The sequence below is a fragment of the Rhododendron vialii genome, chromosome 9a (assembly GCF_030253575.1).
Source record: "Rhododendron vialii isolate Sample 1 chromosome 9a, ASM3025357v1".
Lineage (NCBI taxonomy): Eukaryota > Viridiplantae > Streptophyta > Magnoliopsida > Ericales > Ericaceae > Rhododendron > Rhododendron vialii.
The window spans coordinates 38,944,300-39,012,599 of record NC_080565.1 but is presented as its reverse complement, the minus strand read 5'-3'; the positions used below and the strand labels follow the sequence as shown (position 1 = coordinate 39,012,599).

At 39.3% G+C, this 68,300-nt stretch overlaps 10 protein-coding genes across 21 annotated transcripts in view; 4 read left to right on the top strand and 6 right to left on the bottom strand.

Annotated features, from left to right (window-relative positions):
* LOC131299882 (DUF21 domain-containing protein At5g52790-like) overlaps positions 1-1,432 on the top strand; it is an 8,967-nt gene extending 7,535 nt beyond the window's left edge. Inside the window, exon 13 of the mRNA XM_058325454.1 lies at positions 1-1,432. This exon is cut by the window's left edge and continues 436 nt beyond it. The gene's annotated coding sequence lies outside the window, so the exon portion shown is untranslated.
* Positions 1,433-1,505: 73 nt separating this feature from the next.
* Positions 1,506-7,120, top strand: LOC131300259 (DUF21 domain-containing protein At5g52790). 4 transcript variants are annotated; one of them, XM_058325993.1, is made up of 15 exons: positions 1,506-1,922; positions 2,878-3,116; positions 3,418-3,612; positions 3,705-3,781; positions 3,889-3,972; positions 4,090-4,203; positions 4,293-4,379; positions 4,471-4,610; positions 4,696-4,783; positions 5,119-5,192; positions 5,491-5,657; positions 5,768-5,964; positions 6,301-6,347; positions 6,437-6,719; positions 6,822-7,120. In XM_058325993.1, exons 3-15 carry the CDS (start codon positions 3,432-3,434, stop codon positions 6,861-6,863), a joined length of 1,581 nt encoding a protein of 526 aa, XP_058181976.1. In that variant the 5' UTR covers positions 1,506-1,922; positions 2,878-3,116; positions 3,418-3,431; the 3' UTR covers positions 6,864-7,120. The 4 variants fall into 4 exon arrangements, with proteins under 4 accessions (XP_058181976.1, XP_058181975.1, XP_058181978.1 ...); XM_058325992.1 differs by having other exon boundaries at positions 2,878-3,120; XM_058325995.1 differs by having other exon boundaries at positions 2,878-3,612.
* A 9,971-nt stretch (positions 7,121-17,091) lies between these two features.
* On the bottom strand, positions 17,092-27,384 carry LOC131300258 (DNA (cytosine-5)-methyltransferase CMT3-like). 4 transcript variants are annotated; one of them, XM_058325988.1, is made up of 21 exons: positions 27,128-27,384; positions 26,632-26,734; positions 25,146-25,253; positions 24,933-25,052; positions 24,733-24,838; positions 24,354-24,541; positions 24,190-24,255; positions 23,855-24,103; positions 22,737-22,795; positions 22,563-22,629; positions 21,995-22,324; positions 21,844-21,912; positions 21,677-21,763; positions 21,488-21,575; positions 20,204-20,322; positions 19,999-20,103; positions 19,860-19,903; positions 19,707-19,776; positions 19,512-19,615; positions 19,137-19,302; positions 17,092-17,638 (listed from the first exon to the last, which is right to left on the bottom strand). In XM_058325988.1, the coding sequence occupies exons 1-20, from the start codon at positions 27,289-27,291 to the stop codon at positions 19,143-19,145; spliced, it is 2,406 nt and encodes an 801-aa protein (XP_058181971.1). In that variant the 5' UTR covers positions 27,292-27,384; the 3' UTR covers positions 17,092-17,638; positions 19,137-19,142. The 4 variants fall into 4 exon arrangements, with proteins under 4 accessions (XP_058181971.1, XP_058181973.1, XP_058181972.1 ...); XM_058325990.1 differs by having other exon boundaries at positions 17,092-17,596; XM_058325989.1 differs by having other exon boundaries at positions 17,092-17,533.
* A 1,887-nt stretch (positions 27,385-29,271) lies between these two features.
* Positions 29,272-36,808, top strand: LOC131300257 (glutaminyl-peptide cyclotransferase). Its single transcript, XM_058325987.1, has 11 exons — positions 29,272-29,695; positions 30,385-30,441; positions 30,752-30,787; positions 31,193-31,257; positions 32,604-32,667; positions 34,177-34,294; positions 34,637-34,734; positions 35,496-35,566; positions 35,844-35,871; positions 36,012-36,066; positions 36,366-36,808. The coding sequence occupies exons 1-11, from the start codon at positions 29,414-29,416 to the stop codon at positions 36,497-36,499; spliced, it is 1,008 nt and encodes a 335-aa protein (XP_058181970.1). The 5' UTR covers positions 29,272-29,413; the 3' UTR covers positions 36,500-36,808.
* Positions 36,809-39,140: 2,332 nt separating this feature from the next.
* On the bottom strand, positions 39,141-42,232 carry LOC131300256 (beta-carotene hydroxylase 2, chloroplastic-like). 3 transcript variants are annotated; one of them, XM_058325983.1, is made up of 7 exons: positions 41,668-42,226; positions 41,271-41,330; positions 40,945-41,016; positions 40,665-40,799; positions 39,922-40,047; positions 39,700-39,756; positions 39,141-39,567 (listed from the first exon to the last, which is right to left on the bottom strand). In XM_058325983.1, exons 1-7 carry the CDS (start codon positions 42,076-42,078, stop codon positions 39,487-39,489), a joined length of 942 nt encoding a protein of 313 aa, XP_058181966.1. In that variant the 5' UTR covers positions 42,079-42,226; the 3' UTR covers positions 39,141-39,486. The 3 variants fall into 3 exon arrangements, with proteins under 3 accessions (XP_058181966.1, XP_058181969.1, XP_058181967.1); XM_058325986.1 differs by lacking the exon at positions 41,271-41,330 and having other exon boundaries at positions 41,668-42,232; XM_058325984.1 differs by lacking the exon at positions 39,700-39,756 and having other exon boundaries at positions 41,668-42,231.
* Positions 42,233-43,551: 1,319 nt separating this feature from the next.
* On the bottom strand, positions 43,552-47,005 carry LOC131300255 (septum site-determining protein minD homolog, chloroplastic). Of its 4 annotated transcripts, none has more exons than XR_009190903.1 (3): positions 46,327-47,005; positions 44,727-45,412; positions 43,552-44,053 (listed from the first exon to the last, which is right to left on the bottom strand). XR_009190903.1 is itself a non-coding variant. In XM_058325982.1 (2 exons), the coding sequence occupies exons 1-2, from the start codon at positions 46,779-46,781 to the stop codon at positions 44,875-44,877; spliced, it is 993 nt and encodes a 330-aa protein (XP_058181965.1). In that variant the 5' UTR covers positions 46,782-47,005; the 3' UTR covers positions 44,568-44,874. The 4 variants fall into 4 exon arrangements, 1 of the variants encoding a protein (XP_058181965.1); XR_009190905.1 differs by having other exon boundaries at positions 43,552-43,897; XR_009190904.1 differs by having other exon boundaries at positions 43,913-44,048.
* A 2,169-nt stretch (positions 47,006-49,174) lies between these two features.
* On the top strand, positions 49,175-51,796 carry LOC131300253 (uncharacterized). The gene is made up of 2 exons (XM_058325981.1): positions 49,175-49,396; positions 50,492-51,796. The coding sequence occupies exon 2, from the start codon at positions 50,901-50,903 to the stop codon at positions 51,498-51,500; it is 600 nt and encodes a 199-aa protein (XP_058181964.1). The 5' UTR covers positions 49,175-49,396; positions 50,492-50,900; the 3' UTR covers positions 51,501-51,796.
* A 2,248-nt stretch (positions 51,797-54,044) lies between these two features.
* Positions 54,045-57,568, bottom strand: LOC131300252 (probable receptor-like protein kinase At5g24010). Its single transcript, XM_058325980.1, has one exon. The coding sequence runs from the start codon at positions 56,875-56,877 to the stop codon at positions 54,391-54,393; it is 2,487 nt and encodes an 828-aa protein (XP_058181963.1). The 5' UTR covers positions 56,878-57,568; the 3' UTR covers positions 54,045-54,390.
* A 1,548-nt stretch (positions 57,569-59,116) lies between these two features.
* On the bottom strand, positions 59,117-65,061 carry LOC131300251 (proline--tRNA ligase, chloroplastic/mitochondrial). Its single transcript, XM_058325979.1, has 11 exons — positions 64,592-65,061; positions 64,446-64,502; positions 62,968-63,078; positions 62,714-62,800; positions 62,509-62,622; positions 62,206-62,412; positions 61,468-61,605; positions 60,790-60,951; positions 60,181-60,380; positions 59,603-59,686; positions 59,117-59,507 (listed from the first exon to the last, which is right to left on the bottom strand). The coding sequence occupies exons 1-11, from the start codon at positions 64,952-64,954 to the stop codon at positions 59,363-59,365; spliced, it is 1,668 nt and encodes a 555-aa protein (XP_058181962.1). The 5' UTR covers positions 64,955-65,061; the 3' UTR covers positions 59,117-59,362.
* Positions 65,062-66,342: 1,281 nt separating this feature from the next.
* The window catches only part of LOC131300250 (uncharacterized), a 3,767-nt gene continuing 1,809 nt past the window's right edge, over positions 66,343-68,300 (bottom strand). Inside the window, exons 2-5 of the mRNA XM_058325978.1 lie at positions 67,714-67,806; positions 67,143-67,607; positions 66,985-67,040; positions 66,343-66,845 (exon numbers count right to left, since the gene is read on the bottom strand). Of these exons, the coding sequence (XP_058181961.1) occupies positions 66,627-66,845; positions 66,985-67,040; positions 67,143-67,607; positions 67,714-67,771 (798 nt within the window). The 5' untranslated portion in view covers positions 67,772-67,806 and the 3' untranslated portion in view covers positions 66,343-66,626. The remainder of the gene's footprint in view (positions 66,846-66,984; positions 67,041-67,142; positions 67,608-67,713; positions 67,807-68,300) is intronic.

The window sequence follows — 68,300 nt, the reverse complement described above, 5'->3', positions numbered from 1 at the left end:
AACTTACTGAGGTGTCATGCGGCAGTTATACTTTGATGTTCAGAATGGGTCTTACTTGAATGAAAGTATAGGGACAATTCACGTGAGCAAGAAACGTTATAATTATTTTGTTCGCATAGCATTACTTATGTGTGTAATATTGGGTTGGTATGAAAATAAGACGCAGATAAGGTACTTTAAGAAGATTCCAATTTTTCCGTCTCCCATGAATGCAACCTATAAGTGACTTCAATTCTTGTATTTTTTGTTTCTTTGGATTGGTCCAAGGTCTCCACTTCATATGCCTGATTGCTAGCGTTTTACTCAGGATGATAACAAATTGAGCACTGTTTTTAACTGTCTTAACAAATGTAGCATGTTTCGATGAATGTTATGGTTAAACCAATTTGACTTCTACCAAAGTGTTCACCACATTCAATGCTTAGATATCGCACTATTTTTCTGTAAACCTGTTTATTCATCTTTTCAAATTTTCAAATTAATTAATTCATTTGGTAAACTAGGCTCTAAGAGACTTCTTTGGGGTAAAATTAGAAATGTCATATATAATTGATCTTTTTCTCTTTTTTTGGTCAAGCGGAAAATCATATAATTGATCATATAATCTTGGTTACATAGATGCTTTTTATACAACATCGTCAATGGGAGCACATTTAACTATCCATGGGGCTAAGAGCCCTCACAGCCCCGGCACAACGAGGCAAACCACTGTATAAAAATCGAAGTTGTCTTTTCTTTAGGGGTAGGTGGATTAGTGGTTACCGGCGAAAAGCACTTTATAATTGGCTAGAAACAAGTGATACCAAATACTGTGCATTTTATTTTTGTGTTTGCTCATGTGCATCAAACCTTCATTAAGCAAGGTCCAATAATCCGTCAGTAGTGCTACGCACACATCATACCAGAGATTGATTCATTGTTGTTTTCATTCTTAGTCAAAACCAGTATGATGTTCCAATGGCATATATGCCAACGATAGTTTACTACAAAGACTTGCATACTCATTGGAAGGTCTTTAGATTCCAGACCAGACAAGTGTACATGTTTCCTTGCCTTATTTCAGAACTGCTTGGGAATGGAATAGAGCACAAATAAGCACAAGAGAGATCGAAAGGGATGCAAACTAGAAATGTGAGAGCTACTGTTGTAACTGTACTATTGTTTATCCATCCAAAGGCAGCTGGCAAAGAATAATTTAAGAATGAACAGTCAATACGCAGCTGGTATCTAGCAATACTCTTTCTCTTATATGCATCTATTTCCCATCATATGCTATAACCATCCTGATCAGTGGCCCATTCATTGTTACAAGCATTCAAGCCCCTTAGGGCTCTTATTTTTCTGATCTGGCTTCTTAAGAATTCTGTGAGAAAGGCAGATGTTATTTTCAACAGGCTTTCTGATTATTATGTCAACTCATCCTCTTCCATTGTTTGCCAGGCTGGACTTGTGCTTAGCCTCTAGCCATGTTATTAACTTGGAGATTCAAATGCAACAGGTTTGGCCTTACAGGAGGTCTCACGACCAAGATATCTGAGCTTCTTGGCATTGGCCTATTATTATCGACATCAGAAAGTAAAATGATGCAGTCTCAGAGAAAAATATGCTATTGTAGTTCGACTGGTGATTTTTCCGATGAGAAATGGAGAGTCTATTTCTGGACATGTTTAACAGTGGGTTGGGCATTTTCATAACATTGTCTGTACTATTAGTTGTGCAATGTCTTACTCTTGGACTTGGCAAACTAAGTTGCATATTTGACCATCAGATTTTGGTTGGTTTATGAATACTTCTACATTGATTGTCCATTTGTTGGGATTTTGCAGGGAACTTTCTGTTCTTTCAGGAAGGTCAACTTTGTTCTGCTTAAACACTGACCATTGATTCATGCACCCGGAACTCTTCCTAAGAGTTTTAGCTTGGTAGGTACTGAGCACGTTTGTAATATATTCTCACTTAAGAATATCAAATTTATGCTGCCAGTTTGCCAATACAGTGTGCCAATATCCTTGTTAGGGCTCTTAACTATGCATGGCAAATCTACTGTCATTCTGGCCATGAATCTGCGCGTTGCTCATACAACGAGCTATAAGTTGGTCGTCACTCTTTCATAAACATGTGGTCGGTGCATCTACGGATTTCGTCCCATATTTGCATTGGAATATCTGGTTCAGTTGTATTCATATTAGATGTGCTCTGGTTGAATAAGAAGGGTGAAGAAATTGTTGTATTAAAAGCAGATAAATCTGTGGAAATTAGAAGGGAAAGAATATCATTAAGTGAAATGCTCTGACATAAATATTGGGTTGAGTTCAGAGGGTCATTTGTTTACATCCTTGGTACGCTTCCCTAGAGGAAATTTTATGTCATGATAAGTAGGTATTGTTTTACCTAACCTTTCTTTAATTGCTGTGGTGTGCATCCACATGTAGTAAACAAGTATAAAACAGGGTTGCAGAATGATGCGTTCACCTTCAGGCTCAACTAAGCACAACATTTGGCCCAATATAATATACAATCAACCCATGTTGCTTTCAACAACTTTTAATTTTTTTTATTACTTTGGCTTTTGATGCTTTATTCAATGGGTTTGCAATTATTAATTCCCCCCCCCCCCCCCTTCCAGTACTCCTCTAGAAAAGTCTTAAACCGTGCATATTTGTGTTTGGAAAAAAATTATGTTAGCAGTGCATTTGCCAGCCATGCATCTTGAATTGATTGTTGTTATGAGTAATTTATAGCATCACGTCAACAGCACTTGACAAGCCATGTAAGTCCAGTGAGAAACTTCCTACTGAGCTTCCATTCTTGTCATGTACTGTTTTCTGCAACTGCTCTCGCACATTCATTATTATATTCTATGTGGGTTTCATGTAGCATCACCAAGGACAGAACTTGATCTCCTCAGAAAGGTGGAGCAAAAGGGCTAAAAGAAAGTTGCACCAAACATGAAACAAATATGGAAACAAAGATACCTGAAAATCTGAGGCTGGACAAAACAGCACAACCCAAAATGTTGGAGATGTGATTATCTGATTCCTCTCTGGGAAATGCATGCTGATAACTGAAGATTGTGGTTTATCAACATCAGAGGAGTACATCCTGTCTCAGTGATTGTAGGTTTGATGTTATGCTTTTCTTTTTGTTGTTGTAGTTGATTACATAACCTTCTTAAGTTCTTATAATTTCCTAATGACTGCTATTGGTTTTTGTTTATTGGACTTTTGGATGTTTATGACTCTGCATCTATCTTACTTTTCCTTTTGTTTTTTCTGTGGGTAAGCAATTTGAGCAAAAGATAGAGTTCCTGCTCTTTGTCCATATCCATCAAGTCTATTTAAACCTAACTGCCTTGGTTGTGCTCCATCTTGTTCTTTTGCTTCCCATCTTATATTTCCATCTCCAATCATATTTCAGTTCGTAACAGCACAATGGCAGCAAATGACGTGCCATGTTGTGAGACCATGTTCTGGGTGTACCTAATGATCTCTGCGGGCTTGGTACTTTTTGCTGGTATCATGTCTGGCCTCACTCTGGGACTCATGTCCCTTAGTCTTGTTGATCTTGAGGTTCTCACCAAGGCCGGTCAGCCTGAGGATAGAAAAAATGCAGGTTTGATCTTTGTTCTTCTCTTCAATTCATTCAGCTCATGTATTTGCTTGAAGTATCATCTGCTGCTATATGTTTTGTATTCTTGATGGCAGCAAAAATCCTACCCATTGTTAAGAACCAACACTTGCTCCTGTGTACCCTCCTCATATGCAATGCCATGGCAATGGAGGTACTTTAGTTTCATTGAATCTATGGCAATTGGTTGTTTCAAAATTTGATTAATCTACTCTCTCTCTCTCTCTCTCTCTCTCTCTCTCTCTCTCTCTTTGCATTCAGGCTTTGCCCATTTTCCTTGATTCACTACTACCAGCTTGGGGTGCTATTTTGATATCCGTTACCCTTATACTTGCATTCGGTGAGGTAATTTCTTGGATGAACATTCTGTCTTTTGGAATTTGTTTGATGTTTGATTGCTGATAGCTTAATAAACAGTAGTTTATGTTTTCGTTTTTGCTCGTTTGCCCTTTTTCTTCACAGATTATCCCTCAAGCCGTGTGCTCTCGGTATGGACTGAGTGTAGGGGCAAAACTGTCGGGCGTAGTTCGGGTGCTTGTCATAATCTTCTTCCCTATATCTTACCCTATCAGTAAGGTAACATGCTCCTGTGTATGGTAAATGAAAATCGTCCTTCTGAGTTATTTTCAAACTATTTGATGGGTGTTCTGTTCGTATTGTGACAGCTGTTGGATTTTCTCCTCGGAAAGGGGCATTCTGCACTTCTAAGACGAGCAGAACTGAAGACATTGGTGGACCTTCATGGCAATGAGGTTAGCATCTAATTCTCATACCTGGAAGTTATGTCGCCAATTTTTGGGTTTCTTCTGCTAGTAAAATATCTATCTTCATGCTAAAAATCAGGCAGGGAAAGGTGGAGAGCTGACACATGATGAAACTACCATAATCTCTGGAGCGTTGGATTTAACTCAAAAGATGGCCAAAGACGCTATGACACCCATGTCTAAAATATTTTCCCTTGATCTCAATTCTAAACTGAATGAGTATGCTGCAAACTTGCTTTGCTACACGTGCTATTTAAACATGTTCTGCTTCCTATAAATTCATGTTATTCTTTTCTGTCCACAGGGAAACAATGAGCTTGCTAATGAGCAAAGGGCACAGCCGTGTACCTGTCTATTCTGGAAGCCCGACGAATATTATAGGCCTTATTTTGGTAAGAACAGTGGAACCTGCAAATGTTGTTTCAGGTTTATGGTGAAAATTAGGATGCTTGAGATAGAATCTTGATTTTCTTACTGATTGGGCAATATTTCAGCAATCCTTTTTGTTTATTACCTGACCAACCCCTCTAATAGATACAGTACTTCTTAAAGAAGTAGATGTAAAAGGGAGGATGTGAATGTCTGATGCATAACTTTCTTTACTTTGTGTAAACTTGCCTAATACTGTAGAAAGCTTTCGTATACACTGTGTTAATCTTCTCTGTTAAAGGTCTATCCTCGGCCAAGTTGATGTCATCTAACCACTACAAGTTCTCTGGGAATTCAGGTAAAAAACCTAATCAAATGCCATCCTGAAGATGAGACACCAATCAGAAATCTTACCATCAGGAGAATTCCAAGGTAAGAAAATTCAGGAAAAATTGCGTCCTTGTGTTCATATTTTTTCTTCGTAAATAGAAGCGTTTGACTTTTATTTTGGGTACAATAGTTTATCTATAAGTCTGCTTCATATTCTCTAGCATTTAATTTTGCTTTTAAATGATAATCGGACAGTCGGAATACACCAGCCTATTTAACTGTGACAGCCGAAAAATGGAGAACATCAGTCTCTTCTCTCGTCTTGCCAATCTTCTGTGCAACCAATATTTGTTTCATAAATATCACTCCTTATTTTCTTGTGTAATTTTATGTATCAAAGGGTTCATGATAGTTTACCACTCTATGAGATTCTGAATCAATTTCAAAAGGGCCACAGCCACATGGCTGTAGTTGTGAAGAGTAAACACGATATTAAGGGCTCTGCCGAAAATGCAACAGCTGAAAATGGTATGTTTCAGATCAACATCAAAGCAAGTTCAGAAAAAGGTAATTTATATACAAGTTCTTTGCATTAGCTGTTATCGATCCTTTGATAAAGTTAAGCCCGGCGTAACACAAGGAACCGTGTTTATATTTTGGTCTTTGGTATTATGTAGGGATGCAACGATATGCATCATCTGTGACTTCTAGTGAGACGGAAACTCAGAGTCCAGCCTTACATAACGTATTTGAACGACGTGATGAATGGGGAGATGACACTTTGAGAAAGGAGGTTTTGGAATCTCTTCCCGATCAAGAGGAAGAAGTCATTGGTATCATTACGATGGAAGATGTACTAGAGGAACTATTACAGGTAGGAGGTAGCAATTTCAGTAGAAAAATATACATTGCTTAATAGTTAATGTAGCTCCTGTTGAGATAGTTTGAGAGTTGAGAATTAAAATTGATGTTTTCTGAGCAATGGGATGTTATACACACCATCACCTCTCAAAAACTGGCACTTCTTGTTGAAATTAAGTCACTGCCACTTGAGTGCATGACATGATTTAGTATGTAGTTCCTTCTTTTCTCTTGAAATTTCTGGTATGGTAACTTACCACTTGCTTTTGTACTTTACTTTATGTGCCTATTCTCCTCTTTGGTGGCATGCCTTATGAATCGAACCTAACATCTGTGCATTGTTTTGAAGGAAGAAATACTGGATGAAACTGATGAGTACGTAGACGTTCACAACAAGTGAGTTAGAAAATTCCCATTTAATTATATTCCACCTCCCTGAGTTATAGTTAAGATTAAATATTCTAATTTCACTGGTGTTCTCTCAGAATCAAAATCAACATGGCTCCTTCAATACGTTCGTTATCATCAAGATCTCCTGAAGCACCATCTCATATGACCTGGCGAACTCCCGGTGCATCTCCACTTTCTTCTAGTCATCCGACGCCAGCTTCTTATCATCAGACTGCTATACTGCGTTCACCGATTGCCCCATATATGCCGTCACCACTTATAAGACCAACTCTCTGTCCATCCCCTGGGCAATCCGTATCAACTTCTCCAGCAGCTGGATTTTCAGGTCTAGTTCGCAGCTCTCCATCTTCACATCGGGTATGCCTAAATTCACTAAGCAAACAAGTATTTACGTTGAATATGATGAAATCACCTTTTAATACCCTTTATTGATGATGTTTTTAATGATTATTTCTGCAGGTGTCAAGGAAACCATATGAGAAACTGAAACAGCCCAAGTAACTCTTGGAGCCACCTCATTCCAAGCGTAAACGTAAATGGCTATGGGAGGGGCTGTAGGATTATAGTCCGGGGTTCGCGCAAGCTGTCCCGGGACACCCTGCATTATCAAGGGGAAAAAAAGTTCCCACTTTTTGTCATGATGGTCTTTGCAGATTTTAGTTATGCTTTACTTGTACAATATTGGAATTTGTATTTCACTTCCTCTAAGGATTATCATTTTGAACGAAGAAAAAAATAACATGATATTGTTGTCAGAAGTAGCTCCGATCGTGAGGTTTGGTTGTATGATCTGCTTCAAGTGCTTCTGTTTTGGTGGAAAAGGCTGCTGTATTATTTGTAGGCAAAATAAGCCATCTCATATCAACAACAATATGTAGGGAGAATACTTCATTTGCTAACTTTCGTCTGCATTACCTTCAAGAATTTGTGTGGTTAACTACTTCATTTGTGTGTCTAAATATGGAATGCAGCCGAGCTGAACACTCAAACACCTCGGATAAGGTTATGTGATCTCTAACCGACCTAAATAATTTGACGTTCGCGCTACCGTAAACCATACAAGGAACTCCTCTGTTACCCATGACATACCCAAATATATATTCTAAATACTTTTTATCGCATAGAATAGAGAAAATGAGCTAAGAAATATAAATGGCATGTTCTTGGGTACTTAAAATTGTAGTAATACGGGAATTTCAATGGCAACCTACCCCAGTAGATAATAGTATTAGAGAGAGGCCCACATTTGTATCTGCTTGCATTTACACCTGACTTGAAGCATAAGAGATCATATAATATCGTTAGAGATTAATTTAACTAAAAATGATCACGCGAAGCGGTAGAATTTGTCTCCAAAGATTAATCGAGGTGCGCTCCTGGACACTTGAGTTATCGTGTGACGTGGACTACAACCATAGGAATGCTGGCAAATTAAACTCGATAACCATGAAACTGTGACCTCGCACTGATATCGACGTTCCGATGAACGACCTAACTTAATTAGGACAAAGCAACATAATTTCACGCAAACAATCATATTTTATATATATCTTAAACAAAATCTTTTCTTGGGGTAAACAAAAAAAACAATTCCTACTTTATTTAGACCTGCTTATGAGTTTGTCGATGCACTTAATAAAAGACAAACGCAATCGATTTTCTCCTAAACGACACTGACATTATTCTATTTTTGGGTAGATAACTATGTTTTGAACCATTCTAACCTAGGTTGAATAAGTACTACTTTGTGGAATCATCAACTTGGCCTTGACCACGGTTTGAATGAAAGTTGGTGGGCAAACTTTAATTTCATTATTTTACGCGAAAACGTAGGTGGGTAAACGTCAATAAGATGTCCCATTGGTGTAGGCAGAGGTGGAGTAAGAATCTTTATTTTGGAGGGCCATATATGAATGCGTTTCTTACTTATTAAATTTCACTAATCAAGTTTACCCATTCTTGATTATCTTATTATATATGATACACTAGATGCAATTATCTTGTTTATTTGTTTAGTAATTAGAACATATGTATAGTCGTATTTGATTGCGTGTGATAGATAAATTTTAAGAGATTTTTTTCAAAAAGTAAGGTAAAACTATTAGTCTTGAAGACCGGCCTAAATTTGGTGTAACTTTAGAGACGAAGTCACTAATTATATACTGTCTTGCTATTGTCAGCCCACTGGGCTGACGATAAACACACCAGAAGACAAAGAAAATACGGATTTTTGTGCACTTTTTACACCCTTTAATTCACATTCACACACTTACTATTGTCAGCCCATTGGGCTGATTTAAAATTTTCCAATTATATATTATAAATATTCGAGAAAAGTATAAAATTACTATATGCTTTCAAGCACGTCACTGCCACTACTATGGAAATTGTACGAAAATTGGCTCTTAGTCATCTGGTTGTATTTGTCCCCTTTGGCTTCTAAAAGGAGGTCTAGGGTTCGAGTCTATAAAGAGACGTCGAATCCTCTTCGGTTGAGGAGGTCGAGAGTTCGAGTTTATAGAGAGATGTTGAACCCTCTTCAGTTGTTAACCACTAATTTCTCTCTAACGTTCCAGCTGATTGTATACAACCTTCGCCAAAAAGGGACCAAATTCCTAGCATACATATAGCACAAGAATTGGTGTCCTCTTTCTGCACTTCTATAGTAGTGGTGTGTCTGAAAGGGAGGGGGGTTGACAAATAACTTGGTGAGCTTCATAAACTCAGCCCATTGAGCCCAATCATCATTCGGATCCTTCTTGTCATCTGCCGTGTTGGGCTCATCCTTAACTCTACCATCCCTTCCTTCATTTCCCAGACTAACGCCCTTCCGAAGGCTATCACGAACCGTTTAGATAAACTCAACCGTGATTATTTGTGGGGCTCTTCTGACGAGGCCCGTAAGCTTCATCTTTGATCAGTTGGAAAACTGTGACTAAGCCCAAGGCCTTGGGTGGGCTTGGCATTCGTAGTGCTCACTCTGCTAATCAAGTTGCTCTTGCTAAACTCAATTGGAGATTTCACAATGAGCCTAACTCTCTTTGGCCTAAAAGGGAAGTATGGTAGCGTTGACAAAGTCGCTTGCAAGCCCTCTCCCCTTTGGAGAAGTGTGTGCAAGGGTAATGCTTTGTTCAAGAAGGGGTACCAGATCTGTGATCCGTAATGGTCGCGCTACGAGTTTTTGGTTTGATAATTGGTTAGGTATAGGGCCCCTCCGTGACCTTATTGAAGGTCCCTTATCTTTGCATGACGCTGCTTTACTTGTGCGTGATTTATGGGATGGTAATGCCTGAGATCTCGAGAGGACATCTTTTATCTTTCCCCCTTCGGTAGTGAAACTCATTCTTAGCCAGGCAATCCATTTGTTTAATGACGTACGAACCAGATGGTATTTGTTGGAACTCCCCCTCAGGCCGTTTCATTAGTAAGGATGCCTATGCTCTTTGCATTGACGGTTCCAGCTCCTCTGCTTATGTGGACTGGACTTGGCTTTGGAAAATCCCCGCTAACCCGCACATCATTCATTTCATTTGGTTAGTGGCTCATGGTCGTCTCGCTACCAAAGATAATCTTTTCACTAGGCACATCACCCCGAATCCCTTTTGCGCCCATTGTCCCGATCTGATTGAGGATAATATCCATGTCATTCGGGACTGTTCTTTTGCTCCCGTTATGTGGTCTGTGCTCTCCTTCCCCCTATTTATAGTTCTCAGTTCTACTCCACTTCCACCCCCTTTCATGTCTGGCTCAAATTCAATTGCAAGCTTCGTTTAACCTCTCACTGGGGTATCCCTTGGTCCATTATTTTTCTCATTGCATGTTGGTGTATTTGGGTGAATCGGAACAAGTCTCACTTTAGGTCCATCTCTCCCTTCAATCCTCTGGATATCAAACCTTTCCACCCCCCCCCCCTCAAGATGTTTTGGCCCAGGCATCGGAATGGTGTTTTACAGTCCATCATTCTTCGGTGGATAAAGGTTACATTGAAAGGCAGATTGGTTGGGATCCTCCGCCTTTTGGGACGGTTAAAATTAAATTCTGATGGTGCTATGGACAAGCATGGAATTGCTGCAGCCGGGGGGGTCTTCTCCGAGATCATAGTGGAAATCTTCTGGTGGGCTATCAAAGACATATTGGTACTTGCTCAAGTTTGGCAGCCGAGTTGTGGGGCCTGAGAGATGGTCTCAAATTGGCTAAAGATTTTGATTATCAATGTCTCCAAATAAGTCTTGATTCGGTCTCTGTTATTAACCTCATCCGAAACCGCCAAAGTGCAGATATCCACCCTTTGTGTAATCTCATTTCTGACTGCAGGTCCTTATTGGAAAGCTTTACATCGGTGTTGATCAATCATGACTTTCAGGAGGCCAACAAGTATGCCGACGTTTTGGCCAAGGCAGCTCTGGATCATACATTCGGCTTTATTTCCATTACTATTGTTCCTTCTATTTTGTTGCTATTTCAATTTCATGAAGATTTTGTAGGGGTTAAATACCCCAGACTTATTATTTGCTATTAATCTAAGTTTCCACGTTGTTGACCAAAAAAAATATATACTAGGACACAAGGGATCGCGTGGAATGTACCCCACCCGGCACTCCAGCCTATTCGTTTGATTGTTACTCAGAGGCCGGAAGATTGATATTTGCTACTAAAGCCCTTGTTTGCTTTACGTACTTCATATTTGTGCTAGACATTTACTCTTTTGTTTTTTTATATGGAATGCAAAAAAAAAAAAAAAAATATCGATTTTTTTGAATTCATTTGTCTCAACCAAATACTATTTGCATTGATTTTGGGAATTGGCTAGCTAAGTGAACGTAGAATTCATGAGGGAAACCCAATACAAAAGTAAACGAAACTAACATATTGCCTTTTTCCAACTTCAAAAAAGTGAAGAAATTCAGTAGATAATTAAGTAAAATTAAATAAATGCACTGATTTGTGCTCTTTTGAGATTATTGGCTTGTTGGCCAAGGGTGGTTTGTCTTAAAAAACTAGTCGCGTGTGACGAATTCCTTTAAGCCCAAACTTGTATGCTTATCGCATTTCAATTATAAGCCGATAATGTGACTGAATTTTTTTTGTTCAAACCTAGCCTTAACAACTAGCGTACGAGGTGACAAAAAAACAAGCTAATCAAAATTATCGAATATAAGTGCAGAAGTAGGGCAAATTATTTTGTGCTCTAGGAACAGCCTCTCAAAAGTGTAAGATGGAGGAGCATGGCTCGTGCAGGAGCATCCTCTCACAAAAGTGCGGGAGTGCGGATGCACAAAACTTAATCTTAAGGGGTGTATCCACACATAACCCAAATCACAGGAGTATAAGTGGATTTTGCCCAATAAAAAACTAAGAACGTAAATAACTCTTCTCCAATTCATTGTCAAGAGTCAAGACCAAAATTTACTTCTTTTTCATATTTGATCTTAAAGTACATTTTCCCCTGACTTTAACACTTTTTCTCCTTTGGAAAAATCAACTTGAGAGTGTAAATTAGGGTGTTGTCAGTTCAAATTATATCTCTCTCCCTATTAATTTGGTTAGTAGTAAACACATATTTCAAAAATTGGATTTCGTATATAAACTTTTGTTTTAGCGGCCAACAGTAATTCGATGCGGCCAACTGCAATTCGATTTGTTGGTTCATTTGGAAGGCAAGAAATCAAGTGCATTTTGATGGCCTAGGCTGGGATGGTACTATAATTCTGGAGAAGGCTTCAGCCCTCTGTTCTGAATTTAAAGTTGTTCAGGTTGTTGGTCATTCTCTCCAAAGCTCGGCTACTACTGGGAGTGTTCCTATGTGGTGACCACCTTCTGTTGATGTGGTAAAATTTAATGTTGATGGGGCCGTTCAAAGGAAAAATGGTTCAGTTAGGGTCGGCATTATGGCTCGTGATCATTGGCTAAGCGTTTCCTATTAAGCATTAGACTAGAAAATTGAGGGGTGGGGGGTTTGTTTCTAGTCCCCCATTGGCTACCTAATCTTGCTTTGGATGATATTCGGTCCTTAGACCGGGTTCTTCGTTAACAAAAACTTCTCTTTTTTTGTGGAAAAAAAGTGCAATTCGATGCGGTCAAGAGTAATTCGTAGTGGCCAAGTGCAATTCGATGAGGGCAAATGCAATTCCATGTGGCCAAGAGCAATTCGATGCGACCAAGTGCAATAAGATACGGTTGAGTGCAATTTGATGTGGCCAAGTGCAATTCAATGCGGCCAAGTGAAATTCCATGCAGCCAAGTGCAATTCAATGTGGCAAAGTGCAATTCGATGCGGCCAAAAGGAATTCGATGCGGCCAAGTGCAATTCGTAGTGGCCCAAGTGCAATTCGATGCCGAGGAGCGACAAAGAAGCCATGACATTTGATGCCAAGGAGCTCCGTTGCCAGAAGCACAAGAGCAATTCGATGGGGACAAATGCAATTCCATGTGGCCAAGAGCAATACAATGCGACCAAGTGCAATTGGTAGCGGCCAAGTGCAATTAGATACGGTTGAGTGCAATTCGATGTGGCCAAGTGCAATTCAATGCGGCCAAGTGCAATTCCATGCAGCCAAGTGCAATTCGATGTGGCAAAGTGCAATTCGATGCGGCCAAAAGTAATTCGATGAGGTCAAGTGCACTTCGATGCGGCCAAGTGCAATTCGTAGTGGCCCAAGTGCAATTCGATGCCAAGGAGCGACAAAGAAGCCATGACATTTGATGCCAAGGAGCTCCGTTGCCAGAAGCACAAGAAATGGCTACTCTATGGCGTAGCCTTCATCGTTTTCCAGACGGGAATCATACTCCTCTTCTCCATGACGGTCATGAAGGTCCGAAATCCGAAGTTCCGGGTCAAATTCGTCACCTTCAACACGTTTGGTATCCCAACCACCAACGCTTCCTTCATTCTTAAAACCAACTTCGCACTTGGGATCAAGAACTCCAATTTTAGCCCCTCCAAGTACGACAACAACACAATGTATTTCTACTACGGCGAAGCTGAGGTTGGGAGTGTTGTTATTCCCAAATCGAAAGCCCAATTCCGAAGGACCAAAAAGTTTACCGTTGCACTAGACCTTGCTTCGAAAGACTCAACTGGCAAATGATTGCCTTTGAGTAGTCGATTGAAATTGACCCGGAAAGTGGAGTTGATGTTGATTTTCAAGAAGAAGAAGGATGTCGACATGAATTGTACAATGGAAGTGAATACGGTAACACAGTTCCTCCAGAATATCAGTTGCAAGTAGATGCAACACCGTCATCATCAGTTTGGATTTCAGTTGGCCAGAATGGGAAAAATTATAGTGTTCCTTTGATTGTTCCTCATAGGGGTTGAGTTTGACATTTGCTATTAAAGCCCTTGTTTGGGGATTTCTTCAATTTTTCTTTACGTACTTCGGATTTGTTTTCTTGTATGGAAATATGGAATGCAATAAAATTTCGATTCTTTGAATTCATATTAGTCTTTTGTGGACTGTAAACTAACCTATAACCAAACACTATTTGCATTGATTTTTGGATTTGGCTATGTAAACGTTGAATTTATTGAGGAAATTAAACCCAACACATTTTGTAAACGAAGCTAACCGTGCCTTTTTCCAACTTTAAAAAAGTGAAGAAATTCAGTAGATAACTAAGTCAAATTAAATACATTGCACTTGGCCGCATCGAATTTCTCTTGGCCACATGGAATTACACTTGCGTCGAATTGCACTTGGCCGCATCAAATTGCACTTGGTCGTGTCGAATTTCTTTTGGCCGCGTCGAATTGCACTTGGACGCTACTAATTGCACTTGGACGCTTTTAATTGCACTTGGCCGCGTTAAATTGCACTTGGCCAGCAATTCCATGCGGCCAAGTGTAGTTTGATGCGGTAAAGTGTAATTAATAGCGGTCAAGTGCAATTAGTAGCGGCCAAGTGCAATTCTTTGGAGCCAAATGCTTTGGAGACTGTCAACTCATAGCCGGGCAGTGGACGGGCTTATATTCTCCAAATGAATCCCACATATGAATAAGGCTCCCTCCAGCTCGACCTCTTTTTCCCTCACCTATGACTAGGAAGAAGGGAATGACTCTTTTCAACGAAGGTAGTCTTCGCTCTACTAAAGTTATTTCCCTCGCTCAGCGGTATGGCAGCTAGACAGTAGCGGGATGGCGCCAAGCTATCTTCACTTTAGGGGGAGAATATCACTATAATGTTGAGTTTTGGCTTCATTCTCATTTGTCAAAGATTAGCAGTTTTTCTTGACAATGGAAAGATCTGCACATTTGCAGAAGATTTGGCGTGGGTTGCATTGAATGCAATTGGTTTGGAAATCCCAGGCGTGGGAAAATCTCAGGCTGGGAAGATCTCACGCATGGTTTGCAATTAATGCCATAAGCATGGCTTTTGAACATGGCTCTATCATTTGCCTATAAATTGAGCCATCTGCAGTATCTGTGTGGGATAATCAAAGAGGAATCTGAGAGCAAGAGTTCTGTATTCTGTTTGTATAAGTCTGTGAGAGTCTGAGTAGAGTGATTTGTAATCCTCCTCCTCCTAAATATAATCCGACTGCCCCCCGTGAACGTACCCGATTTTGGGGAACCACGTAAATCCTTTGTCTCTGTGTTTGTGTGTGTGTTTGTGTTCTCGTTTGACCCTTAGTTTCCGCAACATATAAAAGGTTAGCTTTTGCCACTAAGAGGTGCGCAGCGCTTTTATCTTATCTTTTTCTTTATAATAGGCTGCGCTCGTAAATAGAAAGGCTAAGTTGTTGTTATCGTAGTAAAGGTAAAGTAGCCAAGCTAGAGGAATCGATTTAGCTGTCCATACCAGGCTCCCGATAGATTTAGGAGTGACCGGCAGTGAATACCCGGTAGCAAAGGAAGAAAAAGACTCGGCTTAACTTCACTTGGGTTCGGTGACTGGTTATTGGTTCACGTTTCATGCTTGTTTGAGTAATAGCCATGAGATTTCCCAATATCATGCTAAGAATAGCTAAGATTTCTAGAAGAACATGCCATTCGTTTGATGAGAAATAAAAGGGAATATCAAAAATCCGAGTGGCTAAAGCTGAAGTAGCTAATTTCGAAGTTACAGAAAGAAAGGCAACGACTGGAGAGGGAGAGTCAGAGTCGAAGAGAGGATTTCTCACTTCTTTACTCTCATGCAAAACCGTGCATGAGACTTTTATCTCACACGGCTCCTAAGTGATAAAAGAAAGAAGAATTCATCTTCTTTCGTTTTTGATTTGATTAACTTCCTCGCGTATGTATAAGACCGAATCCATTCGGGGCTCGGATGAGGTCGGTCTGCCCACCTCTTGCTCGCTCCGGTAATAACCGTTGGGTGCCAAGGGAGACCCTGCTTTGTACTCCTCTGCCATAGGACTTGTTTTGGGAAATTAATTGGTTTAGGAATGAGAGAGTAGTGAAGGGAATTAGGATTTCTTTTTTGTTTTTTGTGAATTTAAGGAAATGTTGGTTGTGGTAGTGAGAAGGGTTTGGGAGCTGTGGTGTATATACAGGGAAATTTTCAGATGGAAATTAAACATCTTGTTTGAATTGGAAGTGGGGTTTAATCTGGGGAAATGGCTGGGGGAAAATATTTTGTGGTTGCCACCACCTCTGGAACGCATGGTGTCAGAGAAATCAGATTCAACTAGCTAGCACTGAAGGATTTCCTACTCTGTAACCTTGGCTAAAAAACTCTCCAGTTTAATTAAGAAGTCCAACAAATGGCTTTTGAGCTAGGTCCCGTGGTTGATGATTGTGGTAGCTAGTGATCAACACATTGTGGAAGATTCAGTTGATGGGCAACTGGATAGTAGCCTAGAGCAGATTGATTTTTGTAATACGAGCGTTACTGTATAAGAAAGAGTGTTTTGAGTAGGTGAGATGATGAACATCATTCATTGGTTCCTTTGTACAATTATTTTGTTATTCTTCTCCTTTATTAGTCAAAATTATGGTTTGGTTGCTGAGATGTCTCGTACTACAACAGATGGATTATAACTCGTGGAGAACGGTGTAGACTGGACCTTTCTATATCTTGATCAAGCCATTCATCACATCCAAATATTAGAACGTGATTTCGAACATACGATCTAATTGATTTTGCATATCAACCGTGTGATCTTTAAACTCCAAGAGGTTGGTCTGGCAGTCAATGCCTAAGAGCTTCCTTCTAAGGTTCAACATCGATCTCTGAGGTGCTATCAATTCTATTGGAACCGGTCCATATAGAGCTTTAATTGGGGCCCGCTAGTAGACGGTGCGATTGGCCCCCAAGTAGTTGAGGTGCGCTTAAGTTGTACCCGAACACCTTAAGTTATCAAAAACCGTGTGATCGTTGATGACTGAGATTGATAATAAAAAGACCAATCATCAATGATCTTGATCCAATGCCACACCTGCAAGTGCCAAGGTGCACCACACTATCTCGCTCTTGGTCTGTTACTCATCAACATCCATTCAAACATAGTGCCTACCACATTTGTAATCTGACTAATCATTAATTCTTTATACGAAATTGATCATGACAAGTTAAGATAACACTCATACTATTGGAGATGCGTGTAAATTGACGAGGACACGTGAGTTATCAAAACAAGAGAATACTCATACGAGAATATTGTTCGACAATCTATATATATTCAACCAACATAACAAAGTATACTGATCTATATATATTCATTTGAATTGCCCGAACGATCAAACTTAGGAAAAATTTGTAAACTCATCTTGGAGAAATGACAAAACACATTGATAAGCAAGAGGACTCTTAACATTCACAACTAATTTCAGATTGTACATTACTGGAGTAAAAATAAGGCATACCATGGCCAAAACATTACCATCTCTCACTGCCAACAGTCACTGTAATGTTAAGACTCAAGTGTGTTGTCATTACACTTGCCGTTGAAACCCAAGCTCTCCGACCCAGAAAAACTTAGCTCTACCCTTTAGCAAAAACAGGAATAGGTCCAGAATTCCATATTACATAAAGAATAACCCCACAACTTTCAAAGACTAAACCATCTCATCAATGTTTCCAATTGAGCTAACTACAGTCAAATTTTTTGGACAAAGGAAAAAAAATGCCAGCTGAGGCAATCATGAAAGAGGACACATTTACTGAAACTTGGTGCTGAAGAAACCAGTAGAACGGGAATGTGGAATTGCACTGCATATTGTTGCTGCACACCTGTTATATAATGAGGCAGGACAGAGCTGAAATGCTTGAGCGGCTGCAACTCATGTTGAATTTCTATGATAAGGCATGGTAACCAACAGAAAAACAAGTTCCTCCCTAAACAAAAATTACAGTCAATAATCATCACATCTAATGTGAATGCACCAGTATCCACAAAATACAGGGGGAAATCAACCATTGTAAATAAACAACATTCTTCTATTGGTCAAGCAATGACGACACTTCAACAAGCAATCATAATTCCTATACTAAATTTGTATTTTCCCTTTTTTCCGATTGGTTTTCTTTTTTCGTTGATTCCGAGAAAGATAACCAATTCTTCCGTCTCCATTGTTTGTTCTTTTTTTTACGGCCAATCCCTTTAACCGGTAAACAACATGTGTAATTCACAAAAGAGATTCAAAACTTCTCCACCAATCAAAATATATAGCAGATGATTGTTCGCGATATCCAAATTAGTAACATGTACAAACAAATGGAGATGGATGGTGTATTTATGAATTTTGGTTAAGAAACGGTTATTTCAAATAACTCAAGGGCTTCATAGTATAGTCTCATTCCAAGTACAAAGCTCTTTTCATGGGCGAACCTAAACTCAAGAGCAATTGTTTTTGAAGATATACTCCTCAACTTCATCTTCATAACAGGGCAATTGATAACCAGGCAAAAGTCGTTTTAAACGCGAATGAGTATGCCCACGCAAACTAGATATATTGCACATGCAGTAGCACATCAGACATATCCCTTTAAGATACTCCTTTAAAGAACACGTACATGCAGCCATGTCCCTAGAAGGAGGAAAACCCTCTCTCCCATTTGACTAGGATACGTAATCGACAATCACAGTCAGCGAGAAAAATGAATGAAACATTACTGGAGTCAAAACCACAGACAAATACATTGTTTCTATAATCCCATTGCCTTCCCCCATAAGATAATCCTTTTTCAGGTCAACAAAAATGATCACATCCAAATCCCTAAACTTAATGCCAGTTTTTTTTTTTTGATAATCAACTTAATGCCTGCTAGTGCCTGCCTTATTTGGTATTTAGCTTATTGGCGCTAGCCATTGACACTGTTACTAAATTGTGGTAACTTTATAGTCCCTGTTTGATGACCAGTCTAGAAGGTGGCCCTGTTATAAACGGCTGCATGTTTTGAAGGCTGTGCAGTAATAGTCTAGGACCGTGAATCCCCCAAAATGGGGGACTGGCAAACTCAGGAGGGGGTGTCTTTCATACTCCAGTCCGGAGTATTACCTCCCAATTGATACATTGTCACATTCATCCCCTCACTCCTCAACCAAAACAGACATGGTTAAGACAGTCCTACACAATCCCTACCTCTAACCAAACTACCAACTTCACTGCTAATTCCTCCTCACTACCAATCCCAATTCGAATCCCTTCCTCGCTACCAATTCCAATTCGAATCCCTTCCTTACTACCAATCCACTTCAATCTATAACACATCAAGCGAGGCAAGTGCTCCCGATTTTTGTTAGCCCATTTCGCAGGCTAACATACTAAAACTAATGGCGGTACTTAACCGAGTTTAGACTATCCTTCAACCGTATTTGAAAAAATGAACATACCAATATTCAGAATCTCTTCGTGGACAGTAGCTCAAGACAATAGGGGAACTTCACAGCAATCTCTGTTACTGGTTCCTTGCTAGGAACTCCCTGGCTGGCCTTTGCCAACATTTGCCCCAAAGCAATAGATACCGGAAATGCGACAGCATTTCCGACCTGTATGTACCTGCCATATTCATGAAGACAACCAATATGAGAGACCAACAAGGAAAAACTACAACAAACAAGGAAAAGAGTTACAATTGCTAAATAAATAGGTTCCTATTCAATACCATCTTCAATTTTTTGCCTCATCCGTGACCTTTTCATTCCCTTGCAATTTCTTAATCAATTCAAGCAATAACTACAAAAAGAAGGAAGGGATGCAAATGATACCTTTCTTTGATGCCCCCACATAATTTATACCAGTCCGGGAATCCTTGTAACCGGGCGTTTTCACGAACGGATAACACCCGGTCTTGCCCTGGATGAAGGATACACTATCCAAAGAATTTGTATATTTAACCAAGTTAACATTTTCGTCAAAATTTCGAAAGACTTTTTGAAAGATAGGATGTGAAGGGCTAAAACCTGGTTGTGAGGTTCTGCTCTTGTCACTACGGTATGCACGAATTCATCCCACCACAAGCGACCAAATGGCCTGCATTATTTAGCAGGTATGTTACAAAACATGAAAACCAAGGAACATAATATCTCAGAATATGTGAACACAAATACACATACTTAGTTGATGTCCCACGGACAAATGACAAAGCATAATCTGGCACCTGTTTTCATTCATTCAATATTAGTCTTACAAGAATTATAAGAAATGTAAAGAATGAATAAAGAGATTTTTGCAGTGAAAAATGCAAAGCAATACCAGAGGTTTTCCAGAACTGACTATCGGTCTTTCAATTGATGGGTCTAATTCTGCCTTGTTGTTAGGGCCCACCCGAACACCAGGCAAGTCCCTATAGTTAGCTCCCTGTGAAAACACATCAAGAACAATAAACACAAATTTTACATAACCATAGTAATTTTTAGGAGGCTTCTGAATTAGCAAAACAAAGGATGAAAGAGCTAACCTTTCTTTTTGGTATATGGCAAACTCTTTCATAGTCGTCTTTATTCAGTAGATAAGGTATATGATCATACAACATATCTTTTTGCAATGCACTATTTTTACCATTCAAAGACAGAAATACTGCATGTCACAAAATGAACCTATATCAGAGACTCCAATTTTAGAGGATATTATAACCCCTCAAGTGCAGCAAGATCATACGAAAACAAGTGTAGAAACGGGTGTATACGTAGACACCCTGTAAGATGTGATTGATAGTACCCCCTTGCTTGTCTAAATGAATTTCATGCATATGGCATGGGTAATTTCACCATTTTCAACTTGGTAGCATAGATGATCATGAATGCACAAGTAGTAACATTTAATTGATGTTGGCGGTAGTTCTAAAGCTTCACCAATCTTGGCTTTATAAAGATAGATAAAAGGATCATGCATTTTATTTGTCGTAAGTATAGATGATTTCTATCTAGGTTGAGTTTATTTGTCGTAAGTATAAAAGGATCACTGCATCTCTTGATGATAAGTGTATTAAGTGGTCCTTCTTTAGGTGGAGTCCGAGATAAGACAAAAGGTGGCCATGAATGGATGTAAAATGTAATTGCTTGAGAACTGCAGATACTGTTACCAAATCTATCAACAATCGACTAAAAGAGCAATTAATAGAATGCGGCAGATTTAAGGTCTTAATCTGTGATTTTTATTTTATACTCCTGTGACGAGGTTTGGTTTCATGTATGTCAATACCTTCAAGACATGGACATGTGAGCTTTGAAAGAACATACACTCACAATATAAAGAGAAGAGAGAGAGAGAGAGAGAGAGAGAGAACAAATAGTTGAGAAGACTGAGCATGAAAAGAGGTTTCAAACAAAGCTCACAACAGCATGAGAAAAGAATGTTGATCCAACGCTAACACAATTTCCAAATTGTGAGTTCAATTTTTTGCTACCATTTTCATGCATACATTCGTAGTCACTAATACATTCTATTCACTTTCTTGCTTTCTTGGACCAAAGAGTGCCACACTGCCACTAATACCAATATGCAACACTCCACTCCATATAGTTTGGAATCAGTTATATGGTCATAATTCATTCAGCCTTCCATTTATTCTTATTACAATAATAGCAAATGACCTGGGAAAGAAAGGAAGAGAGATACAAGGAGACAAGACGTATTATGGTAAGTCTAGTTAATCGACGTATTTTGTGTCCAATATTGACAACTTTTCATTCAGTATCCTTGCTATCTTGAAAAAGCATTAGGGAAAAGAAACTAAACTCACCAGGCCTTCTAGTTCTGATGTACTCCTGGAATTCAGTTCTAGGAGCAGAGTCATAAGGCCTTTCATCTCGTTTTTCAAAATTTGTGACCTAAACAAGACAATAATAGGTGATTGCCAGGAGAAATCGTACAAATCCAAATTTATCACAATATAAAACCGCAACTTAACCATAACAAATAACTCACTTACCTCCGGCAATTCAGATAGTGCATCACTAAGTAGAATGCTCTTTTCCAAGTTATGTGACTCATCTTTTTCAAACCCGAGGAGAATTTCCTGCAATTTGAGGCCAGAAATATTAAATGACAACTCTACACTACTCCTATAAACATTACATAAAGGAAAACCATTCATACTTTGTATTCGACCGTAACCACCCCCTTTCCAACAAATTCATGTGTGGGCAAAGGATATTGAGGCAACACCTGAAACATGGAGTGGAAAAATATCTTCTTAGCAACATATATCTCATGAGCAATAGCATTTTCATAGTAAAAAGGGACTCACCTCTGTCCTACGTGCTCCCCAAAGGAAGACTCGCATCCGACACTGGGGGACTCCATAAGAACCTGCTGCAAGTATGCCCACTCGAGATTGGTAGTCCATGGAAACTAACCGAGCAACCGCATAACACCCCAATACTCCTCTGGCCAACTTAAATATATCGACAACATTCTCCATCAACACAAACCTCGGCTTCAAAAATTCAACAATATCCATAAAGACTTCAAGTTGATGGTTTTTCGGATCGCTCAATGGATCAGTTACATTTCTGAACCGATTAAAGCCACTCATCCCTTGACAAGGAGGGCCTCCGCATATGAAGTCAACTTTACCCTAAGAAACGTTGAGCACAAATTAAGATCAATCACAACAAACTTCTATCAGAAAAGGAATAAAAGAAAAGAGATGGCATTAAAGGTAGAAGGGTACGTCAAAAACAACAAGTGCCCAGGCAATACAAGTAAATCTCCCTTGATTACAGAGATTGCCAAGCGTAATTGAGTCATGTATAAAGACGATAAATACTAGCTATAGAAAACAAAAGTAAAGCATTTGGATAACAAATACGTACTGGGAGAGGCAAAACCTTCGATTTAAACCCACTTGTCACGAAATCTTTTATTTTGTCCTCGCAATTACTGATAAGAAAATTAAAAATAATAAATGGAAACGTATAGTTCATAGATATAAGAAATAATGGCAAGCTAAAATAGTAAGAAAGCAACAAAATAGTAACCGTAGATACCTTAAACCATCAATTGGCTCCCATGTGTCATCACCAGGTCCATAGCCCTTCCAACGAACCTATAAAGTATTGATGGGAACAAAATGAAAACGACCATGAAGAAGAACGGGAATAAAAGAACATGCTACACCAGTCCTATGAGCGTATTTCATATGCATAGTTTAAAGTTGCCCAATTAGTTTTTTAAACTATTGCTACAATATAAATACCATAGAGAACCTTTATATCCACCAACACAAAGTTACTTCCAGTGTACAAAATAAACAAATAGCTTTCCAAAGTACATATAAAGACAGCTACAACAGTGAAAGGAAAGAGATAACAAGCATTCGGCATGACAAAGCTCAAATACTGTGATATTAAGAGGACTGAAACTGTGCCCCTATGAAACTCTTGATGTATTTTTTTACAAATTGAGTAAAATAAGTACTATAGCCAACACCCAAAAATGCTTAGTGTACATCTAAACAGGAGATTAACGTACAACCATAAGACTGCTATTCTGTTTGCACACAAAATATGTACAAAGCCCTTGCAAAATATGAATGTAAGACCGAGTAGTCCCCCCCATAGCAAAGGGGTACATAATTCCAGACAATGCAATGAATCCAGTAATAAAAGCTTGTTTCTCATAATGACCAGCCATTTATTTATGTGCGAATGTTGGTGATGTGTTCAGAAGAGTGTTCGACACCAGTATGAAGCTTCTGGCAAAGTATTGATTGTGTCACCACGCCTCTACGAAAAAGGTCTATCTAATCCAAACTCTCTCAAGATTAGAAAAGATTTCGGTAAAATCAGAATTAATAAAACCTCAATATCCTAAGTGTATCATAAAATGTTGAAATGGCATAAGGCTTTGTCCACCGAGTTTAGACACGTGTCTATGGCTGATAAACTAGTTGTTGCTTAGAAGTATGATATATTGATAATACACAATGGTGAAATTTAAAGCTTAAACTAAGTTCATATATCATGGTTTAGAAAAGACAATTTCTTCTTTCTAATAAAAATCTAATATGAAAATCAAGCAAGTAAGGCAGCAAAATCTGTGAAAGCAAACAATCACAAAGGTTGAGATTCAAAGGTCATTCCACAATTCTTGTTGATAAAAATACCTCAAAATATAATCCAGTCTTCTTGATTTCATTCGGGTCACCATAACAAATAGAGAGCAACTTTTCTACTTCATATTCTCCCGGAGAAACTGAAGATTCATCATCATTATCTTTATCTTCATCACAGCCCAAGCTATTTTCTTCAAATTCTGAATCTTCTATATCAGAATCCAATAATCGAAATTCTTTGCACAGTTTTTCCCACTCCCTCAGCAAAGATAAGAAATCATCGGCTTTTTCATTCCTCACCTAAAATCATTTTGGACCACTTGTATGATTGACGTAGAAAAGAAAGCAACAATACAGAAATCAAAGAATATGGACCAATATGCTACCTCAGTTTCCGGATGGTTCAACTTAAGACTTTTGCAAGCATCGGAATTTAAGTCAACAGCCCACCTCTAATAAGCCCAAGTACAATAAAACACATTTAGTCTGCAAGTTTGAATGAAAGAGTAAAGACTACAAAAACAATATATTTGATCATTTTATGACATACAGTGACTAATTTAACATCAGAAATGGCAGCCCCAAGAGAAAGTCCAGTTGACATTGCTCCGCATCCGGAGTATAAATCAAGCAAAGTCATTTCCGACTTCTCATCTACATCAGCATCCTCTAGTGCACTATTTGAACAAGCATCGCTTATCGAGGATGCATCACTATCTGCCTTTGAGCTCTCAGGTGCTACAAATGCAAACAAAATAAGTTAGAACGCTTTATCTAATACAAGATTACCGATCACAAAGCTGATACAAAATCAGTTAATATGGATAAATGCCTATCACTTTTTTCAGATAGTTATCTCCCAAAACAAAAACACAAGAACCAGGTTATATTCAATGACATACTCCGACCTGTTGGAGAAACATACTAACCATTGGTTGCATTCAAAGTGGTGAATGAGAAGTGTGGCACTAAATATGCCATGTCACAATAGAAATCCGAAGATGAGATTAGTTTATGTTTTTCAGCCAAATCCACCTGTCGCACGGAAAAGCTAGTGATGAACATTGGAATAAATAGGAACAACATTACAAAAGAAGTAGATACTTGTAGGTGTGCATAAAGATCATACATTGGCTGGAAGTTGAACAATTTTTATTTTTGAAACAATAGAGCCCAATGGATTATCGTCTCTAATGCCTGAGTAAAACACCCGTTTTTTGTCGATGAGCTTGGATTGTTCCTTAATTACCTAGAAACAACCAAATATATGATGAGTAATGAATGACACATTTTTCAGCATCAGCAATACCAAAATTAGTGAGTGAACAACAAATTATCTCACTGTATCTGCAGCTCTATAGAACCACTGCGCTGAAAAATACAACTCCCCATTGATGGTTTCAAAGAGCTCCACAATTTTGGCAATATAATCAGGTTTTCCTTCTTCGGCCTAGTAAAACCACCCAAACAAAAGAATAAGAAGTTTGCATTTAATAACTATTGTAAAATCACATAGTTATTTCCTATGAAACCACGGCCCATTATAATAGACAGAACAAAGCATAATACACAAAAGTATACAGAATAATGATAGCCTATTGAAGTTTTAAACTGGATAAGGTTCCATCAATGTCCTTGCAGCATGCCAACCTCTATTTTACAATTCATCAAACTTTAAAGACTATGCTAAACTTAATATAGCTGGAGAATTAAAGACCTTTAACATGTGGAAAATAACCCTGCTTGGTATGTACTAACTACTAACAAATCATCCCAAGACTAGACCACAAAAAAATATTTTCCATTGACACAAGGAAGATTCTATGGTATCACCCTCCTTGTTTGAGGATACCTTATCAAGGTTGACTTTCACAATAAGAAAGTATTACTTTAACCATATGAAGGCGTTACAAAAATATCCTAAATGGCTTAACAAAAAGGGAAATGATACGGTGTCCACCCGCAGTTTGGGGACACCGTAACTTTTGGCATAACTGACCATCAAAAGCATAACAAAAACCAGTGATGTGCATAACCAAAACCTTACAGAGGCATAACCCTCAAAATCCCCAGAGGTCAGTTATGCCAAAAGTTACGGTGTCCCCAAAATGACCGGGGACACCGTAGCATCATCCAAAAACTAACAAAAATCATAAAATAACACCACAAAAGGGCATAATATTTTCAACATATATTTATTGTGCCTTCCATCATAACATTCACCACAAAATAATAATTCAATCACCATGAAAAGCATAACATTTTATGGTTTGGTCAAATAATAAAGGGTACTACAGAAGTTCCCTTAAGAATAAGAAAGGATTAGCAAAGCAAAAACAACATGCTATGAAAACTCCTATCCAAAAATGATATCTAAGTTTTGCTACAAAGTGACTGGCAATTGCAACATTTACTTTACAATCCATTAGCTAGCTATAAACCAAAATATAAGCAAGATACATGATATCTTCTAACCAGTTACTAATTGCATAAAGAAGGAAACAATAAGTGATAGTTGTACTTAAACTTGCAACAGTTGTAACATGCACCTTTACACTATCACCAACATACCAATGTGTATCGTGTTAAAACTTGCCAACTTGGCCATTACTTTGATGTCAGAATAAAAAATAAAAACCTTATGGTGACATAATCATGACAACAGATTCATACAACAAAATACACACTACCACCACACGTCTAGATATCATGAGAGATGTTTTATGACTAAGTATGCATATCCCAGTAATAGTTAGTAGAATGTCCAAAAAGTTACACAAGCACTTAGAAAATTTTCAAAGAAATTAAAAAACAATCACTTAGCTCACCTTTACGTGCGCATAATCATAAAGGTTGAACATACATCCATCAACAACAGCTTGAGTATAGTGAGACTTTGCTTGTAAAACTTGATTTACGCTTGAATCAGCACTACAATCAGATTAGGAAACCACATAGACAGTCACATCTTTTCCTTTAACATGCCCGAGGTTTTAAATATCAGTCTTTGGGTATTGTATCGGTGGTGGTTACGTAACGGTTCTCGAGCCATCTCCCCGCTGCATCTCAGTATATCGATGAGATGGAAAATCTTGTGCATATTGGCCGATTCCCTTTACGCATCGGTCCATTACTCATTCTTTGGGGTAAAAAAACGATTTTTAAAAATTCATGGTTGCGACAATCGATTCCCGTTACTTTTTTTCCTATACCACCGATACCTTGACACTGGGACCGTAGGATTATTTAAAACCTGGATTACATGTCAAATCCTTAGGTTATGTACATTGTACAAATCATTTAACATAAAAAAAGAATAACTACCCATATCGAGTGGGCCATCTGACCCTTGATTCGTCGGCCGGCACTGGTTTTCCGGCGAACCTGTCGTCGGGTTCCTGCGGCGACGGGGGCGGGGCCAACTTCGCCTTCTTTGGTGAAGACGGGTTTGGGGTAAAGGTTTCCTTCGCTCGCTTCGATCTTCCCATTCTCGCACACAGAGAGATGCGCGGGGAAGATGAAGAGATGACAGAGAGAGAGAGAAAGAGAGGCCTCGGAGTGTTCAGCTACTTGCTTTTACTGCTGAAAGTTTTGAATAAATTCGACTTTTGACAGAAGCGGGAAATGGTGAGTGTAAACTAGGGTATAGGGCGGGCTTCCAAGGCCCAATAAGAATCATATATGAAAAAACAGGGTGGGCTTGGGCTTCTGAGGAAGTCCAGTAAAATTTTAAAATAACTAGGGAAATTGACAGATAAGGACGTGTTTTGATAATTAATACCCGCTAAAGACATTTTCAATATTAACAAATATTCTTAATTTGTCCTTGATGGGTATTAATTATCAAAACAAGTCATGGGCCGTCATTTTCCCAAATAACTACAAGTCAACTTAGGAACATCAATATTGGATTTAAATGGGCCTGGGTCTATTTCTCAAAAGGGAAAATTACGGCCCAGGATGTGTTTTGATAATTAATACCCACTAAAGACATGCTAAGAACAATTGTTAATGCTGAAAATGTCCTTGGTAGGTATTAATTATCAAAACATGTCCTTAGCCGTCATTTTCCCTTCTCAAAACCTCTGTTTTGAACTTTTTTTTCGACATAAAATAGGGTAGGCTACTAGGCCAGGACCAATCCAGCCCAAGGCCCAACTTCAGACTCAAAAATGAAAAATCTATCATTGCTGCCATACGATCCTACTTGCGGCTACGAGGTCTTTTTTTTGCGGGCCATGACTCATGAGGTGGAGTAATACTTCGCACTCACAAGGTAATAAGCTTGCAACTCGTCGCAAAGACGGATCGACACCAATTCCAACTAAGTTGGCATCCATAATTACTGACAATCATATACCGGTAAGACTCAAACAGACCAAACAAGTTGGCAAGAAACCAACCGTAGTTTTCAAAATACATAATTTATTTTGCTGTGAATATTTGACCACAGTGCCCATAAAATCCTAGGTCCGCCCCTGGTCCATACAATCCTACTTGCGGCTACGAGGTCTTTTTTTTGCGGCCATGAGGTAGAGTAATACTTTTGCGGCCACAATGTAATAAGCTTGTGGCCAATCCCAAAGACAAATCTCGTTTCTTTCAAGAAACGTCACCGTATCAAGTAATAGCCCACAATTTGACTGATAAAAAACGACACCGGACAGTCCTTTGTTTTTTTTGGGAAACTGCCGATCTGTTTGATATGAGAAATCTACAAAGTGAAAGTTGCTATGCATCCGCATCAAAACCTCTTTAAATTTTGAACAAAATTACACTTTAAAAACTCACTTTATTACTTTAGTTACTCATTTTTAAAATGTCTACTGCATCAAGACTTTTTACTCTCACTCTCTACTCAATTAAATATTCATCATTTTGTATTTCCTTTATTTATTTCCACATTTCTCTCAAAATTAAGTATTTGCTCTTCATTTGGTTCTATGACTATCTTAGGGCTGGTACATGAGAGCCCTAGAGCAAATTTTTAATTCGTTTAAATCGATGCGAATATCTTTTTTTTTTCCATATTATTCTAAAAAGTCATAATTAATTTTGATCTCTAGAACTCTCATAATTTAGTATCTATTTTTTATTTGGGAGTCTGTAGAACAAATATTTAATTAGGAGAGAGACAAAAATTAATTATGAAGCTTTAAAATAAAATGATAAAAAATAAGATTTTCGCACTGGTTCAAACGAACTGAAAATTAAAACACTTAATTTTTTAACAATATCATGGAGTTGAGCAAAGTGAGCATGAAAAAGTAATAAACGCTTGACTAATGAGATCGCATGTTCGAATTTCACGGAGTCACTGGGGTTATATCGATCGTTACCCTCAGAACCTTGAAATTAATCAAGATGCGTGCAAGTTGATTCGGACATCCAATTAGAAGAAAATAGATTAACAACTGAATTTTTTCCGAGATGCGAGGACTCATATGGAGCGTAAATTAAAGAGGAAAAAACTAATACGTAAAGGAATGAATAGTGACTCGTTGGAAATGAAGATGCACTGTAGCAAATCTACTTCAATTGCAAAATAGAGAGGGCGGTAGTGAGGCTGAAGCATGAGATTTCTGTCGGTTTGACAAATGTGGATGCTCTATGGCGGGTGGATCGCTTAGGAAGAGGAGACCCAACAAGCGATCGACGAGCCCCAAGGCGGCCCAAGCCGCGATGGCTTTTGGGTCTTCTTTTCCTTCATCTCCTTCCAATTACAGAAAGATCTCTTTACTCGCCATGGTTTTTCTAGTCGTCTGCGTTGTTGTTGTCCTGAGCATTTCTTCGAGCACGTGGAGCGGGTTCGGAATCGACGTCCCTTTGGACCAATTTTACTCCGTTGAAGTAGTCAACGAGTTTCCACACGACCCCAGAGCATTCACTCAGGTCTGTCGATCCTGCTTGTTCTGGGTTTTAGTTCATAGGGATGGGTTGTAATGCATGGCTTTGGTTTTGTGCGATTAGATCCAATCATCAGAGATGCGTTGATTTTGTTTGATTCTGTTGTCAATCTTGATGCTGTGATGGAATTTGGTTGAGATTATCTGCTAAGATCGAGAGCCAAAATTTGAAGTGTTCAAGCTCGGCTCTTTCAAAACTAGCCTAACTCGGGCTCGAAGCCAAAATAGTCTAGCTCGAGCTTGGCTCGTTTACTAATGGGGTGTTCGAGCTCGGTTCATATGCTAAAGGAGTTGAGCCTCTACAAACGAGTGTCAAGCCGAGCTTTTATAAATGGGCCAAGCTACAGCTAACGGGATATCCGTACATTTACTAAACAAGCTTAAACTCAAGTTCGAGCTTGACTCGCTTACTAACGAGCTGGGTTAAAGCTCTCGGCTAAGTTTGTTTCCAGCCCTACCTTCATGGCTTGGCTCTTGTTTCCCTTTCTTTCGTTTTTTAGGGGTTAATGAAGTCTAGAAATCAATGTGAATCTCAGTATTGGGGCAAATCAAGAGAGTTTTTGGCTGAATGTGACTAAGAATTAAGGTGTAGACTATAGAGTTTGATATTTCCTTCTTGTTTGATTCACGTCATGTTTGTAGTGGTGGCCAATTTCTATTCTTACTTCCTTCCAGGGGCTTCTGTACGGAGGAAATGATACCTTATTTGAGTCAACTGGCCTACGGGGTCAGGTGAGTTTGAATTCATGCTCCCTGTCACTTCCCCCCACTTTGCTTAAGGACAATGCTTTTACTGATGAATATATACTGCTGAATTCAGTTCTTCTCAATTTAAAAGTTTTTCTAGGATTATTTCCGTAGAAATTCCAATTTTACAAGCAATTATTGGATGATAATGGGCCTTTTGCATGTTTTACTATGTTTTTTTTTTTCTGTGAAATAAATTATTTCAAGGTTACATGGAGTTGATACAGTTACCATTGATTAACTTTTGATATCCATGTAATCCAAGAGTTGACGTTTCCTGCATTCATCATTTCAGTCATCAATTCGGAAAGTGGCTCTCCAGACTGGGAAGGTACAGGTCTTCAGCAAAGACTATGTTCTTGATGTTTCTCAAATTCCTAATTAATTATCTTTTGCAATCCACATAGTACAATATAGTGACAGTATGTTTAAAGATATAGTTCAAAAAGAGAGGTGGTGTCACCATCTTTGACATTATTGTATAACGGTATATGTCAGAGTATAAAGATGCAGTTCAGAAAGAGAGGTGGTGTCACGATCTTTGACATTATTGTATAACGGTATAGCTCTTATAATACAAAATTGGATTTTTCTGAATCTGGCATTTGCTGCAGACAAGCTTCATTATAAGAATTTTTAGCATACATTGGTAAAGTATAGAGAAAGACCGTGAGACGTGACAGATAAATGGGCTCAGCTGTTAAGTGTATTGATGATTTATTGTGTTTTTTTACAGGTTCAGGCTCTGCACAAGATGGATGATTCATATTTTGGAGAGGGTTTAACACTTATTGGGGACAGGTTTGTAAGGAAAGGTGTATCTCATTCACTAGAGTCTGGATATCAATTTAACTCTTCTACCGATAAGTTGAAGATATGAGACCTAATATTTAGAAAAGCTCAAGTTTCCTTGTTGCTTTTGTGATATGTTTCAGTTATCGTTATCGATAAGTTTATGGTGATTGGTGTATAAATGTGTTTAATGACATTATACTTCTTGAAACGTCCTTATTTCTTGTATAACAAATTAACAACTAAAATCAGTTTACAGCAGATTTTGCACCCTGGCCTCATGATGCAACGTGGCGTGTCCAATACGTGTCCCCGTGTCCAATATGTGGACACGGCGCCCTTTTGGAGTGTCAGTGATACATAGCTAACCAATCATTGCATCACATGGTGTGTCCAATAATTTTTATTATTTTTTGATAGGAGACACAGCGGGGACATGGCGGAGACACGGTTGGGGGGTCAAATGTAATATTTTTTAAATTCTTGGGGGTTAATATGAAATTATTCAAAACATTTGGGTCAAACTGTAATTATGCCTTTGAAAAAAATTTATACAATTTGTGAAATTATTCATATACAATGGTTCATAATTTTTTTTTAAAATATATTTGTACATATAATTATTTATACACGTGGAGTGTCCCCCGCCGTGTCCGTATCCCCATTTTTTTAGAATTGTTGTGTCCCGTGTCCGTGCTACTTAGTTGGTCAGTAATTGGTCATGGTAGTGACCTCTTACCACTAGAACCTGTATTGCATGAATCATTCCTTAATGACGTACACTGTTATTTGGAAGAAAAAAAAGGTTCCCTTATGTGGAGTACATAAAGTGAACCAAAAACGATGGAAGTTATAACTTTTAACAGAAACTTGATTCAAATAGCACAAAGTGCTGACAATACGTACACATGGACAAATATAGTTTTCGTTGTCCGTTAAACTGGATTTCCTTCTTTTCCTGTGTTACAAGTCCTCTTGGAAGTACAAACAATGAAATTCGGCAGACTATATTTTGTCCTGGTTATGTGATGGATTTAGTGTGGTAAAGAAGTATAATTGTGTTTTACAATGTGGTTTACTGTTTTTCAGAGACTATCTCTTGCTAGCGCCGGTTGATGTTGCTTCTCTTTCCACCTCCTCAAGTTATTATATACTTCATAGTTTTTCTTTCTGAAGTTTCTGGAAGAACTTCTGCAAAAATACTCATTTTTCCAGATTTTTTTTTTGTCTGATATTTATTGATTATTGCACACATAATAACTCATTTCTTTCTCGTCCAGTATATCTTTGTGCATTTTATTTGTATAAATTTTCTATATTTCTAATGTGATGTAGTTATTCTTACATTTTTGTAGGTTGTTCCAAGTAACTTGGTTGGAGAACATTGGTTTCATATATGACAGAAATAATTTTAGCAAAGTTTGTGCTTCACCTTTCCCTTATGCAATTTGTGCTTCTCCATTATGATCCTCATGCAGTTTTCTCTTAGCCTTAATGTGGGCAAACATTGAAATTGCTGGTTGAATTCTGTTATGTTTTATATCTGTCATCTTGAAGTTTTGTGTTCTGTACTACTCCTAATTAGAATAGATTTTCCTTCTGTTTGAGTTGAACCACTTGAACTTAGTTCTTATTAGTTGTTCTTTTTTTGATCCGCTTATTAGTTGTTCTAATCGGGCTTACTTTGGCCTTTCAGTGATTCCCCTGTTGCAGTGGCTGAAGTCCAATCTTGCTATAAATCTAACAACTAGCCAAGTTAGAAACCGTAGTACAAGTCAGTTATGGACAAAAAGTGGCAGAAAATTGAGTCCAATTATTTGGGAAATCAACCCGCATTCTTGGTAAACAAGTGTTCTTGGACACAGTGGTCACATGGACCAATGATGAACTCCCTTGTCCACTGAACAAAATGTCTGCATCTTTTCTGAGAAATGCTAAGTAAGAAATATCAGGAATACTTGACTGAAGTAGTATATGTGTGTTTCGCTCCCTTTAGTCGATGTAGCTATGACTTGCACTTACAATTCCAACATGTTACCTAATTGGCTAATTCTCAGGATGCATTATCAAAATGTGGATGTGATTAGTCTTTGAAAACATGGAATCATCAATTACTGATACATGGTCCTCCCAAGGAGAGGAAGGGTTTGGAACTGAAAGAATTGAAAAAGTGGGCATGTTAGGATATGATGTCTTCCCGAAACACAAGGTTCTTAACACTAAGGGGTGATGTAGACTAAGACCAGAATCGAACCAAATTACTCAATTCAAGTTTCAAATCACAGGTCTAACTTATAACATATATTTTGAGCAAGGAGTAAGAGACTATAAATTCTGTTTCTATCTCTTCGAGGAGTTTCCAGTGTTTATATATGAACATGTTTGTGGAATTCAAACCATTTGAGCAGAAACTTTGTGCAGCATTTTTTTCCCAGAAGAATGTTACCTCTTGTAGTTCATTCATTTCAAACCAAAACACCTACCATTGTAACTCATAGAATCAGAGTTATTGTGAATTCTGTATGCATACTATTCTCCTTTTAATATTCTGAACCTGTCGTTCACAAAGGTCACTTCTTACGTTTTGGCCATCTTTGGCATATTTCCTCATAATTCATGTTGAATTCTAAGCACCACCTTCACTGTGGGGATGATATATTGTAGAACTGCCTAGCTTTGCCGTATTAAACAACCCTCTAATTTCCAACCTAGTTTTAAGGATTTCCATGAGATTAAAACCATCATAATTAAATAAGACCATCTTGATGCACAGTTTTCTTTTACCATAGATCACCTTCTGAATAAACCCTACAATGTACTGTTTACATTTTGCTGCTCCTTATTCTTCTTAGAATAAGTTGCATTTAGTTTGGGATTCATATCTTAATCTTATCTGTGCTGATTTTCATGCTTTTACACTTCGTGCAGTTTGAGAAATTTACTCATCAGATGCAAGATGGTTGGGGCCTGGCAACTGACGGGAAAGTTCTTTTCGGAAGTGATGGAACGTCAACATTATACCAGATTGACCCTCACACATTGAAAGGTTTCTGTGATACAAAAGTTGATCTCGTTCGCATATCCTCTTCTTCTTTTTTTGTGTCCCTTTTCACTCCAAGTGGGTGGCTCTCCCGCTTTCTAGAAGAATAGGTTGTTTTCCGTTTACTTGTGGGCCCATTCCTCCCTTTATACCAGATTGACCCTCACACATTGAAAGGTGTCTGTGATACAAAAGTTGATCTCATTCGCATATTCTTTTTTTTTTTTGTGTGTCCCTTTTCACTCCAAGTGGGTGGCTCTCCCGCTTTCTAGAAGAATAGGTTGCTTTCCGTTTACTTGTGGGCCCATTCCTCCCTTATCTTGATGTCTCTCTATTTTCATGATACAGTCGTTCGTAAACACACTGTCAAGTATAAAGATCATGAAGTACCCAAGCTCAATGAACTGGAATATATAAATGGTGAAATTTGGGCCAATGTTTGGGAGGTATGGCCCGCTTTCTTTGCTCTCTTTTACATAATGTTTTTGGATTTTTGGTTGGCATGTGAGCATGTGACATACTTCATCTTGGTGAGAACATATTTCAGTAGTATTGCTTGGTGATTTTACCCACGTGGACCTTGTGAATATACTTGTTTGATGGAACACTTCCCTTCCTCAATGATTTAGTATAGGTCCATATGTCGTATAATGAAATGGAGGACCTGCCTCAATCTTTCTCCAAGAAGATGCTGGGAAATTCTGGTTACTACTCTTTAGTTTTTGATACACTAATCAAACTCTTCCATATAAAAAGGCTCTGATTTGGTTATCCCCTGGGTTTGAGGATTTGGTGCTTCGCCTTACCATTATTAGCCATGCAATAATGTGCTCTGTAAAAGGGCTCTCAAATTAGGAAAAATTATTACTTGCTCCTTGAGCGCCGCCACGTGGTGCTCTGGGGGCTTTTTCCACCACACATTGGTGTGGACTCCACCACCAAGTGTGTGGCCCCCCACCAATTTGTGATGGAGAAGGCCCCTAGAGCACCATGTGGCGGTGCTTCAGGAGCACTGAATAATCACTCCTTGAATTAGGTATTATTGTTTATTTGGGAAGACTTTTTTCCAGTCCATTGAGCAACGAACTTGTTGGATTGCTTTTCTACTCTCAACCTGTAACCATTTGAGTGCCATAAATTTATCTTAAGTTCTGCAATTTGTCTCTAACTGGGGTTGCCTTGTAATGTTGGTGTTTTTGTCTGTCAGACTGATTGCATTGCTAGAATCTCATATGAGGATGGTATCGTGCTTGGGTGGATTCTACTTCCCAATCTAAGGTTCTGCATTTTGGTTGTTATTTCTTTGTGATGCAATTCGCGTATAAAGTTCAGTTCGTATTAATCTAGAGGGAAAATTTCAAAAAAAACCCTCTAAACTTTCACTGCAATGTCCCATAGGCCTCCAAACTTCAGTTAATATCAATTAAACCTCCAAAGTTCACAATATTTCATCAATTATGCCTTTGCTTCAGAGGGTTTTTTTGAAATTTGCTTGATATTAACTGAAGGTTGCTTGAGAGTTAAATTTGCTAAATGATTTCTTTGTTATTTGTAGGCAAGGATTGCTAGCTGCGGGAAGTAGAGTAAGCTTTCTTGTTTTTATTCCTCCTCTTTTTTGGACAGAAAATGTCCCTTTATGATTTTCTTTATTTTGCACTTCATAATGTCATAATGTGTATCTTCAAATCTGGTTTACTTACATTCATTTTTTACCACCTTCTAGAACATCGATGTTTTGAACGGCATAGCGTGGGATAGAGATCAAAACCGTATTTTTGGTGAGCTCTTAACCCTTATCGGTTAAAACGAAAACCAATAATATTGGAAGACCATTTGGGTCCTTGGATGAAACCCTTGAGCACAATATCATGTAAAGTGCTGGAATGTATTACTGGTAAAAACCGCTGTTGATTGTTTCAAATGTAAACATCATGCCTCTCTTGGGGAAAAATGGTCTAATCCATTATCAATCTGGGAGAATTTTCTCGCCTTATTTTTGAAGTTTTGAACTGAAGATAAATGAGTCCACAACACACTGGATTTACCTGTCTTTTAATTGCTCAAAGTGTTTACGCAGTGACAGGAAAACTATGGCCAAAGCTTTACGAGATCAAGTTGCAACCGGTGTTGCAACCAGTGTGGAGGAAGCTGTCCAATGGTGCCATCGAGCAAATGTGCATTCGAATGCCAGTTCAGTTCGTGAAACCATAGGCTGGTACGCCCGTCATAATTGTCTAGCCCGGTCAGACAAATTGACAGTAGATTTGGGGGGATTGTCCTTTCATTGTAAATCTCAATTGGTACGCTCGAAACAGCTCAGTTTGAGGGCTGCAACCTTCATTTTATTTATCCCCAAGTCTTAATCAGTGTCTTGATATATGGAAATGAACGATCCAAGCTTTCAGAAAGAACATATCCTGATGTTAAAAATGTTACAACTGGAAACTACAAAATGCTTACACACTGTACGTATTTAGTCAATGTCAACTGTGAAATAAATGAGTCTCACTTATTACTATACCTCATTCTCCAAACGAACGTGCCCATATGTCGTAAACTATGCAAGTGTAATATGGGATCCATCTAACAAAATCTTGGTGAAATATTTACCGGATCTTGTCTTTTTGACCTTGTTGAATTGTGTATCCCAATGGATGGGAGTATGGGCGATTCAAATTCGGGCAATGAACGGTTCAGATCAGTAAGAGTTTGGATAAAATTTGAGTCGTCCATGCCAAAATGGACTGCCTGATTGGTTGTAGTGCAGCTGTGCACTACAAGAAACCCAAATATGGGAGTATGCGGGTTGTTATCTAGCACTGCACTACAAGAAACCCAAATATGGGAGTATGCGGGTTGTGATCTAGCATTAATTTTTTCGACGGTCGGAGGGTGTCCTGGTCAATCCCTCCGCAGTCTGGTTAAAGATCAGGCTTTTCACGTCAGAATTAGATGATTCATAAGCGATTGGTGGCCTTTCACGCCAGAATTAGGTGATTCACAAGGGTTGTTATCTAGCATTAATTTTTTCGACGGTCAGGGGGTGTCCGGGTCAATCCCTCCGCAGTCTGGTTAAGGATCAAGCTTTTCACGCCAGAATTAGATGATTCATAAGAGATTGGTGGCCTTTTACGCCAGAATTAGGTGATTCACAAGAGATTGGTGACTAGTAATCCAATGTATTCACCAATGAGCTAAAGGATAAGGCTTAATTTAAGTTGCAATTTGATGTGCCAATAGAATACGAGTTGAGCTACGTGCACAGCAGCTGTGCACAGCAGCGGTTTTTTTCCGCCTCGGGTCGCCAAAAGATGATCGGAGTCGCTCATTTTGTTTTCTAAATTCTGAAGTGATTTTGGTTGTTTTGTTAACGCCTCTAACGATATCGAACGAAGCTCATTTTTTACAGAGATCTTAAATGACATATTTTGAACAAAATGAGCGGCTCCGATCATCTTTTTGAGACCCGAGGCGGGAGAAAATCGCTGCTGTGCACGTAGCTTTTTTGATAGAATACGTACCCGTATCCCATTAGATATACGTGGAGTCAACGCCCCGACGTGCCCTCCTTCCGTGTTTAAAAATAAAATATAAAAAAAAAACCGCCCCGACATGGATTCGAGTCACCTAGCACGAGCACATGACTCATAAGCCGTCCATTGGTTTTGATTTAGACACATGTCCCAAGTATTCATCATATAGATATCTATCGACAAAGATGCTAAGTGCACAATTTTTCGAACACAACACAAAACACAATCCCTCGTATACACATGAGTTCCATGTGTTAAATGTGTGTGAGACTCACGTGTATGTGAGGGATTGTATTTGAATAATTGTGCACCTAGCATTTTTTATCTATCAATGTATAAAATCCAATAATTATAGAACTACACACACTCAGACAAACATTTACACACGCATATTCATAATTGGGGTGACCCCCCCCAATCCAATAATTATAGAACTACACACACTCAGACAAACATTTACACACGCATATTCACAATTGGGGTGACCCCCCCCATTGCGAGTAAGAAACAACATAATACAAGCGGCCTAGGGTTTTGAGAGCTCTTGGGTGATTTTGAGAAGCCACAGCTGCCTTACTTTTCTGCTCGGGGGGGGGGGAGGCGCCTCTCTCCCTCCACCCCTTGGGCTCCTTCTCCTCCTCCATCCACTCCCCTCTTTCTTCTCCCTCTTCCATATGGTTTTTTTCTTTTCGTTTTCTCCTTCCTCAAATTTGACCCTCTGTTCGGCGGGCTCCGCCGTTATCGGAGTTGTTTGTCCACATGTAATCCGTCACCGGAGCTCTTGTGGCAGCAGCGGTGGAGGTAGTGAGGGTTGCGATCCGTTCGGCCGTTTTTGGGTTGCTGGATTTAGAGCAATATCTGGGAGAGTTTTGTCTCTCATCGTGGGAGTTTTGTCTCTCTTTGTAAAAGTAATAAAGTTTGCCTTTGAGCGATTTGTTTATTGTTCGGGCTCAAGAAGATTAGTATGCATCTATTGGTGGTTTGCTAGAAATTCATTAGTGTGTTCATTTTTTGTCGAAATTCATCTGATCGTCTGGGTTCTTGTTATCTTTTTTTCTTGGCTAGCAATGTATCTCTTTTTAAGGCTGCTATATATGAATTTTTCGCTCAGCAGAAGGTGTGTCAGGAGATGCCTGGGCTAAGGATGAAAGACATCAATCGCCTCGTTCTTTCTCGTTATGTATCAGTTAGATGATTAGTTTGGCTTAGTCCAAGTTATCTGTAATGAATTTCGTTGTGCAAGTGCCGTTAAATTTTATCAATGCAGTACCTCTCACTTTTGTCAAAAAGAAAAAAAAAGAAAGACAATGCAACCCCAGAGCAAGATGCCAAATTTTCATCCAATTCTGATTGTGTTACAACTTACAATGACATGCTACATCTTTTTTGTTTTTCATTTGTTTTAAAACCATCAAAATACAAAGAATGGTGTAAAAGCAAGATGATTATACACTTAAATTCTGTAATACAGTATATCTTTATTTTTCTTATTTACCTAAGCAGTACTGAGATAGAGATGGGAGATGTTACTGCTTGCAACCATAAGACTCAACCCCAAACATTACGTGTGGTACACCAACAACTCCTCCATCTTCGGTCTCCCCTTTCATGGTCCAAAAAAGTGTACTGTAACTCGAAACCTTTTGATTTATCGACCTCGAATACTTAACACCGTATATTGGATAGTTTAATCCTCCTATTAATCTCCTTTTCCAACTCTTCATTCCCTCCCACTTCCCCAAGTTCCTGCACCGCACCACGAAAATATTCACTTTCTTACCTAGAAAAATTGGCTATAATATTTTTTTTTTACCTATAAGGACAAACTTATTTACCAAATAACTAAATAAAAAAAGGGAAAATAGAGGGACCACCCACCTTAGGTCCCAAGAACAGCCCATATGGGACTCCTTTGAACTTGTCTGTGTGGTGGAGCTATAATAACCACACATCAAAGCCACATATTAGTAAGAAATTTTACTACAACTCTAAAGATAACAAGATTGAAGCCTGTACTCTCTCTGTAGTCTGAGAAATTTTTCAGTGCCGGGTGGGCACGGCCACGTGATGCCCGTGCGCCCATCTGCATTTGAATTATACCTGGTGAGCTGCAGCAACTCTTCTGAGGTAAGGGACGTCTGCAATGGGACCCACCTGGAATCTTTTATGGACAAGACCATCGTGGACGAACATGTAGGCTATCCCAAACAACGTAATTCCAAGACCCTGCTTCCAAATTTCTAGGATTAATACAGTATCTCATGACTCGTGAGTTTGTGCAAGGGTCCAACTCTATCAGTTTATAATGCTCTAACGACAGCCTTTTACCATTATCAAGTATTCAAGTCAGCTTATGCATACATCGGTTAATTCAATCTTGAGGGACCAATCCTCCTAACGATAGTCTTAATTTGCAAATCTAATTAGTATTCTCGGAGCCTAGTGAATTTTTTAAAACTTTTTCGCCAAATTCTTTAAAAATAAATCATTCGCCTTAAGGAGCAAATAAAATAATCAAACAAATAAAATAATCATTCGTCGTGACGAAAAATTTAAAAAGTAACCATACAACTAACTACTAAAGGACCCAAAAGTTGACAAATTTAGGAAAGATTAAAAGTTTTTTAAACCTTTTGTTCATCATCTTTTACTTGTTAGTCAAGAAAGAAAAAGTAACAAAAAATGAAAACGAGTCTACCAAAGACTTCAAAAAATACTACTAGCAAAGAAACATTGACAGTAATTTTTTTCAAGGTGTCTTTGCCGTTTATAAAGAGAGTTATGGTATCAACAATTGACTGAACAATTATAGAGAGAGAGAGAGAGAGAGAGGAGGAACTTACAGCTCCGAAACAGAGACCGGGAAAAAGGCCTTTGTGGAAGAAACCGTAGGAGAGGAGAGCGATGGCTGGAGCGGCGTTTATTACGGCAAAAACGTCGTTTAGCTCAAACGGACCTTCTCTGACCTTATGATGAGACTGGAAATTAACCAAATAAAAAATTAAAATGAAAAGATGAATGAAGGAATGATGGGAGGTTGTAGAACCGTAGAGAAGTAGTCTTGTTTGACGAATCAACTATCTAGTCTTTTTCTACTCTGCTTTCTCTCAATCAAAAGCAAACCTCGTGCATGTGCCATAAGGAAGCGTGCCACAGCGCTCTGTGAGCCCATCTCGCCCAAAACTCCATTCCCACCTGCAAATTCAACCAGTAATTCCCACTTCAATCGAACTGTCAAATCATACAAAAATATACTTATGTTTTTATAACCAAATGTCCGGATAAACTTATGCACATATCCGCTGTTGAATTTCATAGGAGAAAAAATAACAAGAGGGTACAACTTTCATGATAAACAGAATCCATTTCCTTCATTCAACAATTTTCTTTCCAAATCAATGAAACAAACAGAGACTTAATATTGAAAATTGTAGCGAAATAGAACTCACCGCTGCACCAACAGAGAGAGCAAATGTGCCAAACATCTCCAAAAGGGGGATTTCACCACCCTAACCAAAACAACCCAAATTTAGATTTTAGAGGAGAGCTAGCCACACTTTGGATTGAGAGATTCGTTAAAAAAAGAAGAAGAAGAAGTTATGATTGCTAGCAAAATCACTCCGTTGCATTGAGTATTTTGATGAGAAATGAAGAGAAAAGTACCCCAAAAAATTGATTGACTCTTCTCGTTTCTCACCAAATCTCACAAAAAATACTAGTAATAAGATTAGATGAGAAAGGATTCTCCTTTTTTATCTCATCATTTCTTACCACCCAAAAAGGCCTGAAAACAAAAAAGAGAATTTACAAATAGATAGAGATAGAGAACAGAGCGGGAAATCATACCGCCATTTGCCAAGAAAACCGATAATAAACAGCCATGATAGCCATGGACGTAATACCAAGACTAGACATGACCGCCGCTACAAGGTAAGTGAACCGCTCCGATTTCTTCCTGTCCTGCCTCGCCGCCACGCGTGCGGCCGTGATTCTCTTCTCGATTTCCTCCTCCTCCTCGTCATCTTTCGGAGTTTCAATTTGGCTATCCCCGTTATTCAATTCCTCATCCCTAACGACGACGACACAGACCGTTGTTTTCGACCTCCGTCTCCACCGGAGCGTTGCGTCGTGCGGGCGAATTGGCAGAGAGAACCAGTATGTGGGAGTGGTAATGGAATTGGGTTTGGGCCGGACGAATGGGTCCCGGCCGAAGAAGGAACGGGAGGTGGTGGTGGTGGTGGAAATTCCGGCCAACATGGGACGGCGGTGGTGTTTGTTAGAGGGAGAGGGTGGGGGAGAATTTAGAAAGTGCGGAGGAGTACTACTTATCAACTTTCAAGTGCACGAAGATCACATGTGGACTCTTTTTGAAATTGAATAGCGCGACGTGGTGGCGAATCTAGCCATAACGAACGAAGGAACCTAGTTGTCCATACTATCACACAAATGGTGATACAATTAATTTTACAATCACACACAAATACACAAACATTTACACACACACATTTATAAAGGGGTGAGCTCCACGCACACTACAAGTGACTCACAAAGGGAGTGGGATCTCATAAAGGGGGTGGACTCTACACACACTGCACACTTACAGTGTGTGTGGAGTCCACCCCTTTTGTGAGTGTGTATGTGCACTTGCAGGATGGGATCAGGAGGGTCTAGTGGCGGCGACTGGCGGCGACCGCCACGACAAGAATTTTAGAAAATACAATTATTATATGTAAAAAAAAAATTATGCACAATTTATATAGTCTCGCCACCGCTAGATGTTTTTAGTATACATTTCGCCATTGTTAGGATAAAATCCTGGTTCCGGTCCTTGCTTGCAGTATGTGGGGAGTCCACCCCTTTGTGAGTGTGTATGTGTAAATGTTTGTGTGTGGTTATTGCATTGTTGATGGTGATATTCTGTTTTCTTGTTCTTTTCTCTCTTTTTTTGGGGTTAAACTGGTGGATTCACAGCATTGCATTAACGGGTGATAAGAAACACCCCTGCAGTCTGCTTAACAGTTGCATATTAATACAGTCCGGTATGGGAGGATAAATAAAGAAACTCTCTTGTTGAGTTGTTGGTTATGTGCATTCCTTGCCAATAAGTCAACACACTTGATGCTCTCCCTCATGACGTGATTCAGCGGCGGCAACCCTAATTGTTACCTACAATCGTGGATTATGCCATGTAGGTGATGAGAGTCGTTTTTGGTGTCCTAAATGAATGAGTTTGATCACATTGTTTGCATCTCTTTCAATCATGACATTGGTAATATTAGTTTGGAGAGGGAGTTTAAGTCCCCATCTCAGAGTGCCCAAATTTCAGCAGTGAGCATTGACATTATGCCTGTTTTCCTGCAAATTCCTATTACCCATGCACCCTGTCTATCTCAGATAATGCCTCCACCTATTGTTTTCTTTTACCCATCTTTCAGGAATCGAAATGTTTGGTGCAGTTTGCGTCAATTAGTACTAAGACCCTGAAGTTAGCGATCAAACACATATCTAGTTGTCCTACGAAATTTTTTGTTGACAGTTATATGTGACCTAGTGAAAAATAATTAGAGTTGAGAAAAAAACACCAATCAAAGTAATAAACCCCTTATTTACTATGCTTTGTTTGGAACATGGGGAAAGGAAGGGAAAAAAAGAGAAAGTTAGTGCTACTAACCATTAGTTTCAAGGCTAATTTGTGTACTTAAATATCTTTTCATAACAAAACACTGGTAATTTTGTGGAATTTGGCATCCAATAAGCACTGTTGGAAGTCCATTGCTTCTGAGATATTTCTACAAGTAACACCTAGTGGTCCCATTCAAGCTGTCCCTCCACAGCTCTTAATTCTGCCATTTGGTTTGCTTCCGTTTATATTGGCAACCAAGAAAATAAATGCTGAAAAGTTTGAACTTGAGATAAAGCCGGAAACACTTGACCGAATAGCTACAAAACACATAAATAAGTTCGATGGCAATCAATCTAGAACCTTTTTGTCAAAGTATCACATCCCCCAAGAAAAGCAGCTAAAACTGAGTTGAAATCATTGCTCTCGGGCTGTGTTTGGATCAAGGCGCTTTAGCTGGATTTCACAAATGAAAGTTGAAGAAAATATCACGTTTGATACATTTAGCTTCCTCACTTCATCATGTACTTATCAATTTGTTTCCCTTTCCCTCCATAAATCTCTCTACAAATCGATGATCCAAACACAACTGTGTTGAATCTGTCTGCTGCACTTCAACAGAAGCAGAATACAACAGTGCAAAAGTTTATCGACTAAATGAGATTGACTAGACTAAATTCAGCAAATATTAAGAACAAGATGCAGAATGGACACACTACACACTACACTAGAAGGCTTTCCTAAACCCTAAAGATCATGGTTAAGCAAGTTAGGAAAATTAGTATGTAGACAAATAACGTCTCGTGGCCTATTTGTATACAGGGGGGCATTCCCTTAATGCCTTCTTCTATATAATTATTTACTTATCAAAAAAAGTATGTAGACAAATAACACGAAGGTGTGGAACAAAAAGTGGCTGTATCAAGCTTTTCCTATGCCAAGATTTTTCTGTACAAATATAGATCAACATCCTGCTATGGTGGAATGTGGCAATCGTTATTACTCGCACATGCACCAAATGTGTCAAGAGTCTACTGAACCGCTACGCATACAGACGCACACACAAAGACAATTAAGTAGTAAACTCCGACACTGAAAAATCATCAACAAGAAATAAACACGAGTGGAGATTGAAAATTCGTCTTTCATTAATCAAAAGATTCAAAACTACTATCAAATCACAGAGAACAATTGTGCAGATACAAATCACAAGCTACAAAATGACACATCTATTTAAAACACTAGAACTTCACAGTCAAAGGAAAACAATAGAATAAAACCTTACCTTTCCACTGTACATTGCTGTCAATCTCCCCCTTTCTCCCCAAAAGCAGCTCCTACCGAAACATAAACCAAACAATTGTATTCCAGAATCACAGCCACCCAAAGAATCGTAATACCAACAACACAAAAACTCAGTATGGGCTCAATTACTACCCTCCAAAGAATGAAAAGAACCCACGCTTTTTCGGTTCCTCCTCCACCATCACCGCCTGCATACTATCCTGCTCAACTAGTCTCCAAGCTGCCTGCTCAAATGCCATTCCAGCTAATGTAGGCGGCTTATTCAGCACAAGTGGGAACCCTCGATTCGTGCTCCTAATGACCTCAGAATCCTCCGGAATCACCCCCAACAATGCCAAACCCAACATCTCCTGAACATCAAGCACTGACATCATATCCTCCCCTTTGATCATATCAGTCCGAACCCGGTTCACAATCATCTTTATATCCTTAATTCCATCACATTCAAGCAAACCCGTTACCCTATCCGCGTCACGTAAGGCCGTAATGTCTGGTGTGGTGACTAAAACAGCCTCGTTGGCCGGCGTAATCGCCGTGATGAAGCCGGCATCAATGCCAGCTGGACAGTCAATCAGTATGAAATCAGGGCAGCCCTCTTGACGGTCTTTAAGGGCATCAACAAGCCAAACTAGGGCTTTCCCGCCAAATCCCATCGGCAGTTTCGACCTGGCATTTATTTTTTAGGTGAGCAAGCGTACATTAACCACACCAAAGATATGACCTGATTTCCTCAACTTTTGGAGCAAATTCCCGAATTAAGTCCATAAGTTTTTCAATCTTCAAGGACTATAAAGAAAAGATCTCACTTCGAAAATTTTCTCTACCTTAAAGGTGGATCACAATCTTTATTCAAAGAACAATAATTGTTAAAGCCCCAAGATATTTCTCAGCCACAACTGAGAAAGTACTTAGTCGTACGTACTTTTTTTACACGATAAAAAAGCTCCAAAAAGATGACTGGGAAGTAATTTTTCCCTTTTCGTGGGTAGAGAAACTCAATTGGTTCAAGTCACTTGTCTGACTAGCTATTAATTTAATCACGTCAGGATAGCAAAAAATAGCAATGTTGTTTGGTGCAAAGCTGTTTTGATTCAGCTTACCACTTTCCTAAGCTTTACATATCAATAGTGCATTGATGGTGATGTGGCATTGGCAAGTTTGGCAACTTGATAGAAAATTTGGCACAAGAAATGGAAATTTGGCAAAGCTTTTGACTCACCAATTGAGCTACAATCACATGCCAAATTTCACATTTGGGAATAAACATACCAATGTGTATTCTCAATATGAATCACGATAGGAAAGGAAACATTATGGGCATAACGGAAGTGCCATAAAGGTGGCAACTTTCACAAGAAAATAAATTGTGTGTTTTTAGCAAGAAAGTAAAAGCTACGTTCCCTATGGAACCATGCTTAAATGGATTGTACAAGAATATTCACTTTTACTATTCTTATGCTAATCAAACACCAGAAAAGTACCAATTTTTGTTCTCTTCCTTGCATTTTGTAATTCTATCATTTCCACTCTAATCAAACGGAATAATTATTAACAAAAAAAGAAACAAAAAACCTACGGACCTGGGTTTGGATATACAGAGCAATTCGAAGTTGGACCATCGTTTATCACGAACTAGGGCTTGGTCGAGCCTGCAATCCCCATTCAGGACCTCCACCACAGTATAATTAACCCGGTTCTCGAGGCCCAGAAGGAGATCAAGGTTGCGGAGGCCCACGTCGGCGTCGATGGCCACGACGGAGAAGCCGAGGCGGGCGAGGGAGAGGCCGACGTTGGCGGTGGTGGTGGTCTTGCCGACACCGCCCTTGCCGGAGGTGATGACGACGACGCGCGGGGTCTCGCCGGATAATTGGGGCTTGCGGTTGTACTGGAGGAGCGAACGGATGGAGGTGGAGTGTTTGGGTTTGGGAAGGTGGGGTTTTGGAGGGGTTAGGGTTTTGGGAAAGGAGGGTGAGGGCGTGGTGGAGGAGTAGAGGGAGGTGGGGTTAGGGTTTGCGAATGGTTGGAATGATATCATTGCTGGATGTTGGTTAGAGAGAGAGAGAGAGAGAGAGAGAGAGTACTAGTAGAGGTGGATGATGAAGAACATGGCGTGGAGTGGTGGAGTGTGGAGAGAGAGCTGAGCTGGGAATTGGAACTTGGCAGTGAGATTGTTGAGGTTGGGGCCAGCCGGCCAGCAGGATGCAGCCCAGTGTGAAAATTTGAGATTTTGGCTTGTGTTTTGGCAATAAGGCCTTGTTTCCACCAAGGAAAAAGGGAAAAACAGCTGGTTTTTCAAGCCGTTCGCATTAATCAACAAGTTTCAGTATTTTATCACTTCGTTTATACTAACAAAAGAATTGTTAGCAACAAATTATTCACTCAAATACCATCAATAACTTATTCACTAGTGTAAACAATTTAACATTCCTTAAAAATTTATTCACTACAAAAAACAACTAACTTTTCAAAAAAAAAAAAAAAAATTCTCCTAATTTTTCCCAAGTGGAAACACCCTCTGAGTTAAAAATGACTTTTTTAAATCTTTATTTAATTTTTTTTCCATTTTTTAATTTTACATCAAACTTTTGTGACATATTAATTTGTTTCGTCGAGAAAAATTGACAAAAGTAAAAAAATTATGATCAAAACTCACAATGCATTTTTTGGATAAAAACAAATAATTAAGTCACTTTAACTTATTGAACTGAAACAAACCTTTGTAGGATTTGGCCTTATTTTCAATTTTTTGTAAAGGGATTGACCAACTAACATGCACCTTGATTTAATTAGGAACAGAATTGCTTAGGTAATAATTTGAGAAATAACGAACCTGAGACAGAATAACGGAAACTAAAGTAAAGTCTCTCTTGAGCCTTGTCTATCCTCGGTGTTTTGCCACAATTTTCATTCAACTGTTTTTGTCGGAAAACTTTTCAATGAATCAGGACTTTTCCTGTAAAAAACTTTGTTCAAGGCGTTTTCATTGTGTGTTTTTTTGGGTAACTTGGAAATTTGTCTTCATTGTTTTCGTCACCGTATTTAAAAGAAAAATGCTAAAAACAGCTCGACGAATTGCCCTTAAGGTTTAAAAAATGCAATGAGATGTGTGAAAATGTATCGAAAAAAGTAAAAGATGAATATGTGTTGTTTTGTTATTTTGTTTAGCTTATTGATAGCTGCTCGCTAGGCTATCAATAGAAACTAGGGGTGTTGTTCGGTCGGGTCAGGTCAGTTCGGTTCGGGGTGATGTTGCCGGAAACTGATCGGGTTTGGGGTATATAATTTTGGGACCGATTCCGACCAATATTAATTTTGGTTCAGTTTGGGGTGAGTTCAGGGAGTTCGGTCCACCCCGAAATGGGCCTTAGTTGGGCCGTTTGGGCCATTTTCAAAACAATGGACTGTTGGGCCATTTTTTCACCATTATCTGGGCCATTTCCAGTCATTTTGGGCTCATTTCTATAAGGGGCCGTTTGGGAGTGGATGGTGTAGATTAAAACACCAAATTGATTGACGGTCAAGATTAAAACGATTTATATAAATATATATATATATATAATATAATATATAATATATATAGTTCGGTCAGTTCGGTCCATATAGATTTTCAGAAAACCGAGACCGAACCGACCTAGGTTCAGTTTCATTTGGTCCATCCCGAACCACCAAAAAACGCCCCCGCACCGACCGACGACCGAACCAATCAGTCGGTTTTTTCGATCAGGTCAGGTTCATAATAGTCCTAAATAGAACGACCCCATTTAATTTCCAGTTGTTGAAAATACTGTAGATGTGCGATTACTGTTAGGTAGTCGGACAAGCTAAGCCCAGAGAGAAAGCCCAGTCCATCTGCAGACAAGGTAAGCCCAGAAGTATCCAACTCCCGGGCAAAGGGCAAAGGCTGATTCATCACATTTCCTGTCCTACAGTATGTTGTTGAGATCTGACATCACATCTGACATCACAACCATTTATAATATCCAAATCAAACGGTTTTCCTTTCCTTGGTTTCCTTCCCTTCCTTTTGCTATCAACGGTTTCCCTTGATTATACGTAGTGCCGTAAACGAGTCTAATCGAGTCGAATAATGTTATTTTCATCTTCAGTTCATTTATGAAACGAGCATAAGATTGAGGCTCACATTTGGTTCATTTAGCTGACGAAACAAACTCAAACTAGCATTTATCAAATCGGACCCCAAACAGTTTACAAACGACTTGGTTCATTTATACGGCCCTATTTTTACGCGGTGACAAGAATGGGGCCCGGTGAAAACGATCTGATGCTTCGATGAGTCGCCAAGTTTCACAAAAACAAACGGCGGAGATTTGAGTACCCCGCGTCGCCGTTTACTTCCTTGGAAGAAAAGTCACAGATGAGATTCTAGTAGATCTACTCCCACACCCACACGGAACTAATCTCCCGCCACGTGTGCCAATCACCGCTCCCAAAAATTCCAACATTGCCCCTCCCTTCCACCCTCTCCCCGTACTTTACCGGCCTATTTCCATTCTCATCTCTCTCTCTCTCTCTCTTGAATTTGGGGAATTCTGCAGATCCAAACATCACCGGCACGAATCACTGACTCTCTCTCTCTCTCTCTCTCTCTCTCTCTCTCTCTCTCTCTCTCTCCTGAGGCATCTATACAAGGTTCGATACGTTCGCATCTTACGCCTTTTGTTTTCATTATTTTCTAATTAGGGATCAGTTCTACTTTGTTGTTTTGTGTAATTAAGCTTAATGGGTGTTTCGATCTGCTATTAGTTTATGTTTACCGCTTAGATATTGGGTTTCTATTAGTAATTGTGTGTTTGGGTGCACTGGATCACTTGTTCAGGCACTGAATTCTCGCCTTAGCAGCATGAGTTGAATTAGGGCTTCTGGCAGTATTTGGGTACAAGAGATCTGATTTCGAGATTTCTGGCCGGGTTCATTTAGTGGATTGGTTTTGATTTTTAAGAATTCGTGCTTATATTACCTAAATTAGGGTTTCTTATGGTCTTTTGTTTTTCCCTATTGCTAAAATTCGCTGAATTCTGCTCAATTTAGGTTAATATTGGTGCATTGCGTTTTTCTAGCAGCAAATCTTTCTTTTATTTTTCTTGTCAGTGTGAACAGAACACTATATATAATTGTCGGGTTTAATCTTCTGTAATGAATCGTGAGTTGGGGATCAATTTGGTTGATGGAATAAGAGAAGGGACTGGGTTACAGATTAATTGGAGTCCGGAGATCATTTTCAGCATTTGGATCTAGCCATTAGTGGAGGGATTAGTATTTGTTGGATAACCAATCCTGCAAATCATGAGACTTAATAACTTTGGAATGTGGTGTTGTGTATACCTATCTCATAGTTGTTGGAAATTGTATCCAATAGAATTTTATGTCCCCTAACTCTTAAGAGTCTTAATCTGAAAGCTCTATGTACTTTTACCCTTCATGTATACTATATCATGTCCCATGTGCTTGTTTGAGCCTCCAAGAGTGACTGAATGATGTCAACTTTTCGAGAGAAAAGTGTTGGGTTTTGTTGTCTTTCTATTTTTCGATCTCATCTTTAACTACGATGAGGATAGGTTGTAGAACCTTATACAAGTATAGTGAATGAACCCATCAGGATTCCCTTCTTGTAGTAATTGATGTGGGATTAAGTTGTAAATTATGATGTCATTTGTCGTCATTTTATTTGTTTTTTCTTCCAGTCTTTCAGATATCCATGTCTAAGATATTTCGTTTTTACTGCAGGGCAAAGGCCATGTAATTTGTTTGAACTGGACTGGAAGTGTTACCTTTTCAATTTCAGTTTGGCTTCTCTGTTCTATATTGGGGTACAGAACATGAGTAAATGCAAGGGTCGTGGGAAATCAGTAAGAATGGTGCCGAGGGATGGGTATGCCAGCGTGTACCATTGTTCTCTTCTTCTCTCTCCTGTTGTTTCTGTTTGGGACTGTGTTGTTCGTAAGATGAGGTATTCCTGCAGGCCTGAGTGGGTGTAGGTGCACGTCTTGATTCAAACTAGTTTCGAAGTTGCGGAATAGTTAGTTTTCATTAGTATAGGAACCAAGTAAAGGGACAAGAAATAAAAGAAACAGTTATAGATTCCTCTTAGATAAGTTCGTTTAAACTCGATTGACTTGGTAGTGTTATTGGAACCATGGAGTCCACTGAAGTACCATCTGGCGTTAGAAAAGGAAAGAAAAAGCCTGTAAAGGACGAGTTGGATCGCCTCAAACAGGCTGAGAAGAAAAAGAGGCGGTTGGAGAAAGCCCTAGCTACTTCAGCAGCCATCCGATCTGAGTTAGAAAAGAAGAAGCAGAAAAAGAAAGAAGAACAGCAAAGGCTTGATGAAGAGGGTGCTGCAATTGCTGAGGCAGTTGCTCTGAATGTTTTACTTGGTGAGGACTCAGAGGATTCGCGCAAGATTATGATGAACGATAATGAGGAGTTTATCCCTTGGGAATGTACTACCAGTATTGATCTATTTATGGGTGCCAGGAGAGTGGTTTTTCCTCATCAGGACCTCTCAAAAGATACATTGGAAGGAATCAAATGGAATCCGTGGGAAAACGGTCACTTTTCAGTTTCACCTGGGCCTTTTGCGGGGGATCTTTACACGCCATATCCTGATGAGAGAGGTTGGGAGGCTAGAGAAGTCTCCGCGGATCATATTGCAGCGCAAGCTGTCGCCTCACTCCAAATTGCGGACGATGCACATGTTGACTCTTACTTTTTCAATGGAATGCTACAAGGGTGATTAACAGTCGGATATATGGTCTGTTCACCTCTTGTTTCTTCGTTTTGGTCGTGGTTGTCAATAAATGGTCTGTATTTATCTCATCGTGCCCTTTTTATGCATTTGATGTGATGCTTGTATCGTTTTATGTGGTTTTAAGAGGCATAATTTTGCACTATACGCCTGTAATGGTTATTCATAAAGCTTACTATCTCCTTGTGGAGTGTTCTCGCAATCCATAGACATGGATGAGCTGCATGTTGTTTTCTCTGCGTAGAGTGATTTCCCTGTGAAATGGATACAAAAGTTCACATTCATGCAGTGGATGTTACCCCTGATTTTTGTATTTTCTTGCATTTCTACTGTGTCCATGGTGTTGGGTGCGTCGGTATGGGGATGTCTCTTGAACCTCCAACCACTCTTTGGCCATTTTCTAGCAGAAAACAAGAATGGTGACTCGATCCCGTCGTATTTTGAGAGTTTGAGAGTTGCGACTTGCAAGAGAGGGACCAATATCATTTGAGAGTTGCAACTTGCAAGAGAGGGACCAATATATTTCATAATGACGCCATTTGAATGATTCGAATCATCTATTTTGTGATTGTCAATTTGCAAATTTGTTATAAAACAAATTAGGTTGATTATTCATCTTGTACTACAAAATTAGGTTAATCTTGGACCATATTTGTCCGAAATTTCATGTTGTTCCTTTCTCTTTTCAGTAAATAGAGGTGATTGCTCGATTGGGGGTGAGGCTGCCGCCTCCCACCTCCACCCACACCCCCCCTCCAGCCACCCACCCTCCTCTACCATACCGCCCCCTCAAAATCCTCTCCTCTGCCGCTTTCTTGCCCTCCGCTCCTGTCCCACCTTCTTTTGCCTCCCTCACCCGTATCCCCTCTTTCTTTCCCCCACCTCCTCCACCGTTTTCCCTCTCAAACCCCCTTCCCCACTTCCTTCTTCTCCTCTGTGGCTCAGTTTGGGGTCAGATCGGGCGTTGTGGTGTAGCTAGGGTGGCTAGGCTTCTCCTCCGGCGAATAAGTTGCAGGTTCCATGAAGGTGGCTCCGGCTACATTTTCCGGCTACCGGAGGTGGTTTTTCTTGTTTTTAGTTTTTGTTTTGTCTTCTCACTCTCCGGTTTCAGAGAGGGTTGTTCCCTGCATGGAACTTTTGCTACCCTTTGTGGGTGTTTTTGTTTCCGTTGAGAGTTGGTCGGAGAAGAGGACGGTGAGGCGCGTCAAATTACAGCTGCCGTCTTCTTTTCCGTTTGCGTCTACGTCCGCTCCCTACTTGGAACTCTCTCTACCACTTTTGGGTAGTGCTTTTTGTACTTAGAGTATTCTTATTCAATCCATATGGATAACCCTTATCGTGGGTTTGTTCCCATCGATGGGCTCCGGTTTGGGATTTGTAGCCCTTTGGGCGGATTTTGAGAAATCAAAATCTTCTGAGTTTGTTCAAAAGAATCATATTTGGAGTGGGGCCATGCGCCACTCCAATGCGGGTATACAATTAAATGATGGCTAATATATATACACACAATCTCGCCCCTAGTTTCTCGGACCTCGCAAGCAATAATATATACTTATGAAATATATTTTTTGGTTATCAAAATGGAAATACATATGACCTGTGTCCCGCAGAAATCTTGCATCTAGCAGCTGAAATGTTATTTTCACCTATGAACCTCGCAGACTATCACACACACAAACAACCCCCCACAACAATCCCCCCCCCCCCCCCCCCCCCACACACACACACACACACACAAAATAAAAATAAAAATTTGTCCCTTTAGAAAATCCATGAACTAAAATGGAAGAAAAGATTCCTTAGGACACAGATAAACATGCCTTTCTGATAACGATTTCTCTAATTAATGGAAAAGATCCCCATATGTGGAATTCGATGATCTCAAGGAAGGGAAATAATTTACATGCTTAATATGCCTCAGTTGATAATGACGAGGTTTATTTGTTATCCTTCTGAATCCTATCCAAACTAGAACAAGGACATATCCTGGTCCATAAGGATCACGATTACACCACCCAGGATACACCCTATTTAAAAGACAAAATCAGTTGAACAAATGCATAGAACAATAGTATCAGCTGATGCAGCTTCTAATAATTGCTATTTGAATGTATTTAAAATAATAAGTTTACACTTTCTCCCTCGAAATGATTTCATGCAACACTGGTGGATAAGTATGAAAATTCTCAACGTCAACAGTTTTGGCCAAGTAGGCCTGAGAAAGCAAACAAGGGTTGGTCCTCCATTAGATCGCGTGTTCAAATCTCATGAAGACCAAACATTCCAAACTTTGGGCCACTGGAGGTTTTACCCCGGTCATTAACTTCAGTACCCCAGAACAAGTCGAGGTGCGCGTAAGCTGACTCGAATATCCGGTTATTAAAAAAAAAAGTATGATAAATATTTAAGGCAGCCGTATGGGTCACTTGCAGTAGTACCAGCTTCATGGAACTCTGAATGTGCATTTAACGACTAAAATCAACGAAAGAATTTCTTAAGACCCCATTCATAGTTTTGGAAAAACCAAGACTATAGCAAGAATATGCATACATATACAATTTTACTTCACCATATCAAACAACTTGTATTTGACCTTGTGCAGAATAAACATTACATTGGACGTACAAATTACAGAGACAATTACAATATTAGTGAATTGTATGCATACTACTTACATTTATCTAAGACCACCATTAACATGTATCTATGACTGTCATATGAACCAGAAAGGAGATGAACTCCCCAAATAAGAATGATCGAAACAATAACATAAACTACACACAGTACCTCCGAATGAATGCTCTGCAGATATCAGGGTAACACAGTTGATGTTGTGTTTGAGCAGGAATTGCTCCATTTACTGTATGAACCCATTAACTTATCTACCATTGTTGTGCATCAATTGCGAAAAAACTTGGCTCGTCGTTATGTCTGAATGCCCATCGCCACCATTACGTCCATCAATTCCAACATGGCGCGAGGGAACTCGAGGAACAGTTCTGAATGTTGGTAGCTCTGGAGCACTGATACAACTATGTTCTTGATGTTCCCTTTGGCTCCCAGTTTCCTGAAGCTGAAGTGCATGCTCCAAGTTCCACAACACATCCCCCATCGTCGGCCTGTCAACCCCGTATTCAGCCACACATTTCTCCGCCGTTTCACCAAATTTCTGCAGAGAGCTAGGTTTTATCTTCCCCATGAGATATGGATCAATGACCTGGTCAAGTAAACCCTTCTTCTGCCATTCCATTGCCCATTCAGCAAGATTCACTTGATCCCTCTCAAGCAATGGGTCCACAGCAGGTCTAGCACAAACAACTTCAAAAAGCACAACCCCAAATGAATAAACATCTGATTTATCTGTAAGTTGCTGCCTCCTGAAATATTCTGGATCAAGATACCCAAAACTACCCTTGACACCTGTGCTTACATGGGTCTCATCCAGACATGGACCGGATCTTGAGAGACCAAAATCAGCAACCTTAGAAACGTAATTTTCGTCGAGTAAAATATTGGTAGATTTGATGTCACGGTGGATAATTCCCTGAGCCGAACCTGTATGAAGGTAGTGGAGCCCTCTGGCGGCGCCAATGCATATTTCAAGCCTTTGTTTCCAAGACAAAGGTGGTAATCCAGAAGAACCATATAGATGTTTTTTCAATGGCCCCTTTTCCATATATTCGTAAACAAGTATCATTTCAGACTGTTCTTCACAATACCCAACAAGCGAAACAAGGTGGTGATGACGTATTTTGGACAAAACTGTAATTTCAGACTGGAATTCAGGGAGGCCTTGCCTTGATCCTGGAACCCCTCGCTTCACGGCGACCTTTACATTTTCTTTAAGGACCCCTTTGTAAACCATACCAAATCCACCGGATCCGATTATCAGTTTTCTATCGAAATTGTTTGTTGCCATTTGTATTTCCTCAAAAGGAATCCTCAATGCAAGAGATGTCCCTTCAGATAGCCTACTGTTAGAACTCCCTCCATATACTCTCAAAGGCGTCCACCCCATACTTTCCACAGGTTTTGGTCTCCGTTTCTGCTTCCTTTGTCTCAATATCAATAAAAACGGGACTGCTAACAAACACAAAAGAGCAAAGGCTCCAACAATTGAACCAGCCAAAACCCAAGTACTTGTTTTCTTGGACCCAGTATTCGAACCCTCCACAAAATTCACCATTTTCATGATCTCTACCCCATTCAAAATGGCATTCATTCTCAATGGACTGCTAAGCTCAGAAGGACCCACGCTAATCCGCACAACCCCTGAACCATCCGAATCCACCACACTATCAATGTAATACGGAGATGCAAACAAATGGAAAGTAAGAGTCGACAGATCAACATCTTTGTATCCAACAAACCCGTTTATATACACATCGAAGTAAAGCTGGTTAAGCGACTGACTAACGATATCACAAAAATGCAAACGAACAAAGTATCGAGCAACCCCTGAATCCACTGGAAAATTCCAAGTTATATTAAACATAGAAGCTGTATTTAGGTTATCCCTATTCATCTGTTGTGCAGTCATGTAAACATTATCAGGAGCAATCTCTCTGCTCGCACCGCCCTTCTGATAATTCGGTGCATCTGTGGTTGTTGCAATTTTCGCAGCGGATTTCAGAACTAGAAAATCCTCATCAGGAATCCAAGTCCTCCAAAGGGTATCATTGAAAGGGGTCAATTTTGGACCCCCAACATTTATCCTATGCACAGTTTCTAAAACATAACTAGACATATTACCAAACACTTCAACAACTCCATCAGAACCAATCAATCTAGCTTCATACTCCAAAATTACATCACTAGGAACCGAAAACACTTCAACTGCATTGACAAATGCAAACCCTGAATTAGGGTTTGTAGGTACAAACAACACCTCAAAAGCTGAAACATTAACCATCATAGCAAACTCCTTAATCACATTATTTCTAGTACTAAAATCGGTCAAAATCGAGAACCCATTAGCTAAAACACTGAAATTTGCATTGTTGAGGTTATATTGCTGAGAAATAAATGGGAAAAAATGAAGACGCACCAAGTGCTTTCCAGTTTGCTTGATATTGAACTTATAGCTCGAAGCAGTGGTGAAAACCCTAGCTGTTTGGTAAAGTTGGGTAGAATTTGGAGATGGATTTGGGTTAGTGAGGGGAACTGATTCACCTGAAGAGAGAGAAATAGAAATGGGTTTTGTCAAATCGCCAACGAAGAGGCGGTTATCGACAGTTATGTTGGCGCTTGACCCACAGCTGATGAGGTAGTTATCTCGAGGTGTGAAAGCAGTGGAGAGAGAAGGAAGTGAGGAGTAGATGAGAGAGAAAGCTATACAGAGGAACGGAATGATTTTAGTCTCCATTCATGCAACTGAGAATTTTTTTTTGCCCAGCATAAAAAAGAAGAAGAAAAAAGAGATGGGATTGATGGAGATTTTTGTGGGTTTGTGGAGAGTGACTGGTGATAGGAAATCTAGCAGATGGGATTCATGGAAAGCTGGTGGGAAGTGGAGGAAAGAGAGAGGAAGTTGGAGAGAGAGAGAGAGAGAGAGAGAGAAGCCAAGAAGGATTGCGTGTTCTATTAATGGGAAGTTATGGGTTCTTGAGTGAATTCAGGAGATGGGTTGGATTCAGATGGTGCAATATATGCCAATTAAGGGACAGCTTACTAGTGAAACTTTTGTAGGTGAATGAAGAAAAGGAGTTTTATGGATTCTTGAGTGAATTCAGGGTATGGGTTTGATTCAGATGGTACAATATATGCCAAATAAGGACTGCTTTTCCAGGGAAATTTTTGAAGGTGAAAGAAAATGGGATGAGTTCGATGGCTTCTTGAGTGAATTTAGGATATGGGTTTGATTCAGATGGTACAATAAATGCCAAATAGGGACAGCTTTTTGTAGGAGGACAGAAAAGGGGGAGCGTTTTTGACTTTCAGGAGTAGCAATGGAGTGGTAGCAGTGAAGGTCGGGAAGTGGATTACAGGCTTACAGCAATATGAAGGGACAGGGGAAGGCAGTAGGCATGGGAAGTTAATGGATTTATTAATGGTGATTTTTCACAACCGTTCACGTGAGCCATGTCTACTTCGTATTTGTAAACTGTGGGGAAAGGGGCATGATGATAGTCAACAAATGGGACCATGCGTCCACAACGGTCTCGGCGGCCTTTACTTTTGTTTTCTTTAGCTCTGCCTCTCTTGTTTTTTTCTTCTCGGGTCTTGAAAATGTTGGGATTTTTAAACGAAGAAGGAATAATATTTTTTGCTCGTTTACTAGCCGAGCTTGAACTCAACAAAACTCGTCTCAGCTTGACTTGTTTATAGCCTTGTTGGAACTATTAGTACCAAATTCTAACGAAACAAAGCAAAGAGTGGACAATATGATACTAGACAGAATGAAAACCACTCGATCCAAATGAAATTAGGTAATGGACAATGTTTAGTAAAACAAAGTGCAACTACACTTTTGATGAGTTTAACTCTCATCTGCGCTGCAACACATGAAAGTATGAAACAACATTATGAGGTAAAGAAAAGAAAAGTTGATGATCATACTACCCCTTCCATAGTTTGAGCTAGTTTGGAATTCAAACATCAATGTTACATTGTTACGTCTTTGACCTAACGAGTTGGTTTCTGGTTGACAATCTGCAAAGAGAACTTCACGCCAGTGTAGTGACACCCAAAACCCCTCACCCGTCTGATGCCTAAGTCGGAATATTTGTGGAGAAAAGTGTATAGAGCTCAAGCAAATGAGGGTGCAAAAGTCGTGTACCTATCTCATGCATGAGTAATGATTTTATAGGTTTTTGGATCGTGGGATGTTGATAAAGATGATACTCCCTCCGTTCCAAAATGACTGACCTTTTTGGAAATTTTGTGTCATTTTAAAATGCTTATATCTTCCGATTTATGAAATTTTGTTATTTTAAAAACTTTGTTTAATAGAATTAATTAAAATCTATCAAAAAAAATCCATATTGCATATTTTTTAACACTCATATTGAAATATATAAGCAATTGAAAATAACACGCTTTCCCAAAAAGGTCCCTCATTTTGGAACGGAGGGAGTACCAATTAGCTCCAACAGCCTTAACTTTCCTAGATCTCCTAGGATTAGAAACCCCGGGGGAATAGGAGTGTTTGGAGTTATCCTGTAGGAATTGGGGCGGTGTAGGAGAGTCCTGACACGCCTAAGAATCCCGTTTGGGATGTATACCTTGATATTTGTAATGATCCGGTGTAGTTGAGTGCTCTTGGTCTGAGCAGACCGGTTATCCAAGCAGGCATTAGGCCGAACAGGCTCCTGTCGGTGGTCGGTTTATGCCTGTCATGACCTATTCTTTCCCCAAGGCCATGTGAGTTGGCACCAACTAACTTAAAGTGGGAGGCAGTAGCATTCCACCTCACGTATAGGTATTAGGTAATGGTGTGAATTTGACATTAAGAATCTAGATGATGTGTGCCTAGGTGCTCCCAATCTTGAAGGTCCAAGGATTTTGGAACAAATGCTTACACTTAAATTCAGCATTTTATATAGAAGAGTGTAGAAAGTAAGAGTGAAATAGTTCCAATGCTGCACAAAGTGACAACACCAATCTTCCAGGTCTTCAATCATCATTCCAAACTTATTCCATTTCCCCAGGAAAATTTTTTTTGATAAATACATTTCCTACAAAAATCATGACTTGTAATGTGCTATCAACTAAACACTACAAAATAATTCTTAAAAATACACAGCTCAGTACTACCTAAGTTCTATAAATTACGAGCAAGGAATCCCCAACAATACGGTTTGACAAATAGATACCAGAAAATGAATATAAGTGCATGCCTGCCCAGAACTTTAATACGATTTGGCGAAAATCGCAACTTCCTCTGCTGGATTGCCAGTCATCAAACATGTCTTGTTTCTGCCTTCAGGCTGTTCAAAAGGAAAGCACCGGATGGTTGCCCCTGTTTCCTCCTTCACCCTTAACTCATCTTTGTCGCTGTACCACCGAATTAAGATGAATTCAGAAATATGAAGTCACATACACACAAATAGGTGTATGCATAGAAAAAAACAACAGGCAAATAAATTTACCTAGCTGACCAGGGACCCCTCGCCCATTTCCCCTCACCAATTGCCGCTTTCAACTCATTATACGAATTTACATCGACAATGTTGCTGAGGAGGAATAAAATGCCAGTTACTAACAAGGACAAATAGTAGTCAAATGCAACAGAGACGCGAGCATTTTATCCGCAAAATGAACTCATAATACCATTTCACTACAAACTACCAAAAAAATATAGACATTTTTCCGGATAATTAAATGCATTGTACTGACTAATAGACCCATTAGGCACTTACATGACCCAGTACAATTAGATCTAGAGGTAGCAACAACTTTTAACCTTAGAGTTGAGCAAAAGGATCCTTATATAACCGTTGGTGCCCTGAAGATTGTATCAAAATTTCGTTTTTCCACAGTTTGACTCCACTTCAGCAAAAATTTAGGATAGTTAATATTCAACCCAAAATTTTCATCTGACATATCAGAATCATTTTCCTGTTTTTGTGTTACCCATGGCAATGAACAAATCTAACTTCCCCACATATGGAGCACAACAGATAAGATTTATTTCCCGGGTAAAACATGATAGGGTTGGAGAATGCACCTATTGCGAAATGAAGTCGCTCTCCCCAGAAGTGATGCCTGGATTTCATCCAACTTCTCTTTTACATAAGCGACCAAACTTGAAGCTTCCATGGATATCCCAAAAACTTTTCCTTGTTTTCCAGGAACATCTCTCCTAGATATGACCACACTCCCACTTGAAACATCACGGGGACCAATTTCAATCCTCAAAGGAACTCCCTAAAAAGAGCAAGATAAACATCATTGGTCGCATAATACTTCATTTATTCATGTTCAACTTCATCCAGTTTTCACTTTATTGCGGTGTTATTATTACTTTTGGACATCGCAAAACTTGCACAGGACTAACTAAAGGAAGACCCGCTATTTTGGCAAAAAGCAGAATCAGATGAGCTACAAATAGTTGATTGCATGATACTTCAACCTACGTGGGTTATGGAAATAGCTTTGAATGTCCAAACAAACCTACAATCCCATCAAATTCACACAAAGATTTGAAGTTATAGATTGCTGGGAGGTCTTAAGGTTAATGGTTATATGGTTAAAAAATAGGTGAGGAGTTTACTTGGGGGGAGGGATATTGCTTCAACGGATACTAAGTACAATTGTTCTTAGAAAGAGAACAAACCTTCATCTCCCAGAAATTGAATTTCCATCCAGGAGTTCTCTGGTCTGTATCGTCAATTTTCACTTTGATCCCTGCAGTCTTCAAAACTTCTCTGACAGATGATGCAACATTAAGAACTCCTGTTTTCTCATCATCCTTCTTCCAAATTGGGACAATTACCACCTGACAAGTGCAATGAAATTGAAGAGACAAGAATCACGCCAACCAGAACAAAAATTAAAAAGGTTAGAAATGTTGAATATATCACATACACGACACGTGACCCCAAACATAACACAAGATAGGCATATGGACACTTTAAAATCTGAAACGTATGGGCTATGGCTTGGAAAGACTGAATCTAACCCCTAACTCTCAGTATCTCGCATACACAAACGAACCTAACTAATCCCCGAGTTTTCCTGCTTAATCATCATGCAGTCAACTTTACACCCAAAACCAGTCATGTGCTACTACTCTATATGCGTGAAATGTTTTCATTCAACCTGGGGCACTGTGCAGCTGGACTAGGTAAAAACCAACATTAAAGGTTCTGCAGAAAGTGGATGTGAAAGCATTGAATGACAGTAACATTACAACAGCAAATCTAAGCACAGCCTTGATTTGATATTAGCATGACGTTGATCAGCTAAAAGTATAAAACAGATTGTAAGTACCCAATAACAGAAATCCAAATACCTGTATTGGGGCAATCTTTGGAGGAAGCATTAAACCAGCATCATCTCCATGAGTCATGATAATACCACCAACAAAACGGGTACTGACAGCCCATGATGTCTGCCATACATGTTGCCTTTGCCCATTTTCATCCGTGAACTGGGACATGAATGAAATTTGAAAAATCACTTAAGTTGGCGAAAAGAAAATTCAATGTAAAGCTGGTACAGAGAAGTGCTTCAACATAAGGATGATAAGGATACAGGCAGTTGCTCAAACATTGAGGAAATAACACATGACTTGCACACTGTTTGGTTATTTATCCAAAAAAATACAAGGGAATATATAGAGGAGAGTGGAAGATAAGGCTCCCATCAGGTTAGTTGTAAAAGGAAGTGCAGAAAAGTAGACAAAAGAAGTACAAAACTTACTCAGGCTCCATACACTGTACTTGTACATTGAGCCTGAATGATGTGCGATTTGAATTTCCTCCCAAGCACCTTACCAATAATGTTATTTGTGCCCAGATGACTCCACTATTCTCGCTATATCATGAAACGGGAACATTTCAACGACATTCTTTCTCCCCTCCCCATAATGGAAGAATTCACAAAAGCTGGTGTCATTTAAGCCTTTGTGTAGGTACAATACCATATAGCATTGGTATACACTTAAGACTCCTATTGTTACAGGCAGAGAACTGTGCATCGGTGACATGTGAGAATGTGGGCAGATAACTAAAACAAATTTTCCACCTACCTGCGTTGCAAAAGCACGAGAAAAATTCTGTCCAAGGTTGTGGCTGGTCCCCGCCTGAAGAGCCTTCCTATCACCCATCATAGCCTCGATCGTGTAGGTCTTAGAAGCACCAGCAAAAGTCTCCGATTTTGATTTTCGACCTGCAATAACAGGTATTGCAGTTTCCTCATAAGCAAATTTTGTATAGACATCAATCATCTGTAATGCCTGCAGTGAGCAGCATCAATCTGTTAAAACGAAAACAATAATAGAATTGCTTCATCAAAATCTAAAATAAATAATACAGGCAAATAAGATGCCAACCTCCTTCTCTGCCTCTTCTGGAGTGGCATGGGCAGTGTGGCCCTCCTGCCAAAGGAATTCAAGAGTTCTCACAAAGGGTTTGGTGCGCATCTCCCATCTTGTGACATTTGCCCACTGAGAAAAGATTTTTTGTGAATACTAATCAAGTATCAAGAATTGATAAGCCTGGATAAGAAACAGAAAAAGGTGGGGTGAAACACTTTACCTGGTTGACCATAAGAGGAAGGTCACGGTAACTATGAATCCACTGAGTAAACATGTGATTCACAATGGTTTCACTGGTGGGTCGAACCTGCCAGAACCTCAAGAAGTGCAACAATCAAAGCCAAAACTCAGGTCAAAGTTTTTCATGAACTTGAACCAGCTTGACAATTAAGTTACTATATTAAATAACAGAAGCCAAAATATTAGTACAATAAAACGTAAAAAGTTTTTAAGTTTTTTGAGTAATGTATGTACCACAAGTTTTTCTTCAAGTTCCTTTCCTCCTCCAATGGTCACAAGAGCCAATTCTGGACTGAAACCCTCAACATGGCTAGCTTCTTTCTCTATGAATGAATATGGTATAAACTGCATCAAAGATTATAGTGCATATTAAACAACACGGAAAAGAAGGAATTAACTTAAGCAAAGGCTTGCTTGTAGTACATTTACTTCTTTCCAAGCAATACGACCACCTATGAAGCACGGGTACTTCGAAAATGTCGCCGTACCCGGCGTGGGTACGGCAAAAACGTACCCGGTAAGGCAAAATTATGTCGGGTACTTTTGGTAATTTTGGGTACGGCAAGGGTACGGGACGGGTACGGCAAGGGTACGGGATGGGTACGGCAAGGGTACGTTTTAGCCCAAAATGAAATTTTTTCAAAATTTTTGGGATTTTTTTGTAAATAATTATAAAATGTGGGTTTATTATGTAATTTATTTGTCATTTATAAACACCTCTCTCTCTCTTTGTCCCTCTCTCTCTTCATCTCTCTTCTCTTCGTCTCTCTCTGTATATTTTTTTTATCGATCGGAATAATCTCTCTCTTTGTATATATGTACGAATGTATGCATGTGTAATGTATATGTATATATGTATCTGAAATTCTGAATACTAATAGATATGCATATTTTGTACTGATTTTGCTTTTTGTTGGTAAAATGGGTTTATATTTCATTTTATGCAATAAAAAATAGAAAAACATTATATATATATATATATATATATATATATATATATATATATATATATGCCGTACCCCCGCCGTACCCGTACCCTACTTTTTGGGGTTTTGCCGTTTCCCGTACCCGTACCCGTACCGTACCCGTACCGCGTACCGGTACCCGTGCTCCATAGACGACCACACTACACCCAAATCCAGAGGATCGAAAATTCACATCAAAAACTTGTAAATCACACAAAATATTCAGCAAAATTTAGGGGGAAACGAATATTCGGGTAGATGAAAGCATGAAACTATACAAAATTTCTGAACATGTCAACCGCCTTTACGAATTCTTTCACAATTGTCATGTATCATTGGACCACATTCGAGATACTTAACTTGTACTTCTGATACATATGGAAGAATTAGGACAACTTCTGAAAATGTCAAAAACCCTCATGGATCCTGTCATAAGTAACGGCCAACACTGTTCAATTAAATTCAAGACACTTAACTAACTCAGCTTTTAACGTCATTGGAATAGCTTATCAAATTAGTTAACTTTCTGTCAGATTTTGCAATATAACTTAGAGAAGCTGTCCGAATATGGAGAGGAGCCAAAAATCATAGGTTGGCCAGGATTCCCAAATTAATCATCACCGTCTAGCTATTCTCCTTAAAGCTTGAAGCTTTTTTTCATCACGTTTTCCCAAATCAGAAATTCCCAATCACATGTCGACCAACAAGTCAAACAACAGGAAACAAACACACACAGAGTAACCATACCTGTGGGAAATACATGTTACTGTGACCAGTCTCCTTGAACTTAACATTCAAATAATCCTGCAATAATCAAAATCAAAACAATTATCCACAATTTCAATGCATGCTACCACAAATTGAAAAACTGCACTGACTCAAACAAACCCAACCTGAATTGCCTCCCAAATGGCATAACCGTAGGGTCGAATGACCATAGTACCCCTTACAGGACCGTAATCGGCCAGCTCAGCGTTGGCAATGACGTCGAGGTACCAAGCATTGAAGTCCTGTGACCTCGGCGTGATGACTCGGTCTTGAACTCGGGACTTTGGGTCTTCGGTCTGTTTAGGAGCATCTTTCTCGGCGGTGCTCTGGGCAGAGAAGCTGGCGGTGGTCAGCCGCCGCGGAGGGAGGCGGAGACGGTGGTGGCGCCGGAAAATTGACGGTGAGCGCACTGAGCGGTGTGAGATGGCGGCGGAGGAAGAGGAGGCGGCGAAGATTGATGTGAGAGAGTGCAGTCTCAGAGCCCCCATGAGAGAGAGAGAGACGAGGATTAGATAGACAGTGAGGGTTGAAATCGTGCCTGAGCTCGGCTGTTTTCCAGTATATTTGACCCAGAACCAGCCCAACCTCGACCTTTGAAGGTAGAGAACCCTCTATGCTCTGTTTGGAAGTTATGGAAAATAAATAATTATAGTTTTCACGGAGGGTTTGGCAATGGGTGAAATAATCTCTAGATTTATTAACCAATTTTGGATGATTTAAGTGAGCGATATGAGATAAAGTTTAGCACTCCTCATGTGCAACCCTTTGACTTGGGCGACCCTCACGTGCAACATGAATGCTGGTTGAGGTATGATTTTATGAGGTGTGGCAATTGACTTGGATGACGGAGACTTGGGAACGTATGGTGAGGCACCCAAGACCTAGATCTAATATTATGTTATATTTTTTGAAAGGTTCCAATCTAATCCAATTAGCAATAGGTGGAATAAACTTTAGATTTTATTAACCAAACTTGATTGGCATGAGTGAGAGATGTGGAATAAAGTCTAATAATTAAGAAGAAAAATGTAATAAATATATGAAAAAAATTTATTTGTTTTTAGTATTTAATTTTGTTATGAAAAATGCTAACCATTGTCCATTAGGCATAAGATAATAGGTAGAAAGTATATCGATATTCGAAAAAAATGTATTGATATTCGTAAAATGTGTATTAATATCTGAACTTGTTTCTCATTATATACTATTTATTATCTTTCGCCTACTAGGCGGAGGTTAGCAAAACCGGTTTGTTATTTCTCTCCACTTTCTTTCCATGCCAAACAAGAGAAGGGAAACTTTTTTAAACTTTCCCTTCCCTTCTCTGAGTTTCCTCAGGTTCCAAACAGGCCACTAGGAAATCTAGATCGTTGGTCGTATACAGGATGTTGTGACTAACACAAACCAATCTCCTTGGTAGTAGAACATCTAGTAAGGTGGATTGTAGTTAGGAAACAGTTATTGCCACACTACAACCTATTGTGTGCAGCTAAAACAAGAAAAATAAACGACCTAACGCATACAAGAGTGCAAAATCAAAATACATCGACATACATCCATAGTATCATAACCACATCTATTTTGCTGATCAAAAAAAAAAAAAAAACTTGCACAACTTTTCTGTAAGACTCAAATTTCCCAGTAACAAGTGGTGAGTCTCTCGTTGAAGTGGTAAGGTAACACCAGAACCGTATACCAGAAGTATAAAGAGCAATTGCACTTTTCACTTGGAGCAACTGCCAAAAATATGTCCAAGCAAAAAACAACATCTCATGGCAATGAACAGGATACTAACAGCCAATTACCAAGGCAGATTATTAGAATACCTGTTGCAGACTCAATTACCCATCAATGCCTTGTCAGTTGTCAAAGCACATTTCAAACTTGAACTTTATAAAACAAACATCCGATTACGAAATCTAAGCTAGAATCAGTTCTGATGTTACTTGGTCAAACACAAAAACCATAGAGGATCCTAAGAATCCAGTTCGAAAAGAAAAAAAAGGAAAATAGAGGATCCTAAGAATAAGGTTCAAAATAAGACAAAAAACAGTCAACTAATTGACTGAACCAGAAAGGATCTCTCTCCTCTTCTACCCAGAACAGCAGAAAGGAATTATCATCTGATAGTCCCAGCAAAATACTGACAATGTCAAGTGTTCATATGGGGTTATGAATGTTCGACAATTTCGGGGACTTCATCAATGTGAGACTGGGAAAGTTGCAATCCTCCCACATCACACAAGGCTTGGGTGATTTCGGACTTCCACAAGGTGATGCTTGTCCACTTGGCAGCCTGGTATTCTTCAGTTGATATCGATCCAAATACAGAAGCTCAGACATCTCTTTTATTTCCAAATACCGGGGGGGACTCTCCGCCTGAAACAACAATGGTAGTATCGTTTTATGCCATCCCTAGTGTTCGCGTAATCAAAGAACGAAAACCCCAAAAGAAAAAGCTAAGAAATGAAACATTCACAAAGTGAGATGAAAATCTGTAAACCTGTCCTAAACTGACCTTCAATTTTGATGACAGGGGAGACACCTGTGGAGAGGCTGACCGCATGGAATTATCTACAAGAAGGCAAATAAATAAATCAGTAGGCTTTTAAAAACCAAAAGCAAACCAAAGAAAGATCGGTGAGACAAGGCCACAAGGGATTGGCTTTGGAGTACCAGTTTCTAGTCCAATAGACTGCAGAAAATAATCCATGTCAATGCCCTTCCGCTGTGCCTTGATGCATTCCTGATGATTATGCAGAAGCTGTTCTTCTGCAACATTATGGGAAAGAAATTGTTCTTCCACAACAGCACCCAACTTATTACAGCAACTATCTTTAGATGATTGTTGGACATATGGTTTGCCTGAGTTTGTAAGGTCACGGAGTGCTTTCCTGCCACCAACTTGCACTTTTTCTGGAGCCTTGGAGGCATTTCTTTTACCTCCAAATGAAGATTTCATTTTAGAGGAACCAATTTCTTCTCCACTAGAGATCACATTCTTTGAGTTGTGCGTCTTTGATGAATGAAGTGCGGAAGGCCTACCCGAGTTAGATATATCATTAAGCGCTTTCCTTCCTCCAAGCCCTACACCATTTTTCTGTGACTTCGAGACATTGGTTTTTGCCCCTAAAGGAGCCACTATAGGGGACAGAATAAAGTTAACCATGCCAACACGTGAGACATAATGATTCTGATAAAAAGTATAGGACTAGAGAAAACAAAGGGCAAATGAATTGTGAAGTACCATCAAAGTGAACACTTAGATTCTGGTCACGGATCAGGCCTCTAGCTTGAGTTGCCATTGATGCTTTCCACAAGCAAAAACCAGTTTAATGTTCTGTAATGGAAGAAAAATGAGATAGATAAGCAAGGTACAAGTAAACTTAAAGAACAAACTATGGACCAAGGAACAATTCAGTATAAGTTCACTTCAAACTGTTTAAAGGTACTATGAATAGCAGATACGAAAACCCACTTGCCACTATTTTCCATAACCTAGAAAGTAACCAGGTCTGAAGAAACTTTGAGGTTCGCTACTGTATCAAACCAGTCTCAGCTATTATAAAATGGTATGTTACTAATATTTTCCCTTTGTCTAGTTACGACATTTGCACCTTACAACTACAAATGACCTTAACTGCCTCAGTGGCGGCTGCACACCCATGGAAGGGTGTGCAGTTGAACACCCTATTATTTTTAAATTTTTTTTTTTACTAGTAGTAATTTTATTTTAGGTTTCTTTGAACACTTAATTTATATATTTTGAACACCCATTAGTCCAAGTGACTCGTAATTGAACACCCAAATGACCCAATATATTATCCCAAACAA

Bases quoted from the DNA above. Each gene is read 5' to 3' on its own strand.
- LOC131300259 (XM_058325993.1), top strand. From the start codon at position 3,432: ATGGCAGCAAATGACGTGCCATGTTGTGAGACCATGTTCTGGGTGTAC. The intron at 3,782-3,888 runs GTACTTTAGTTT...CTTTGCATTCAG, and splicing joins GCAATGCCATGGCAATGGAG to GCTTTGCCCATTTTCCTTGA. The intron at 4,784-5,118 runs GTAAGAACAGTG...CTGGGAATTCAG, and splicing joins ATATTATAGGCCTTATTTTG to GTAAAAAACCTAATCAAATG.
- LOC131300258 (XM_058325988.1), bottom strand. From the start codon at position 27,291: ATGGGAAGATCGAAGCGAGCGAAGGAAACCTTTACCCCAAACCCGTCT. The intron at 24,256-24,353 runs GTATGTCATAAA...TGGGCTTATTAG, and splicing joins CTGATGTTAAATTAGTCACT to AGGTGGGCTGTTGACTTAAA. The intron at 21,913-21,994 runs GTGAGTCCCTTT...TCCATGTTTCAG, and splicing joins GGGGAGCACGTAGGACAGAG to GTGTTGCCTCAATATCCTTT.
- LOC131300257 (XM_058325987.1), top strand. From the start codon at position 29,414: ATGGCGGGTGGATCGCTTAGGAAGAGGAGACCCAACAAGCGATCGACG. The intron at 31,258-32,603 runs GTTTGTAAGGAA...ACATTTTTGTAG, and splicing joins TTAACACTTATTGGGGACAG to GTTGTTCCAAGTAACTTGGT. The intron at 32,668-34,176 runs GTTTGTGCTTCA...CACTTCGTGCAG, and splicing joins ACAGAAATAATTTTAGCAAA to TTTGAGAAATTTACTCATCA.
- LOC131300256 (XM_058325983.1), bottom strand. From the start codon at position 42,078: ATGTTGGCCGGAATTTCCACCACCACCACCACCTCCCGTTCCTTCTTC. The intron at 40,048-40,664 runs GTAAGTTCCTCC...ATTTGGAAGCAG, and splicing joins CCGGTCTCTGTTTCGGAGCT to GGTCTTGGAATTACGTTGTT. The intron at 39,757-39,921 runs GTATAATTCAAA...TGGTTATTATAG, and splicing joins GAGTTGCTGCAGCTCACCAG to CTCCACCACACAGACAAGTT.
- LOC131300255 (XM_058325982.1), bottom strand. From the start codon at position 46,781: ATGATATCATTCCAACCATTCGCAAACCCTAACCCCACCTCCCTCTAC. The intron at 45,413-46,326 runs GTCCGTAGGTTT...AATAAATGCCAG, and splicing joins CTCTGTATATCCAAACCCAG to GTCGAAACTGCCGATGGGAT.
- LOC131300253 (XM_058325981.1), top strand. From the start codon at position 50,901: ATGGAGTCCACTGAAGTACCATCTGGCGTTAGAAAAGGAAAGAAAAAG.
- LOC131300252 (XM_058325980.1), bottom strand. From the start codon at position 56,877: ATGGAGACTAAAATCATTCCGTTCCTCTGTATAGCTTTCTCTCTCATC.
- LOC131300251 (XM_058325979.1), bottom strand. From the start codon at position 64,954: ATGGGGGCTCTGAGACTGCACTCTCTCACATCAATCTTCGCCGCCTCC. The intron at 61,606-62,205 runs GTAGGTGGAAAA...TTCATGTCCCAG, and splicing joins CTCGTGCTTTTGCAACGCAG to TTCACGGATGAAAATGGGCA. The intron at 60,952-61,467 runs GTATTTGGATTT...TGCACTTGTCAG, and splicing joins CAAAGATTGCCCCAATACAG to GTGGTAATTGTCCCAATTTG.